Source organism: Neltuma alba, unplaced genomic scaffold (assembly GCF_004799145.2).
Source record: "Neltuma alba isolate B1F8T4 unplaced genomic scaffold, ASM479914v2 tig00010506_pilon, whole genome shotgun sequence".
Lineage (NCBI taxonomy): Eukaryota > Viridiplantae > Streptophyta > Magnoliopsida > Fabales > Fabaceae > Neltuma > Neltuma alba.
The window spans coordinates 1-72,089 of record NW_021635383.1 but is presented as its reverse complement, the minus strand read 5'-3'; the positions used below and the strand labels follow the sequence as shown (position 1 = coordinate 72,089).

Here is a 72,089-nt window from a genome sequence, read left to right as displayed (position 1 = left end):
ATTGATTGATGTTGAATTTTGGGCTTAAATATATGTAGTTGCATATATGCTTATTGTAACTCTCATGATTCTCTCCTATCTTGCATGGTTATGTTTTGATACTGAGTTGATTTTGTGTTACATTGAGCCAATTGCATGATCATTCTAGAATTACACATTAGGGAAGCTTAACAAAGTTTTCATTAATGAGTTATTAATGTAAGCTTTGGACTCAATGAGTTATTGAGGTTGCTATTAAGAAAACCTAATGATTTGTGAAATTCCCAATATTTTAAGTGAACTATGATTGCTATCAAAACCATTTTCAAGAGACTTCCTATCATTCATTTCCATTCCATCATTATTATCTTAAAACACCAAAAATATAGTATCTTAGGTTTGTTTCATTGCATTTAGTTTAGGCTCCATTCATTTAAATCTTCAAAACCCAAAACCCCATTTCATTGCATTGCATGGCATTTAGTCCAGCTTAGGTAATTAATAAAGGCTCCCAAAAGTGAAACGACCCGAGTTTGCACTATACTGCATAGCTTGGATTTATTTTTGATTGAGAACCCCAAAGCGAACGACAATTAAGGCTCTCTTTCAATTACCTTTGGTTTTGTAAGTGTTTTGCTTTTGCTGTTGCCCTGTTTTGCAGTCGATTCTGTAAAGATTTTTAGTCGTGACCAAAACTTTTTTTGTCGTGACAAAGTGCTTTCCATTTTTCTTGGTTTGCTTCGGTGAACAATTTAGTCGTGACTGAATAAACTTCGGCCGCGACGAGAAACCTTTTTGAGCTAAAAATTTGTTTCTGAGTCTTGAATGATACTTACTCCACATTTCATTTGAGTGTATAGACATATCCATTCATCATCCATTCATATCTTATACTCTTACACTCCATTCATTTATCCATTTTAATTGAATTGCTCTGTGTGTAAGGAATTTTTTGCATCTCTTGACTGTGCATGCGAAGGAGGTCTGAACCTTTAGTGCCTTATCAACCGGAGTTAGAGACAGATTTAAGGAGGTTAAGGAGAGAGCGTAGGTTAGCCACTATTAGTTCCCATAATTCTGACCCACCTACTAGTGAAGAGGAGGAAAACCCAGTAGATACACTTGTAGAGATCCCGATCATGGAAGGTGCAGGTGGTACTGGGATGAATCCTAATGATATTAGGCAAAATGAACCAACTGGGGGTAATGGGGTGAATAGTAATGGACATAAGGGAGCCGGTGAGAATATGGGATTCAATGGTACTAATGGGCCTCAAAGAGGGAGAACCATTAAAGACCTTACTTAGTCCGATACTAATTTTGAACCGTTGCCTAGTGCTTTGCCTATTTTTGAAAATGATTTTGAGCTTAAAAGTCAATTAATACACTCACTTCCTAAGTTCAATGGTTTGTCAGGTGAAAATCCATATACCCATTTGAAATTTCTTCATATGCAATGCTTGTCTATGAAGCCGGCTGGAGCAAGAATCAAAGATGTCTTGTGGAAAGTTTTTCACTTATCCCTAGAAGGGAAAGCCAAAAAGTGGTATATGAATTTGCCCTTGTACGTGGACAACCCATATGAATCTTAGACTACACTGAGGAGAGCTTTTCTTGACAAATACTTCCTATCTACTAAGATCTTTGCTGCTAGAAAGGAGATATCATCTGCTAAGTAAGATGAAGGAAAGACTTTCTTCCAATTCTAGAGCCGATTCCATGATATGCTGACTAAGTGCCCGAACCACCAGATTATTGAGGAGCACCTTGTTCAGTATTTCTATAATGGTCTGTAGCCACATGATGTTGAAGTGTTGGATGCTGTAGCTAACGGATCAGTTGAGCTAATGGAGCCACAAGCGGCCTGGGCCTTAATTTGCACTTTTACCTTGAACCACCAACATGTGAGCCCTAGAGATACTCGAGGGTACAAGGGAGACAGAGATCTACTTCTTGTCAAACTAGCCCAAGACATGGCTAAACTGACTTCTATTGTCCAGAATCTGAGGAGCAACCAACCTCACTGAGCCTCTAGCCTTGGTCGCTGGCTTCTTGCAGTATATGTGATTCCCCAATGCATAGAACTGAAGACTATATCGATCCTACTGAAAATTTATCTGCTATATACCAACAACGGCCAAATCAATATCAGAAGCGGGATCTATATTTTAATACTTACAACCCCGGGTGGAAAGATTGCCCTGATTTCAAGTGGGGGGTAACAATCAAGGTTAAGTTAGGAATTTTCAAGGAAATAACTACCAAACTGGTTACTCAAGCAATTATCAAAGACCTAATCCCTCTTCTGCGGTAGTTTCGGTTAATCCCCAATAACAATTAAGTGGTGGAAGCAGTGAATTACAAATTATCTTGAAGGGGATTGAGAACTTGTCTAACCAAATGTCCAAGAGGGATAGCAAGATAACTTCCCTAGATAATAAGATGAGCCAAGTGGAAGGGAAGATAGGGGCTATGGAAAGTCAGTTTGAGAGCAAATTATTCTTATCTTTTTATTACATCATCCAAGGTTTTGTTGCATTTTCTGGCTCTTTTGGCTATAATTGAGCTCATTTTAGATCAAGAGTCCTTGCAGTGAGTTAGTGTCTTTTTGAGGGTAAAATCATCACAATTAGTTATTAATTATATCCAATTAATTTCTAGGATAATTGATGCCTTAAATTGTTGCTTTTTAGTGTAGGACACCTGAGATTGGAGCTAAGGTTGAAGACTCAAGGCACACAAGCAAAGAGGATCCTCTGCCATGGTTCACCGTAGCGAACCCCTCATATTAGCACATTCAGACCTGACCATTTCGGGAAAATTTGACTTGCCCACTTCCATGAACTGACCCAGACACATCATATTCGAGTTAGAAACCCTATTTTCGGTATGAATGAGGTCACACATGAATATTCAGTGATCATCCATGTTTTTCTCTTCATCTTCTCTCATCTCTCCCACCAGAATCCTAATCCCTCACCTTCCACTGTCACCTTCATCCATAGGCAACACTGAGTCAAATTCAATGGAGATGTTTCTGCACACCATGAGTGGCTAGGCTTCCTCTAGCTCTTGAAGATGGATGATTGACATGAGTTCTAAGAGCTTAAAAGGGGAGTTTCAGTTTCATCTTAGTTTTAGCTATGTATTTATGAATTCCTAGGTCTAGGATTTGTAAATTCTTAGTGAAAACTTTGATTGATATGTAATCATTAGTTGATGACTCATATTTACAGTTGGATTGGTTAATGTTGGATTTCATGCTTCAATATATGTAATTACATATATGTAGTCAACAAGTGAGTTAAGAGTGAAACACTTATCTGTAAGATAGATCTCTTTTGATCAATCTTTTGAGTTAATTGTCCATTGTGCTCATTTTCTTAGTATATCCTTGTTTTACTGTTGTCAACTCCTGTGAGAATTTCTTACTAATTTTCTGCTTTCATCTTTAAGCATGGTAGTGCTTCTCTTTGTGCTGGTATCTCTTTGAATTATTTTTGAGCTTTGTCCAGGAGTACAAAGGTCTAAGTGTGGGGGAATTTGATTGAGCTCAAATTATTCTTATCTTTTTATTACATCATTTAAGGTTTTGTTACATTTTCTGGCTCTTTTGGCTATAATTGAGCTCATTTTGGATCAAGAGTCCTTGCAGTGAGTTAGTGTCTTTTTGAGGGTAAAATCGTCATAATTAGTTATTAATTGTATTCAATTAATTTCTAGGACAATTGATGCCTTAAATTGTTGCTTTTTAGTGTAGGACACCTAGGACTAGAGCCAAGGTTGAAGACTCAAGGCACATAAGCAAAGAGGAGCCTCTGCCATGGTTCGCCATGGTGAACCCCTCAAATCAGCACATTCAGACCTGACCATTTCGGGAAAATTTGACTTGCCTACTTCCATGAACTGACCCAGACACGTTATATTTGGGTTAGAAACCCTATTTTTGGTATGAATAAGGTCACACACGGATATTCAGCCACCATCCATTTTTTTCTCTTCATCTTCTCTCATCTCTCCCACCAGAACCTTAATCCCTCACCTTCCACTGTCACCTTCATCCATAGGCAACACTGAGTCAACTTCAATGGAGATGTTTCTGCACACTATGAGTGGGTAGGCTTCCTCCAGCTCTTGAAGATGGATGATTGGCATGAGTTCTAAGAGCTTAAAAGGGGAGTTTCAGTTTCATCTTAGTTTTAGCTATGTATTTATGAATTCCTAGGTCTAGGATTTGTAAATTCTTAGTGAAAGACTTTGATTGATATGTAATTATTAGTTGATGATTCATATTTACAGTTGGATTGGTTAATGTTGGATTTCATGCTTCAATATATGTAGTTACATATATGTTCTTTGTAGCTTTATTGATTCTCTTCATCTTGTATGGTCATTTTTTGATGATGAGTTGATTTTCTGTTGCATTGAACCTTTTGCATTAATCATTCTTAATTACACATTAGGGAAGCTTAACAATGTTTTCATTAATGTGAGCATTGAACTCAATGAGTTATTGAGGTTGTTATCAAGAAAACCTAATGAATTTATAAAACTCCCTCATTCTAAGAGAACTATGATTGCCAAGAATCCATTTTCAAAAGGTTTTATCAATTGATTCAGTACTTGATTTCCATCCATTTCCTCTTAATCTCCCAAAAATCCAAAAATACATTTACATTCTATTGCATTTTATCTTAATTACAAGTGTTAATGAAAACCCCTAACCTTTTCCAGCTCAATTTGCATAACCATGGCATTTAGTTAATCTAGGATCATAATTTCAGCTCCACAAGTGAAACGACCCGAGGTTGTGCCTATAGTACAATCCTTGGATTAATTTTGAAATTGGCCCCAAGGTGTAAGCAAAGACAAGTCTAGGCGATTTTCAAGTGGCGCTATTGCCGGGGAGCCAAGAAATTGGTTCTTTAGGTTAGCTTGTGTCATTGGGTTGTCAATTGAAGTTTTGATCCTTTTAGGTTGCATTCTAGTTAGTTTAGTTGCATATTTTTTCATAGTATTGGTTTTCATCTTGCATAGCATCAAAATTTTTAGAAATACAAACAAATATACTGATTTTCTACACTTTCAGAATTTTCACTTTGCATCGTGGCGTCCTGTACCTTCGTCACGGCAAACTTCCTGAAAAACTAAAGGATTCCTCTCGGGATACCTTCAGCGCGGCACACTCCTGCTTTCACCGCAGCAAACTTCCTGCGCTCAGCTATCTGGTCGCCTCTGTCACCTTTCGTTGCGGCCAACCACTGTTTTCGCCGTGATGAACTATTCTGAAAAGTTTTGAAACTTACACTTTTTGCTTCTTTCTCTGTGTATACATACTCATACTAATCCATACACTTGCATCCATCACAACTCATACTTTTATCTGACTTTGTGTGCTGCAAGTCAATTTTGTTTGCTCTTTTTCTTGTGACTCTTTTCTTGCATGCCACGAAAAGCAAAACTTGTACCCTTTAACCCTGAGATTGAGAGAAGACTTAGAGAGATAAGAAGAGAGAAAAGATTTAAGGGGACAAGTGAGTTAGTGGTTGAACAAGAGAACATTTCTGTGGAATCTAGCCTATCTAGTAGTGAGAGTGAGCCTACTAATCAAGAGATAATGGCTGATTTACCACCTAACCACCCTAATCCTAACCCCAATGCCAACCAAGTGAGGAATGGAGGCAATAGAGGGAATGGAGAATAAGAGAGAGTGGGAGAAAATAATGGGAACCCTAGAAGAAGAACAATTAGGGAAGCAACCATATCTGATGTCAATTTTGACCCATTTACTGCTGCTTGTCCAAATTTTGCAGTTAATTTTGAAATAAAAGGATTATTGATTAACTCCCTTCCCAAATTTCATAGCTTGACAGGAGAAGATCCATATCTTCATTTGCAATCCCTTTCTATGATCTGCCAGAGTATAAAGCCTGTGGGAGCATCGTTAGATCAAGTGCTATGGAAGGTTTTCCATCTATCATTGGAGGGCAAAGCTAAAAAGTGGTATATGAGCCTTCCACGACACGTAGCTGATGCATATCACAGTTGGGGGAACTTAAGGAAAGCGTTCTTGGAGAAATACTTTCCGGCTTCTCGTACTTCATTAATGAGGAAGGAGATCTATTCTGCCAAGCAAGACTATGACGAATCTCTCTATGATTATTGGAATAGATTTCAGGACATGCTTTCAAGATGCCCACATCATCAAATTCCGGATGAACAACTGGTGCAATATTTCTATGATGGGTTGAAGAACCAAGAGAAGGGAATGTTGGATGCTGCATCAGGAGGATCTTTGATAGACTCAACTACTGAGGAGGCTTGGGATTTGATTAAAAAGATGGCCCTGAATCATCAACAATACGATGTGAGAGATACTAGAGGAGTACATGAGTTGGGAGCTGCTTCGGTGCACAATAGGAGAATGGACAATTTAGAATCAAAGATGGATTCGTTGGAAAGCACGATGACCTCTCAATTGTCTGTAATCACTGCAGAATTGAAGAATATGAATGTGCATAGACCAGCACCCCGTATGGATATTACTGCCCCTAGTTGTGAGACTTGTGGCTCGGTTATGCATATTTCTAGCATATGTCCAGGCCGTTATGAGGAGGTATCTGCAGTCTACCAAGGCTGTCCAAATCAAAAGTGGGACCCTCACTACAATACTTATAACGAGGGATGGAAGGCAAACCCTCGATTGGGCTGGAGGAATGATGATAGTAGACCTCCAAACAGATTTCAGAAGAGTGGAGGAGCTGGTCCATCTTCAACCCAGTTCCAAAACCAGTCTCAAGCCCTAACCGTCCCACCCAAGGATGATACCAACCAACTCCTGCACAATATAATGGCCTTAATGAAGGAAGAAAGGGCTGCTAACGCTACTCAGTTCAACTCCTTAGCCTCACTAATTCAACAAGACTCATCCAAGAATGATGCTAGATTTAGTGCTTTGGAAAAGAGGATGGAACAGTGGGAAACTAAGTTTGAGAACATCAACTCCTATGTAACTCAGTTGTCCAACAACATGAGTGAGCAACAAGCAAGGAGCGGTGGCGCTATTCCATCCAACACTGTTATCAATCCTAAGGGCTTGAATGCCATTACTCTTAGGAGTGGGAAGCAAGTAAATTTTAGAGAAGAGGAGGATGAAGTTATAGATGAGGAAATCTTGTGTGATAAGCTGCCACAAGCGTCTTCAAAGATCAAAAATTCTGAAAGCTCCAAGGAGATGAGGCTAAAGCTGAAAGAAGCCCCAAAAGAACATGATGGCAAGGGTAAAGCTGTGGAATCTGAGCCAAGCAATCATGGAGCCTCAAGCAAGGAAGGTAAGGAGGTAAACATCAATGAACTACCTTTTCCTCATGCTTATTTGAAAAATGTTAAAATGGGTAAGGAGAGGCAAGATCATGAGTTGCTTGAGACATTTAGGAAAGTAGAAGTGAATATACCCTTGCTTGACCTGATTAAAAGATTCCTAAGTATGCTAAAGTCTTAAAAGAATTATGTACTCAAAAGAGGAGATTTAAACCTAATGAAAGAGTCCAATTACCCTCTAATGTGTCTGCATTGTTTAAACCCCAAATTCCTGTAAAGTGTCAAGACCCTGGATCTTTCACTATCCCTTGCACTATAGGAAAGGTTACTATAGGGGGCCCCTGTTAGATCTAGGTGCAGCCATTAATGTCATGCCTAAGTCCGTATACACCTCTCTAGGAGTCAAGACTCTTAAGTCTACTACTGTTGTGCTCTAACTAGCTGATAGGACTATTAGGTATCCTGAGGGCATTATTGAAGACATTTTAGTCCAAGTTAAGGGATTGGTGTTTCCTGCTGATTTTTATGTGCTTGACATGTCTTCTGAACTTGTAAATGACACTACACTCATCCTTGGTCGACCTTTCTTAAGGACTGCTAATACCATGATTAACATGAAAGAGGGCACCATAAATATGGAGGTGGGTGATAATAAAGTTTCTTTTAACATGTATGAAGCAATGAAACATCCTTATGAGGACTATTCACTTTTGGGGGTTAACATGATAGACATTGCTGTTGAGGATGCTTGCTCTGAAGTTGAATTGCAAAATGACTCTTTCTATTCTAATCTTTACACTGATGATTCCATTGATGAGAATGAATCCATTTCTTCCTTTTCATCTCTTTATTCTACACCTTCTACTTGTTCATGTAGTGGTGATGTTACATGCCTTGATTGTACTGTGGTTAATTGCATGCTTTCTATCCCACAAACATTTTTTGTTTCCTCCCTTAACTCCAAGTTAGACTGTGATTCCTCTATTGTCAGTGATGATTCCCTTGGGGAAAGGTTTCCTGTTGTTGTTTCAGATATGGGGGAAGATGTCATGGAGAAGAATCCCTCTAAGGCGGTTGCTGTAGATCAACTAGAAGTTGGTTTAATGCTTGGAGAGGAAGTTAACTACAAGGCTGAGGAACTATCATTGGTTGAAGGAAAGGGGAGTAATTTGTTCTCTCTTAAACTTCATAAATTGATTCCTTCTTTTGTGCAACCATTTACACTTGATTTGAAACCCTTACTGTTGGAAATTGTGCCCTAGGGGCCAATCATTGTGTTATGAACATTGTTGATTTATGAATTTCTTAATTATGTTATCATATTATTTGCATGTTTACTGTGATGACTATCCTTGGATAACTCATGATTTTATCCTAAATGTCCCTGGTCAGTCATCTATGTGGGAGCAGAGATGAAATAAGACCAGTATGACTTTAAAGATGTATAGAGATATAAATCAAAGTCATAGGCACATGTAAGAGTACAAGGTGTTGGACCGACCCGCTATGAGAGAGCTGCATGGGTTAAGTCATAAGCTTCTCTCATATACAAACCATATCACTATGCCCTTTGACCTGAGATCATCATGGATTCCTACATGAGAAACGCTCAGCTTTGACCTAGTCAAAAGTCACTTTTGACCTAGTGATCATAAAGACTATGTTCAGGCTTAGTGGTTTTTCATTTGGACGAATGTGAATGGTCAAGATGGAATTTGTCCCTCACATTCGTAGAGAGATATTACTGGGCCCCTCGATGAGTGAGTCAGAGAAATGTATGGCCATACTATAATGGAAAGGTGGTTCCATTTATATACTCAGACTACTTAGGGATCGAGAAAGTAACTGTCAGGAATAGGAGGATGACGTTCTCCATGCCTCATCCATGACCAAAATGTCATGTGATAAAAGGGACGTGATATGGTTGTATGAAAGGTTACATCGTTCATTGATCCTCATATGATATGGGTAGTCGTGATGTCTTGCTAGAGACCGCTTACGACTTGTGAGTCATTATAGTAAATGGCCCACTGCCAACTTCATATGGGCCTACAGGGTCGCACACAAAATAGCCCAACACGAGCCATGATGTCCAGATTCATTGAATCTAAGATATGTCCAAATTCAATGAATAATCTAGGGTGGACGTGTATATATATATAAATTCGCGTATATATATGATATGATATAAGAGATATTTATAAGATTTGATTTATAAGGATATATTAAATCTCTATCACTTTTAAATTTGAAATTTAGATTGATATGATATCTTAGATTTGATTTATTGGGATAAATTAAATCTATATCAGTTCTAGATTGATATGGTATAATATAATATCTCAAATTTGATTTATTAGAATAAATCAAATATAATTCCATCATATCTTTATTTTGAATTAAATGAATAGGTGAATTAAATCTGTGGGACGGATTTAATATAAACCGTATTTATTTAATTGATTTCTTATCAGATTACGCAATATATGATATTGTATTAATTTCAGATTTAATTTAGGATTAATTCTGAAATCCAATATCCTTTATAATACCGATAGCATCCTATATATTTGATATTTAGGAGCTAGGGTTTTAGGTGTGTGAGAGAGCAAAAGGTTTGTAGATAAGAAACGGCCAAAATAGAAACGGTGAGGACGGATTCTCGGAAAAGCCCTAGAAGGACAAGAGGCACTAGCACGTCGTTCGTGATTGGAACACTATTCATGTGGATACCGGTAGAGGAAGCCGATCTAAGTTGTCGACTTCTAACAAACAAAAGGAGAGCATAGGCATCCCGAACATCGGAATCCCCGAGCCACTAACGATTCGAATACCGTAGGTAACACCTCTTACTACTTGACTTAAACACAATCAATAGATCCAGGCAAGGGATTAGAAAATTTTAAAGTTATTTTCCGCTACGTGTCTTTCAATTCCTTACACTTATCACCTACTGATAAACCTTGTCGCTAGGTAATCAAAGTTTTACTAGGGAAAATGCAGCAAGTGAGGCACTACCTAGGTCATTCTTCACAAGGAGCCTTAAGTTGTATTTCAATTCTTAACAATTCACTTTTAATTATCAAATTACCAAGATGAGAGCTTGAGTTTAGAAAAGGAAAATTGGAACAAGAAACAAATCTAATAAAAGGTAAATTGCAAATGAGATTTAGATGAGAGATAGTAGTTCCCCTAGCAATTTATCCAACCTTCCTTGTTCAATCTTATAATTTGGAGTCTCTTAATGTCAATTAAATGGATAGATTCAGCTACTGCTGAAATCTCTCTTAACATAGATCAGAAACAACTATCTTACTAGATTCATTGTTTTGATTCTATGAGAAGGAAAATCAATTGACAAGAACACTTAAGAAGCAAGTTGCAATTCTCTAAGAATGACCACAACTGTGAATCATCAATATATTCAACCAAAATTCAGATTTACAGAACAACAGTCCAAATAAAATGAATTAGATTTACAAATCAACAGAGAATCCTCTATTTAACTGAACTAAAGGACACAACTCACATCTGAATGTTCAATCAGATCTAAATTCCAAGAAACATAAATCTAATCACTCAACCTTCATTCTAATCACAATTGTTCAACTGAAACAAATGACTCTTAGAATAGAAGGTAGAAAATAGATCTGAAATGACTCCCTGTTCAGCTCCATGAACTCAGGTCAGCTTCATTGCTAGAAGAACTTGGAAATTCAGCTACTCATACTCTGGATTAGGGTAGAAACAGCAAGAATTGATGAAAGATCCATAGTTGATCGGTAGAAATTGATGAATTTGGACGAAAATGGAAGGAAGAAGTGAGAGAGGGCGGAGAGAGCAAGAAAATCGCGTCTGGAGGGAGAATGGGTAACTGAAAATCTGATTTTCGGCTAAAGCGCGCGACTCTACTTTTAAATCTGGAAATTTCGGTCATCCGCCGCGGCGCCTCCTTCAATCCGCCGCGGCGCCTGTCCTGTACAGTGTCGTTTTGATTAATGATCCTGAGCTTCATGACAACCTCCGTCCGCCGTGGCGCCTTAGTCCATCCGCCGCGACGCTTTTCACCGAGAGTACCATTGCAAATCTGCCGCGGCGCCTTCCCAAATCAACCGTGGCGCTTCAGACAGAATGGCGAAAATGCTACTGAAACTTCCTGGAATTCATACCAAAGCAGGGATCAAAAGTACACACATATAAAATCATATAAAAACATGTAAAACACTTGCAAAACCTCACAATTCCTCTCACCAACTCTTATGCACAATGGAAGCTAATTATGCCCAAAGTATGCAAATATAGATGGCAAAAGCATGAGTTTAGGGCTAGAAATATATGTAAATAATGAGACTTATCACCTACTTTGAAATATGCTTTCCTTGAGTCTAATGAACAATTACCTGTTATAATTGCTAACTCACTGTCTGAGAGTGAGGAAGAGAGGCTCTTGTCTGTTTTAAGGGAGCATAGAAAGGCAATAGGTTGTGAAACGTCCTACCTTTAACTCCTCAGAGCACGTATTCGTAAGTGTTATGGTTCAAGCAGATCATAACACAAGCCCGCGGATTTAAAAATTTCAACATAATTACTCAGGTTACTATTCACTGTTTAAGTTTTAGATTACGGGTTCAACTTCAAAAATTCATAACTAATTTCATAAAAATCGTATTGGGTGTTCTAAAATTCTACAAAAATATATTTCAATTCTCTTTAAGGAAAAAATATCCAATTAGACTTATCTCTGCCCAATTCGTACAGTTTAATCAATAAATATTACTGTTCATTTCGTAAAATCTGGAACTTCCAGATTCTATGCCTCAACTTGGAAAATTCGTATCTCCTTGTGTACACATCCAATCAAGATGATCTATCTCTCATTTTAAAGCTTGGGACATGTACTATAAGTCTACCAAATCTCGTGACTTAACTCATTCGTTTGATAGGTGAAATGGAGCTAAAACTCGCTGCTTCAGGACCTATGTTTTATCTCTTAGCATCTCTTTACTTAAATTCTTTTTATTTCTTTGGCATACATAACATGGGCTTACTCTTTCCTATTCATACTCATACATTTTCATACATGCCATAAATATTATAATTAAATACACGGCATCATATGCATCCATGCACATAAATTACATTGTAAGAGAATTACACAATGAATAATAATATTATTCATTAACATAAAAAATTCTCCACTTTCTTCTCCTTGCTTCTCATGCCATTATTGCCCATTGATGATTTACCTAAATGGTTGGTTAGGAAGGGGGTGAGATTTAGGAGAATCTCAGTAGCAAACAATACCATATTAATCATGCTAGATGGATGCTAATGCACTACACGTAACTTGTTTATTATCTTGTTAATTAGTGACATATTAGCATGCTCAAAGCTAACTTCTTGATGCATGGCCATGGAGGCATAATCTACTTATCATGAATAGCAATTACAACAGCTAAAACATGTCACAATAACATTCAATAACATGTGCACGGCAACACACAAGCATACAACATCAAGCAATGACAATAGGTAAGTTTACTACCTTGCACCTTAAGCTTTCCTCTTACTTTTCTTTTGACTCCCTTGACTTTCCAACCATGTGGGCATTGGATGAACATCATCAAACATCCTCTTGGATGTTCCAAGGTCCTAAACATAGTTACAATGATCACACAATCTATTAGAACCACTAGATTACATAAAGTTCAAGACTAGCTCTCTTGAACCTTAACCCTTTCTCTTGCTTTTAGGGTTTTCTTTCCAGCTTTTCTAACATAAATCTCATCATTTCTTATCCTTAAGATCCATTTCTTGTCAATTAGGACCACTTTAGATGGCCTTAGATTCAAGAAGATCAAATTTGGAAATTATGCTTCACGGGTACTGTTCATGCAGAAAACCCAGAATTTTTACTCAACTTTGAAAATTCATAATTAATTCTAGAAAAATCCAAATTGAGTGGTTCCAAGTCTCACTGAAATCTCCTTAAGTTACTTTTAGACAAAAAAATTTTAGGAACCAATTCTATGTTGAACAGTACCGGAATTGTATAGAACTCGACACTCTTCCAAAAGTTCAACACTGTTTCCAGATTTCAAACCCTAATTTTGAAAAATTACCATAAATTGTACACATATCCAAATGAAGTTTTCTACCTATAGATTTAAAGCTTACAGAGTGTACTTTAAGCATGCCAAATTTCAGGATCAGATATGCACAGTAACTAATTCGAAATAGGCATAACATCAGATGCTACAACCATCACATACCTTGATCTTGAAGCTTGAACTTAGGTGGACTTTCTCTCACTAGAAGTAGCTCTTTCTCTCTCTAAATGCAAGAGCAGCAGAATTTCCCCTATGGTTCCTTGGTTGGCTGAAATATGAAGGGGAGGAATGCCTATTTATAGCCAAAAATTTGGCTTGAATGGACCAAAATGCCCTTGGTGGCTAATAGAAAGGGTAAGGGCAATTTTGGAACTTCAAGTTGACTTTTACATCATCATTGCATCATCTTCTTGCATCATGCTTACCTCATCCTTCTAGAAGATTCCAAGTGTCACAAGTGTGGTGGAGAAGAAAGGAGATTAGATCCTAGCCGTTGGATCAAACTTGATTCCTCCAAATTTACTTGGCCCACATTTCTCCGGCTTTCTTTATGGCCTTCCGGAGCTCAGAAAATTCTTCTGTCCACTCCATAAATTCCCTTTAATTCTAGAGAATATCTATGAATTTTCTTAGGCCATAACACTTCCTTTAAACCTTGCATAAAAATTCATTTACTAAAATGTCGTTTTATCGGCATAATCGGCTCTTTAATTTATTAAAGCCTCTCCACTGGCCTTTTGGTTGCGGGACTAATTTTATAAATTAGTACAACCTTTCAACCATTTAACCTCATTTTTGTATACATTTTTGAGGTCTCTTGCTATTTTAAATAATTACCTCAAATGATATACTTTTTACCGGCAATAACCTCATAAATTCCATTGAAGCTGCCTCAGGGGTATTTTCATCTTTTCTCTTCACAGAAGAGCCTTAGAATATTATTTCCCATTTTCTCGGATTTTCTTGGAATTCTCTGTATACTCTTCCATTTTTACCCCTGTTGGTCATAACTTTCTGAATTTACGGTGGAGTCCCTGCTTGGACTTAACTTCATACAATCCTCTCTTTGAGGTTTCTAACTTAACCTTTGGCCTATATCTGGCCTCTTTTGTCTCTCTGGGCCTTTAAGACTTTACTAGAGCCTTTTAGCCTTGATTATACTTGAGCCCCTGAAAAATTTTACTTTGCAGTTTAGTCCCTAAAATTGCTTTGACTTCCTTTCTTATCTTTAGGACTTCTGCTCAAAAGGGGTCTGGTAGCCTATCCAATTCAGGCTATTTCTGGTACTTCTAGGCCCAAAAGTTTGGATGTTACAGGTTGGACACTAGAGGATATACTAGGAATTAGTCCTGCTATGTGCACACATAGAATTTTACTGAGTGAGGAATCAAAACCAGTGAGACAGCCCCAAAGACGATTGAACCCTCTCATATTGGATGTAGTTAAGAAAGAAATTACTAAATTGTTGAGTGCTGGGATAATATATCCCATTTCTGATAGTGAATGGGTCAGTCCAGTGCATGTTATGCCAAAGAAGAGTGGGGTAACAGTAGTAAGGAATGATAGGGATAAGTTAATTCCTACAAGGGTTCAAAACTCATGGCGTGTGTGTATAGACTATAGGAGACTTAATGATGCAACACGTAAGGATCACTTTCCTATACCCTTCATTGACCAAATGTTGGAGAAACTAGCTGGTAAATCACAGTACTGCTTTTTAGATGGCTTTTCCGGCTATTTTTAGGTACCCATAGCTCCCGAGGATCAGGACAAAACCACTTTCACATGCCCCTTTGGTACCTTTGCTTATTGAAGGATGCCATTTGGGTTATGTAACGCTCCAGGCACCTTTCAAAGGTGCATGATGGCAATTTTCAGTGACCTTTTAGAGCACAATATGGAGGTTTTCATGGATGATTTTACGGTTTGTAGGGAGAGCTTTGATCAGTGCCTGAATAGCCTAAAGTAGGCTCTAGATAGATGCATAGCCAAAAATCTTGTTTTGAACTTTGAGAAATGTCATTTCATGGTGGGTAGTGGCATAGTGTTAGGTCACCTCATCTCTAGTAAGGGGATTGAGGTTGATAAGGCTAAAATTGAAGTTATCTCATCTTTGCCTTACCCCACTTGTCTTAAAGATTTGAGATCTTTTCTTGGGCATATAGGGTTTTATAGGCGCTTTATTAAAGATTTTAGTAAAGTTGCTTTGCCCCTTTCTACTCTTCTTAAAAAGGATGTTGAATTTAATTTTGATGAAAAATGTAGACATGCCTTTGATACTCTCAAGTCTATGCTTGTTTCACCTCCTATTTTGACTACATCCAGCTGGAATTTACATTTTGAACTCTCATGTGATGCTTCTAATTGTGCAGTGGGTGCTATGCTTGGCCAGAAGGAGGAGAAGCAATCTAGAGTCATAGCTTATGCCTCCAAGACATTCGACCTAGCTCAAGTCAACTATAACACCACTGAGAAAGAAATGTTTGCCATTGTATTTGCTTTAGATAAGTTTAGACAGTATCTAATCAATTTTCGAGTGGTTGTATATATAGATCATGCAGTTGTCCGCTATCTACTTAAAAAGCCACAATCTAAACCAAGATTGATCAGATGGGCTTTACTGCTTCAAGAGTTTGACATTGAGATTAAGGATAGACCAGGGGCAGTGAATCAAGTAGCTGATCACCTGAGTAGGCTACCGAAGGACACAAGCGGAGTAGATTCTTCTGACTTGACTTGTGACTCTTTTACCGATTCAGCTTTATGTTCTGTGGCTATTATAGAGCCTTGGTATGCTAATATTGTCAATTATCTCATGTCTGGACTCACTCCTCCCTTTATGTCTAGATTTTAGGCACAAAAGCTTCGTAGCGAGTCAAAGTATTACATTTGGGATGCCCCTCATCTGTGGAGGATGTGTAGTGACCAAGTGATATGAAAGTGTGTGCCGGAGGAGGATTTTAAACCTATTATTTCAGCTTGCCATTCCATGGTTTGTGGTGGTCATTTTAGTGCAAGGAGGACATCTAGGAAGGTCTTAGATTCTGGATTTTATTGGCCTACCCTCTTTAAAGATTCTTTTACATTTTATAGATCTTGTGACAAGCGTCAGTGATTTGGGGGGCTAGGAAAAAGACATGAGATACCTCAACAGCCCCTTCTGTTTTGGGTGTTGCTCTTGGGATGGTTTGGCCGCGGTGAACTTTTACCTTTGCCACGGTGAAACCTCCTCTTCTCCCTTTGCTTTTTGTCTCGAGAATGGTTCGCCGCGGCGAACCTATTCTTCGCCACGACGAACCCACCGTTTCAGTGCTGGTCAATTTTGTTTTTACCCTATTTTCCTTGTGAAATTCCTTTTTTGCCCCCATTTCTGACTCACCCATTATATTATCTTTAACCCATTTTCGTCTCTTCCCCACTTCTCCTTCAATTTCTTCACCCAGAAATCGTCGCCCCCCACTAAAACCGTCGGTCCCCTTATATTTCTAAAACCGCTCCCCTCTTCACTTTCAAACTTCAGAACTGTCGGCCTTCCCCCTTTTCCATTCCTCTCAGTTGCCCTCTCCCTCTCTCCTCTTCTCCCTTTATCTCTTCCCTCTTCAGTTTTTCCATTCCTTCTCTTCCTTTGTTCTCCAGTCTGCGCTGAAGCCCTCTTCCTCCTTAGTTGTGGTATGGTTTTCTCTCTTCCTTTGTTCTTTCTTTTCTTTTTTTTTTCTGTTTAATTGTTAGTTTGTTTATTTGTTCTGCTATTGTGTTGTTAGGTTGGGTTATTTTGATGTTAGATTGTAGTTACGTAGCTCTTAGGCTATCTAATGATTCATGGTGCATTTTGTGTTTCTTTAATCTCTTTACTTAATTCTAAAAGCTTTTGATAAACTGAAAACCTATGAATCATTACATAGCCATTTGCTACTTTCTAGGTTGTGATTTTAGTTTTTCTGGGGTAGTGCTCGTTGCTATTTGTTTGGCCTTTGTTTAGTGTGTTTTGCTTCTTGTGTTCAAAGTATGCCTTATATTAAGAACCCTGTGCCTGTGTCTGAATCTGACTCGGGGGATGAGTACACTTTTGAGGAGTTATACCGAAAGATTGACCAGAGACCCCTCCTTAAGGAGCGACCTTTCCCATTAGACCCCCCTGATCACCCTTTTGTCCACCAGCTCCGTGCCTCCCAATTGACCGGTTTGGTCCAAGAGCGTTCTATGGGTAATGACACTTTTATTCGCCATTTTTACACCTATACCCGTTTCCATGGTTCCATGGTTGTCGACTTCCGCAATGTCCTTGTTCACCATTCCTTTACCGCTGACAACATCCGTTTCCATTACCGCCTTCCCCCTTGTCGCCATTTGGGTTATTCGGCTTACAGAGACAACTACCCTTTTGATGATGTGGTCCAAACCTTATGTCATGATGGAGCCACTTAGCATCGCCCCCGCACTTCTGAGCAATACCTTAAGCGATCTGAGTTCCAACCTGAGGCTCGCCCTTCGCTGCATTTTGTTTGCAACAACCTAGTACCCACCACCTACCTAGCCAATGTTCCAAAGTGCCAAGCCCTTTACATTTACCTTCTCATGATTGGCCGATCCTTTGATGTAGCCGACACCATTTACTCAGCCCTCCATGATGCCATCAACAGCCCCAAACTCACCAACAGTATCATTTTTCCCCACCTAATCTGACCTTTTTAGAGCTGTTAATGTCCCTGAATACAACAATGACAGCTACTTTGAGCCAGCCCCTTTGTTTTATTATGACCGCCTTAAACAGCCTGTCATTGGACCCCCTCCACCCATCCACCCTGTGTATGATGTTGGCACAGCGTATGCAGCCGGTGCACCAGCTCCTGAAGCTCAAGAAGAACAGCAAGATCCAGAAGCTCATGAACCTGTCACCTTGGACACCTTGGCTGATGATATTGATGAGCTGGCAGACCATGTCCACCAGTTGTGAGTCACCCTCCTCCGCGAGATGAAGAGGCAGAAGGACCGCGATGCTCTGTATGATCGAGACAGACGTTACCGCCGTCGTGTGGATGCTTTGATTGCTGACCGGTTGAACTTCATCCTACCTCTCGAAGAGGAAGACCCTTAGAGCAGAGCTGGGACATCTGGAGCAGGCCCTTCTGGTGTAGGACCATCTGGGTCTGGGGCGGATGATACTGGGACACAGCAGTAACTTTTTGTTTGTGTTTTGTTTTCTTTATTGTTCTTTTTGTTTCTTTTTAGTTGGTGTAGTTGGTTACTTGTTAAACTTTTTGGATGTTACATTGGATGTTGTTTGACTCTTTGGCTACTGATGGCCTTTACATTTTGCTGTTACTCTTACATTGGTCCCAACTTCTATTTTCCTTTTCCTCTTTGTTTTGCATGCAAACTATCACCTTCTCCCTTCTTTTTGTGAATTCGATCTGTTGTGCTTCAATTTCAATTGGACTTCACAACTTCCGGTTCACTTTGTGATTTGTTTGCCTGTAGTGCTTTAAACATTGAGCACAATGTTGTGTTTAAGTGTAGGGGAGGGACCTATTGTGGATTCTAGCAAATAATTGTCATGCATCCATGCATCTATTTGATTTTGAGGTGTTTTTGAACTGATAAATTGGTTGAATTGTGAATATTTTGAACTTAGTTTTCTGAAGAGTTGAAAATTGCACTGAATACTGCTCTTTGTCACCTTTTACCACAATGAAACCCCTCTTGTCAGCGTTAATTTAGCTCTCGGCCACACTTCGCCGCGGCCAACTTATGTTTCGCCGTGGCGAAGCAGGCCCTTTCTCCAAGTTTTGCTCTCTGTGAGCTTTTGCCGCGGCGAACCCAAAATTTTTTTTTTAAAAAAAATAATAAATAGAATAATATTAATAAATAATAAATGCTTTGCAAATTCAGTTGCTCTTCAGAAATTTTTCCTGCTTAGATTCTTTATGCTCCTACATCCCTTTTAAAATTGATAGAAAGTTCAAAGTCTACTTGTGCTTTTAGAAAACTTCCCATGCTTTTAAATGAGGGTTTTACTTGGGCTAGTTATTCTCATGTTTTTGACAGATATTAAATGATGATATGCTTTGAAATTATGACTATGTGGTTTTTAACCCTTGAGATTGATTAATTGAGATTTTAGCCTTATTGGAAGGATGTTTGGGCCTAAAGTTATTAAATTGAGTGAATATGCTTATTTCATATTTCTCTAGAACTTGTTTTAGTTCTTAATCGAAGCTTAGTGAATCAATTTTTGTAAAGATGATAGAGGCATTCATTTTCAAACCCTCACTTCCCAAACACAAACCCAATCATTTTACCATTGTAAACCCCTTTGGACCTTCATCTTGAGTACATGCATGCAATTATTTTGTCATTATTTTATCTTGTAAAAAAACGAGGAGAGCTGCTTAAAAAAAAGGAGAAAAAGAAAAAGAAAAAGAGAAAAAGAAAATAAAAGAATAGATAAAGAAATAAAAATAATAAAAATAAAAATAAGTAGCTTCTCTCCTTATGTTTGTTTAGGATAATTCTGTTTTAATAATTTGTATGCTTGTATTCATTTTTGTTTTCATTCTCATTCCATTCATTTCATTTGGCCTTCATTCAAATTCTAACCCCTAAGAGTCCTCTTGATTTGCAAAGTTTGCTTCTTGTGGTAGAGAGGTAGAATTATTACAAGCCTATAGTAGAAATTGGATTGAGTAGACTTATAGTGAAATAATCCCAAAACAAGTGAGTTAAGAGTGAAACACTTATCTGTAAGATAGATCTCTTTTGATCAATCTTTTGAGTTAATTGTCCATTGTGCTCATTTTCTTAGTATATCCTTGTTTTACTGTTGTCAACTCCTGTGAGAATTTCTTACTAATCTTCTGCTTTCATCTTTAAGCATGGTAGTGCTTCTCTTTGTGCTGGTATCTCTTTGAATTATTTTTGAGCTTTGTCCAGGAGTACAAAGGTCTAAGTGTGGGGGAATTTGATTGAGCTCAAATTATTCTTATCTTTTTATTACATCATCCAAGGTTTTGTTGCATTTTCTGGCTCTTTTGGCTATAATTGAGCTCATTTTAGATCAAGAGTCCTTGCAGTGAGTTAGTGTCTTTTTTAGGGTAAAATCATCATAATTAGTTATTAATTGTATTCAATTAATTTCTAGGACAATTGATACTTTAAATTGTTGCTTTTCAGTGTAGGACACCTAAGACTGGAGCCAAGGTTGAAGACTCAAGGCACACAAGCAAAGAGGAGCCTCTGCCATGGTTCGCCGTGGTGAACCCCTCGTATCAGCACATTCAGACCTGACCATTTCGGGAAAATTTGACTTGCCTACTTCCATGAACTGACCCAGACACATTATATTTGGGTTAGAAACCCTATTTTCGGTATGAATAAGGTCACACACGGATATTCAGCCACCATCCATGTTTTTCTCTTCATCTTCTCTCATCTCTCCCACCAGAACCTTAATCCTCACCTTCCACTGTCACTGATAGACCTTGTCGCTAGGTAATCAAAGTTTTACTAGGGAAAATGCAGCAAGTGAGGCACTACCTAGGTCATTCTTCACAAGGAGCCTTAAGTTGTATTTCAATTCTTAACAATTCACTTTTAATTATCAAATTACCAAGATGAGAGCTTGAGTTCAGAAAAAGAGAAATCAAAACAAGAAACAAATCTAATGAAAGGTAAATTGCAAATGAAGATTCAGATAAGAGATAGTAGTTCCCCTAGCAATTTATCCAACCTTCCTTGTTCAATCTTATAATTTGGAGTCTCTTAATGTCAATTAAATGGATAGATTCAGCTACTGCTCAAATCTCTCTTAACATATATCAGAAACAACTATCTTACTAGATTCATTGTTTTGATTCTATGAGAAGGAAAATCAATTGACAAGAACACTTGAGAAGCAAGTTGCAATTCTCTAAGAATGACCACAACTGTGAATCATCAATGTATTCAACCAAAATTTAGATTTACAGAACAACAGTCCAAGTAAAATGAATTAGATTTACAAATCAACAGAGAATCCTCTATCCAACTGAACTAAAGGACACAACTCACATCTGAATGTTCAATCAGATCTAAATTCCAAGAAACATAAATCTAATCACTCAACCTTCATTCTAATCACAATTGTTCAACTGAAACAAATGACTCTTAGAATAGAAGGTAGAAAATAGATCTAAAATGACTCCCTGTTCAGCTCCATGAACTCAGGTCAGCTTCATTGCTAGAAGAACTTGGAAATTCAGCTACTCATACTCTGGATTAGGGTAGAAACAGCAAGAATTGATGAAAGATCCATAGTTGATCGGTAGAAATTGATGAATTTGGATGAAAATGGAAGGAAGAAGTGAGAGAGGGCGAAGAGAGCAAGAAAATCGCGTCTGGAGGGAGAATGGGCAACTGAATATCTGATCTCCGACTGAAGCGCGCGACTTTGCTTTTAAATCTGGAAATTTCGGTCATCCGTCGTGGTGCCTCCATCAATCCGCTGCGGTGCCTGTCCTGTACGGCGTCGTTTTGATTAATGATCCTGAGCTTCATGAAAACCTCCGTCCGCCGTGGCGCCTTAGACCATCCGCCGTGGCGCTTTTCACCGAGAGTACCATTGCAAATCTGCTGCAGCGCCTTCCCAAATCAGCTGTGGTGCCTCAGACAGAATGGCGAAAATGCTACTGAAACTTCCTGGAATTCATACCAAAGCAGGGATCAAAAGTACACACATATAAAATCATATAAAAACATGTAAAACACTTGCAAAACCTCACAATTCCTCTCACCAACTCTTATGCACAATGGAAGCTAATTATGCCCAAAGTATGCAAATATAGATGGCAAAAGCATGAGTTTAGGGCTAGAAATATATGTAAATAATGAGACTTATCAACTCCCCCACACTTAGCTTTTGCACTCCTGGGCAAATCAAGTCTAAACTTATTGTGAAAGAGAAGGATGAGAGAAAGGAATAAGCAAGCTCAAAAGTTCAGGTTACAACTGCAACCAACAATGATTCTTCAACCAATATCCATCCATGGAACATTCTAATGCAAAGAAATCAAGCAATGATATGTAATTTAATCCAAGTGAATAAGATATAGAAGACCACACAAGGGAATTAGTGTATCACTCAACTCACAAGTATCAAAGGTTCTTTCACTCAATTCACTTATTCAAATGCTCTACTATATGCTTGTAATAGCTCTACCTCTCCACCACTCAAATACATAAGTACTCAAGAATCAAGAGGACTTTTGTGGCTTGTAATGTAAGGGTGAGGAAGAAATGCACAAGAATGCATAAAAGGATAGAGATAATATGTGAATCAATGTGTAGAATTCAATAGCATTAGTAATGTTCAATTTAAGGTTTGATTCTTGATCTTGAATTCTTAAGCAATAAAGGTGCTTTTATTCCCACTTCCTTTTCTTTTCTTGCTTTTTCATTTCTTTTCAACTTTTCTATTCTCTTTCTCTCTTTTTTTTCTTTTACATTCGCATGTTTCTTCTTTTCTTTTTCTTTCTTTTTTTTTTAAAGTTCAAGTATGCATCTCCTCATATCAATCCATCAAAATGCTAGTGAATTCTAAAAGGAATTAATGAAATGAAATATGCATCCTTGTAGGAAAGAGGTTTTATAAATGAGAGTGAAATGAATGGAAAAATTCAGCTAAAAGGCTCAAATGGGTAACAAGGGATAAATCATGTAGGGTTTAGCCATTTGGTCTAAGTAGCTAATTTGAATGAATGCCTCAATCATGTTCAAGAGTACTAATGTTGCATGTGGTCTTGATTAAGAACTAAGACAAGTTCTAGAGAGCATAAGAAATAAGTGAATGCACACATCAGAAATGAATATAAAGGCTCAAAGAATCCTTCCAACTAGGCTTTGTCTTCTATATTCATTCACTTCAGCTAAAGAACGCATCATGCTTAATCTCTATGCATTAGAAAATTTCACTTCAAGATATTAATTTCCAAATCAAATCAGTCACAAATGTAACATTAGAAATCCTGAAGCAAGCTTAAACCTTCAAAAAGTTTTTGAAAACTGAGGTTCTACAAAAGACACAAAACACACAAAAACACAACATTCACTCCCCTACACTTGATCCTTGCATTGCCCTCAATGCAAATTTGAACAAAAGATAGCAAGGAAAATTGGTAAAGGAAGGAATGGAAAGAAACAACAGAACACTTCAAAACAAACTAAAAACAACCTACACTTGCTACTAGTTATGCCCTCCCCCACACTTGTTCAAAATGGAGTTCAAGAATGATAATAATCAAATAAACACAGACTAAAGTGTGTAAGGAAGGGGACAACCTGAAATTATGGTGGATCAAAATTCTCCTTGTAAATTTTGAGCAGGTGACCATTGACCTTGAAAGTCTTACTGCTCTTCTCATCTAGCAGCTCTATCATGCCAAACTTGTGGACTTTAGTGACCAAGTATGGTCCTTCCCATCTAGTGCTCAACTTCCCAGGTTTAAATGTGAATCGTGCTTTGTACAGCAACACTTTATCTCCAACCTTGAAAGTCTTCCTTAGGATTTGCTTGTCATGAATCATCTTTGTCTTCTCCTTATAGAACCTGGAATTTTCATATGCTTTGAGTCTCAACTCTTCAAGTTCCTGTAATTGCAATAATCTTTCCATACCAGCAGAATCAAAATCAAGGTTACATGCTTTTACAGCCCAAAGAGACTTATGTTCAATCTCAACCGGTAGGTGACACATCTTACCATAAACCAATCTATAAGGAGACATGCCTATTGGGGTTTTAAATGCAGTTCTATATGCCCACAAAGCATCATCTAATCTAGCACTCCAATCCTTCCTAGATGGTTTAACTATCGTTCCAACACCTTCTTGATTTCTCTATTTGCATTTTCAGCTTGCCCATTACTTTGGGGATGATAAGGTGTGGATGTCTTATGTGTCACACCATACTTGGTGAATAACCCTTGTAGCAATTTATTACAAAAATGAGTGCCATTATCACTAACTACTGCTCTAGGAATGCCAAATCTAGAAAAGATGTTATTTTTCAGAAATTTTAAAACAGTAGCAGCATCATTCTTTTTGGTTGCTATGGCCTCTACCCATCTTGAAAGATAATCAACTGCAAGAAGAATGTATGTAAAACCCATAGAAGGAAGAAAGGGGCCCATAAAATCAATACCCCATACTTCAAACACCTCACAGAAAAGCATTGGGTGTTGGGGTAATTCATGTTTCTTAGTTAGGCTACCAAATCTTTGACAAATATCACAATTCTTGCAATACTCATAAGAGTCTTTAAAGAGTGATGGCCAATACAAACCAGCTTCCAATATTTTTCTTGCAGTCTTGTTAGCACTAAAATGACCTCCACAAGTTTGAGAGTGGCAAGCATGCAGGATGTCTTGAAATTCTTCATTTGGTACACATCTTCGAATGATTTGGTCGCTGCATACCTTCCAAAGGATTGGAGGATCCCAAATGTAGTGTTTAGACTCACTCTTAATCTTCTGCATCTGAAAATGAGACAATGAAGAAGGAATTAGACCAGCAACTAAAAAGTTGACAATATGACAATACCAAGGTTCCAAGAGAGACGGCAGAAACAGAACAATCCTTAAACTCATCACAAACAGAATCTGAACCGATTACTCCCCTTGTAGTTTCTGGTAAGCGACTTAGATGGTCAGCCACCACATTTTCTGCTCCAGGTTTGTCTTTGATGTCAATGTCAAATTCTTGGATCAACAACATCCACCTTAAGAGCCTCGGTTTGGATTGTGGCTTGCTGAAAAGATACTTGACAGCAGAATGATCAGTGAAAACAGTAACCTTAGAGTTAATTAGGTAAGGCCTAAACTTGTCTAATGCAAAAACAATAGAAAAGAGCTCCTTTTCAGTAGTTGTGTAATTAGTTTGAGCCTTATCTAGAGTCTTTGAAGCATAAGCAATAACCTTGGAAGCCTTACCATCTCTTTGTCCCAAAACTGCACCCACTGCATTGTTAGAGGCATCACAACACAATTCAAATGGTAAATTCCAATTAGGGCAAGTCAAAATAGGTGGAGAAGTCAATCTGGATTTAATCTCATCAAAAGACATCTTACACTCATCAGTGAAATCAAAGGAAGCATCTTTTTGCAGCAATTTAGACATTGGAAAAGTCACTTTACTAAAATCTTTTATGAATCTTCTATAAAATCCAGCATGGCCTAGGAAAGATCTAAGCTCCTTAAGATTTGTTGGATAGGGTAGAGAGGAAATTACTTCAACCTTTGCTTTGTCTACCTCTATTCCCTTTTCAGAAATTAGGTGACCTAGAACTATTCCTTGTTGAACCATAAAGTGACATTTTTCAAAATTCAAGATAAGGTCCTTTTCAACACATTTAGATAGAGCTTTTTCCAAATTCACTAAGCATTCATCAAAATTATTTCCATATATGGTAAAATCATCCATAAACACCTCAATTCCATTCTCTAGCAAATCACTAAAGATGGATAGCATACACCTTTGGAATGTGCCCAGTGCATTGCAAAGTCCAAATGGCATTCTTCTATATGCAAATGTGCCAAAGGGACAAGTAAATGTAGTCTTCTCTTGATCTTGAGGTGCAATGGGAACCTGAAAATAGCCACTGAAACCATCAAGGAAACAATAGTGAGATTTACAAGCTAATCTTTCAAGCATTTGATCTATAAAGGGTAGGGGAAAATGATCTTTTCTTGTAGAATCATTAAGCTTCCTATAATCAATGCAAACACGCCAAGAATTCTGGATTCTAGTGGGGATTAATTCATTTTTTTCATTCCTAACCACAGTGATCCCACTTTTCTTAGGAACAACCTGAACTGGACTTACCCACTCACTATCTGAAATAGGGTATATGATACCAGCACTAAGCAGCTTTGTTACTTCCTTTTTAACAACATCAAGTATGAGTGGGTTAAGTCTTCTTTGAGGTTGCCTTATGGGCTTTGCATTTTCATTTAACAATATTCTATGAGTGCAAATTGAAGTATTAATACCAGGGATATCTGCTAAAGACCACCCAATTGCACTTTTATACCTTTTCAAAACAGTAAGTAACTGAGATTCTTCAATATCAGTTAAAGAGTTAGAGATTATCACCGGGAGTCTTTCATTTTCAGCTAAAAATGCATATTTCAGTGTTGATGGCAAGGGTTTAAGCTCCAATTCAGGAGGTTGAACTACTGAGGGTATCAATTTCTTGAGCTCCAAGGTAGTGCAATTATTTCCAGATTGCTTCAAAGCTTCAATACCAAAAATTTCAGTTGTACATTCATCCTCATGTGAGTAACTCTCCTTAGTTGGTCCCTGCAACAATGCATTTAAAACATTTGTAAATCCATGTGAAAACTCAAAGTTAGATGCAGAATAATCTTGAGGAATTCCAATTTCAGAAGTAAAATTAGATTGCAAAAGTGCACTCCCTATGCTGCATATTTCGGCAAATTTGGTTGGTGTCATGCTTAATCTCCTAGGGTTGGGAGTAGCTGCACTTCGCATGATTTCCAAGAGGTGTTCCAATTCTGCATGGTTAAAGAAATTAAGATCAAGTGACTTGTAAACAGGATTGGAATACAAAATGTGATAAGAATTTAAAGACAAATCCTGTTGTTCAGAAGGTTCAGCTGCATGCTCCTTGAATGGAGGTTCATCCATGAGACTTGGGCTGGCCTTGCAATCATGAGTCTTGTGCCCTTCACCTTCCCCTTCTTGTATAGGAGTTGATTCACTCTCTTGTGCTGTTGAGAAATCTACAAGCAATCTTTTTGCAAGTTGTTCATCACTTGACAGTGTGGAATTAGCATCAATGGAAGACTTAATGGATGAAACTGAAGACAACTCACTCCAAGTGGAAAGCCAGCCATCAATTTTAGAATCAATGCTAGGCACATCATCAAGGTGTGAAGAAAAAGAAGACGAAGGAGAATATATGGAGGAGAAAGAGACGAAAGAATCTTCAGTATCATCATTGCTATCATGCTCAAAAATAGATTCACACTCATTTTCAAGTGACACATCAATCATATTAAGCCCTAACAGAGAATAATCCTCATGTGGATGTTTCATCATCTCATACATATTAAATTGAATTTCTTGACCACCAAATTCCATTTTTATAATTCCATCTTTCATGCAAATCATGGTATTGGCAGTTCTTAGAAATGGTCTACCCAAAATCAATGTGCTTTCACTTATGGCCTCATTAGTCATATCTAACACATAAAAATCAGCAGGAAATACAAGGTCTTTTACTTGAACCAAAATGTCTTCTAAGATTCCCTTGGGATTCCTAATAGACTTATCAGCTAGTTGCACTAAGACACTTGTAGGTTTCATGATTTCAACTCCTAAAGCATAATAAACAGAACTTGGCATCACATTGATAGCAGCACCCAAATCTAGCAAAGCTTTAGAGATATGAAACTTACCAATTTGACAAGGAATGGAGAAAGCTCCTGGATCTTGGCATTTCACAGGTAATTGAGCTTTAAAAAGGGCTGAAACATTAGGGCCAACTTGCACCAATTCATTAGTTTTAAACTTTCTTTTGTTAGTGCAAATGTCTTTTAAGAATTTTGCATATTCAGGCACTTTTTCAACAAATCCAGCAAAGGAATGTTAATTTCTACTTTACTAAAGAAATCTAAAACTTCTTTATTTTGCTTTTCTTTTGCAACCTTTTGCCCAAACATAAAAGCTCTAGGAAAAGGTAGATCTTTCAAGCTTACCTCCTTACCTTGACTTTCCGGTTTGTTGCTCTTGTGAGAATCTTCAACTTTCTCTTGCTCAATCTTTCCATTGTCCTGGTTAGGATCTGAAATTCTTGAAGAAGGTTGCTCCAAATTCTCTCCTAATGGTGCTTCATGAACTCCTTTATCATCCTTAGTTGAAGGGCCGGCTTCAGTTGTGCAACCTTAGTAGTTGCACTTCTACACCCGGTTTCTTTTCTTGCTTGCAGAAGTTGCTTCTCTCTTAAGCTTTCAGATTCCACACTTGGTGGTTTCTTTTTATGAATAGAATTCCCCTTAGTGTAATGATCTTCATCCAAGTCAGATTGTTCATCATTCTTATTGAATGTCACCTTTCTTCCACTTCTCAAACTTATGGCATTCAATAACTTGGGATTAATCACAGTGTTGGAAGGCAGAGCTCCACTTGTTTTTTCTTGAAAACTGCTAAAATTATCTGAAATTTGGGTAACAAAGTTAGCCAAATTTGCAGTCTTAGTCTCCCATTGTTCCACCCTATTCTCTATAGCAGCCATTCTTGCATCAGATGCAGTGGTATGCTTATCAATTCTGTCCATTTGAGATGCCATAGCACTGAGATTAGCATTCATACTGTTCATGCTTTTCAACAAGAGAGACATGTCATCATTCCTTGAATTACCAACTTCTTGAGTAGTTTGGGAAGGAACCATAGCTTGTTCTGAATGTTGACGTTGCTGGAACCTATTCTGCATGAATCTCTCCTTGTTGTTCTCTCCTCCTCCCCATCTAAAATTGGGATGATCCTTCCATCCTTCGTTATAAGTGTTGGAGAAAGGGTTCCTTTATTGATATTGACCGAATCTTTGTTGATACATGGCTGATACTTCTTCAAATTGAGAAGGGCAAGATTCAGTACAATGCATCATGGAACCACAGGAGTCACAAGATGGAGCTACCAAGGCTTGAGATGTCCCCATAGCACCACATTGTTTAGTTGACAAGAGTTGCTCCATCCTAGTCATTCTCTTGTCCATCCTTTCTGATAAGGCAGCAAATTGAGAGTCAAAGTTAGTAGGATTTGACCTTAAAATTTCATTGACAGATTGGTTATCCCTTGTGCTGAATTGCTGATTGTTGTTGGCCATCTTCTCCAATAATTCCCAAGCATTGTGAGGAGTCAAATCAAACAGTGAACCATGGGCTGCAGCATCTATTGTGTTCTTGTGATGAGATAGCAAGCCCTCATAGAAATACTGGACTAAATTAGACTTGCTGATTTGATGATTTGGACATTTAGAAAGCATAGCTAGAAATCTTGTCCAATACTCATACAAGGTCTCTCTACTATCTTGTTGAACTCCATAGATAGCCTTCCTCAATTTAGATGTCCTTAATGCAGGAAAGTACTTCTCTAAAAAGGCCTTCTTAAGTTGTTCCCATGTAAGTGTTGTGAAGTGCTGAGGTAGGCTTTGCAACCATTCTTTGGCATTTCCTTCTAATGTGAAGTGGAAAGCTCTCCTTAGCACATCTTCCAATTGAGCACCATGGGGCTTCATAGAGGAGCAGACCGCATGCATGTTCTGAAGATGTCTATATGGATCATCCCCTGCAAGACCAAGGAATCTTGGTAAGGCATTAATCAATGTACCTTTAAGTTCAAAATCAGCTTCAAAGTTATAAAAACCACATGGATCACAGTTCACACTTGAGTTATTAATTTCTCTAATGCTCCTATTCTCCTCATCTCTATTCAATTGAAGATTAGCATTATGGAGAACATTTTCAGCTTGCCTTTCATTTTGAGGTCTATTTGTAGCATCACCTCTCTCAGTTTGAGCATTGTTATTATTTTGATCCATCACAAAATGATTGTCTATAAACCCTCCTAAAGTAGATTCAGATTCTGAGGAAGAGCAAGTTTCAACTTGAGGAAGAGAGTCACTCACTATAGGTTACTTACTAGACTCAGCTATTTGTTTGGTTTTCTTGATTTGCCTAAGAGTTCTATTGATTTCCCAATCAAAAGGTAAAAGACCCTTATCCTGGGACATGCAACTAAAGAACAAGAGAATAGACTAATAAAACAAATGAGAAAAAAACAATCAGACAAAAGAAAGAAATCAGAGAAAAGACAAAAAATTAAGAGGGAGTCAGGTAAATCCGCCGCGGCCCCTTCACAGATTCGTTGCGGCCTCTATTATAGAGACGGCTGCCAAGCTGAAAATGGACAGGCGCTGCGGCCTCTGGTGCAATCCGCCGTGGCGCTTGTTGCAGAATTGATTCTGTGAAAGGCGCTGCGGCGCCTGATGATATCCGCCGCGGTGCCTGGTACTGATAAACCAGATGGACGAATTCTGTAGCAGCTTCTGACACTGTTCACACCTTCACTCCTGCAAATTGAACCCCTTAACACAATGGTATTAGTTTGTCAACAAGAAAAATATCTCAAAAGCATAAAAACAACCAACCATCATTAGGTTAAATGGAAGAACAATTAAAAGGGAAAAGGTTGCTACAGTAAGGATTCAAACAATTCACAGCCTACCCAATTGTGTTAACTCCTTGACAACCTATGGAATGAATTTGGAACACAGCAATAAGGGAAACTACTCAACAACAAAGCACAAAAGTGAAAATGCAACACAACTCAAAAACACTAAAGCTACTTTTTCTGAAGTTTTGGGTTTTCAAACATAAAAATTTTCTTGGCACACCAGTGAATTGCTCAGAACCTCAACAAGTAAGGCTCCCGGCAGTGGCGCCAATTTGATAAACCTTGTCGCTAGGTAATCAAAGTTTTACTAGGGAAAATGTAGCAAGTGAAGCACTACCTAGGTCATTCTTCACAAGGAGCCTTAAGTTGTATTTCAATTCTTAACAATTCACTTTTAATTATCAAATTACCAAGATGAGAGCTTGAGTTCAGAAAAGAGAAATCAAAACAAGAAACAAATCTAATGAAAGGTAAATTGCAAATGAAGATTCAGATAAGAGATAGTAGTTCCCCTAGCAATTTATCCAACCTTCCTTGTTCAATCTTATAATTTGGAGTCTCTTAATGTCAATTAAATGGATAATTCAGCTACTGCTCAAATCTCTCTTAACATAGATTAGAAACAACTATCTTACTAGATTCATTGTTTTGATTCTATGAGAAGGAAAATCAATTGACAAGAACACTTGAGAAGCAAGTTGCAATTCTCTAAGAATGACCACAACTGTGAATCATCAATGTATTCAACCAAAATTCAGATTTACAGAACAACAGTCCAAGTAAAACGAATTAGATTTACAAATCAACAGAGAATCCTCTATTCAACTGAACTAAAGGACACAACTCACATCTGAATGTTCAATCAGATCTAAATTCCAAGAAACATAAATCTAATCACTCAACCTTCATTCTAATCACAATTGTTCAACTGAAACAAATGACTCTTAGAATAGAAGGTAGAAAATAGATCTGAAATGACTCCCTGTTCAGCTCCATGAACTCAGGTCAGCTTCATTGCTAGAAGAACTTGGAAATTCAGCTACTCATACTCTGGATTAGGGTAGAAACAGCAAGAATTGATGAAAGATCCATAGTTGATCGGTAGAAATTGATGAATTTGGATGAAAATGGAAGGAAGAAGTAAGAGAGGGCGGAGAGAGCAAGAAAATCGCGTCTGGAGGGAGAATGGGCAACTGAATATCTGATCTCCGATTGAAGCGCGTGACTCTGCTTTTAAATCTGGAAATTTCGGTCATCCGCCGCGGCGCCTCCTTCAATCTGCCGCGGCGCCTGTCCTGTACGGCATCATTTTAATTAATGATCCTGAGCTTCATGAAAACCTCCATCCGCCGTGGCGCCTTAGTCCATCCGCCGCGGTGCTTTTCACCGAGAGTACCATTGCAAATCTGCGCGGCGCCTTTCCAAATCAGCCGTGGCGCCTCAGACAGAATGGCGAAAATGCTACTGAAACTTCCTGGAATTCATACCAAAGCAGGGATCAAAAGTACACATATATAAAATCATATAAAAACATGTAAAACACTTGCAAAACCTCACAGTTCCTCTCACCAACTCTTATGCACAATGGAAGCTAATTATGCCCAAAGTATGCAAATATAGATGGCAAAAGCATGAGTTTAGGGCTAGAAATATATGTAAATAATGAGACTTATCAGTCACCTTCATCCATAGGCAACACTGAGTCAACTTCAATGGAGATGTTTCTGCACGCTATGAGTGGGTAGGCTTCCTCCAGCTCTTGAAGATGGATGATTGGCATGAGTTCTAAGAGCTTAAAAGGGGAGTTTCAGTTTCATCTTAGTTTTAGCTATGTATTTATGAATTCCTAGGTCTAGGATTTGTAAATTCTTAGTGAAAGACTTTGATTGATATGTAATCATTAGTTGATGATTCATATTTACAGTTGGATTGGTTAATGTTGGATTTCATGCTTCAATATATGTAGTTACATATATGTTCTTTGTAGCTTTATTGATTCTCTTCATCTTGCATGGTCATGTTTTGGTGATGAGTTGATTTTCTGTTGCATTAAACCTTTTGCATTAATCATTCTTAATTACACATTAGGGAAGCTTAACAATGTTTTCATTAATGAGTTCATTAATGTGAGCATTGGACTCAATGAGTTATTAAGGTTGTGATCAAGAAAACCTAATGAATTTATAAAACTCCCTCATTCTAAGAGAACTATGATTACCAAGAATCCATTTTCAAGAGGTTTTATCAATTGATTCAGTACTTGATTTCCATCTATTTCCTCTTAATCTCCCAAAAATCCAAAAATACATTTACATTCTACTGCATTTTATCTTAATTACAAGTGTCAATGAAAACCCCCAACCTTTTCCAGCTCAATTTACATAACCATGGCATTTAGTTAATCTAGGATCATAATTTCGGCTCCATAAGTGAAACGACCCGAGGTTGTGCCTATAGTACAATCCTTGGATTAATTTTGAAATTGGCCCCAAGGTGTAAGCAAAGACAAGTCAAGGCGATTTTCAAGTGACTATGTTATTTCTTTTTTGTTCATTCCCATTGCATTGATTGTACTTTACTTTAATCCCTTCTCATTGACTTAGATTGCTATGATTGCTTGTTTGAAGAGTTGGGTTAATGGCACTACTGCTTTCTTACTTTTGAATTCATAGGGGATCCCATTTGTATCAATGCTATTCTCTTGCTCTGGTTTTGTATTGCCTTTGTCCAGGAGTACAAAGGTTTAAGTATGGGGGATTTGATTGAATCCAATTATTCTATGTTATTTCATATCATTTTGAGGGCTTTTATCATAGATTTTGGCTCCTTTTATTGATAATTGTGCTTAATTTAGATTTAGAGTCCTTGCTTTGTGTTAGTGTCTTTTTTAGGGTAAAATTGTCATAATTAGTTATTAATTGTATTCAATTGATTTCTAGGACAATTGATGCTTCAAATTGTTGCTTTTCATTGTAGGACACTTGAAAATTAGAGCCAAAATTGAAGACCAAAGCATTACACAACATGAGAGTTTCTAAGAAAATGCTGTGTTGTAGCAAAAAGTATGAAAATATGCATCAGTGGCTATTCTGGACTAGTTCGCCGGGGCAAACTTTTTGGTTCCCCGAGGCAAACTCTCAAAATCTCACAAGAATATCTCTCTGGAATAGTTCGTCGCGGCAAACCTCTTCATATTAGGAACGTTAGATTCGGATCCAGAACGCAAATATGGATCCTCTACTCATATGATCTGACCCAGATTGACCCCTCAAGCCCTTAGAAACCCTATTTTCGACCTATAACTCCATTCCATCATCTCCAACACCTCCATTATCTCATCTTCTTGCCTCTCCACCTCCATCTTCTTCCCCATCCATTTCCTTCATCTTTCCTTCACTCCATCTCATTTCCTTCCACTCCCAGCTACCATGGCCAACGGATTCACTTCAGTTGGAGCTTTTCTTGAAGCTATGGAGGGCTAGGATTTATCAACTCTTGAAGAATGGTGGTGTGGCATGAGTTTCCAAGCTTCAAAGGGGAGTTTCAGTTTCAGTCTTTAGTTTCTAGCTATGTATTTATGATTTCCTAGGTCTTAGATTTGTAAATTCTTAGTTAGACACTTTAGTTGATTCTGTAATCATTGGTTAATGATTTACTTTTGTAGTTTGGATTGGTTAATGTTGAATTCTGTGCTTAAATATATGTGGTCACATATATGCTTCTTTGTAACTCTCTTGATTCTCTCCTATCTTGTATGGTCATGTTTTGATACTGAGTTGATTGTGGGTTACATTGAGCCAGTTGCATGATGATTGAGCTCAAGATATTAGTTTCTTTTCATATCATTATCCATGATTTTGTTATACTTTCTGGTCCTTTTTAATGAAAATTGTGCTTAACTGAGATTTATGGTTCTTACTTTAAGTTGGTGTCATTTTGATGATTAAATTGTCATAATTGGTTGTTAATTGGATTCAATTGACTTCTAGGACAATTGGTACTTCAATTTGTTACTTTTTTTATTGTAGGACACTAAAGATTTGGGCCAGAATTGAAGAACTCAAGGCAAAAGAAGCAGGAAAGGACCCTCTGCCTAAGTTCGCCGCGGCACACATCTCACTTCGCCGCGGCGAAAACCCATCCGTGAAGAAAGGTCTCTCTGCCATGTTTCGCCGCGGCGAACCTCTCGAAGCAGCAAATCTCAAACCCGACCATTTCGGGAAATTTTGACCTACCCATGCCCAGAAACCAACCCATGCACGTAAGTTTCGGGTTAGAAACCCTATTTTGGGTATGAGGAGAGGAGATGACCATTATTCAGCCACCACCTATGTATCTTTCATCCTCTTCTCTCATTTCACCTGAGAAACCCTAATCCCATTTCCATTTCTTCCATCTGCTGCTACCATGGCTGAAGAACAATACCTAGTTGGAGTTGGTTCAAGAGTTATGACTAGCTAAGCTTCTCAACTCTTGAATATGGTGGAAGGAGCATGAGTTCCAAGAGCTTCAAAGGGGAGTTAGCTTCATCTATGAGTTCTAGTTCTTTATTTATGAATTTCTAGGTCTAGGATTTGTAAATTTGAGCTGAACTATTTTGATTATGGTTGTAATCAATTCTGGATGATCATTTTGTGTATTAGATTAGTTAATGTTGAATTTGAGCTTCAATATATGTGGTTACATATATGTTTCTATGCAACTCTTTTGATACTCTCTGTCTTGCATGGTAATGTGTGATTGTTGAGTTGATCTGGGCTTGCATTTAACCAAGTGCATTAATTAATCTTAATACACACGCCAAGTGAGCTTAATAGGATCTTATGAAATGGGTGACATTGATTAAGATCCTAGACTTAAAGAGTTCTTTAAGGTTTTCATTTAGAAAACTTGGTGATTTCCACTCCCAAAATTATTTTGAACTATGATTGCTTCAAAACTGTATTCAAGAGATTACATATCATTAACTTCACTTCATTACTTCTATCTTAGAAAAATCCAAAAACATAGTAACTTAGATTTGAATTAATTGCATTTAGTTTTGGTATTTCATTAATGGCTAAAAACACCAAAAACCCCCTTTTTCATTACTTTGCATAGCATTAATCTAACTTAGACATCTAATTTAGGCTCCCAAAAGAGAACGACCCGAGTTTGCACTACTGCATAGCTTGGATAAATTTTTGAGCGAGAACCTCTAAGCAAACGACAATTTAGGCTCTCTTTCAAGTGGCGCCGTTGCCGGGGAGCCAAGAAATTGGTTCTCTAGGTTAGCTTGTGCTATTTGATTGACTTTTGAGGTTTTTGATCTTTATGGGTAGCATTTAGGGTAGTTTAGTTGCATATTTGTTCATAGTATAGGTTTTCATCTTGCATAGCATCAAAATTTTTGGAAATACAAACAAATATACTGATTTTCTTGATTTTCAGTATCTCTCACGTTGCATCAGTGAAATCCAGTGTCTGATAAGCATTCTGCCAAATTTCGCTGCGGCCAACATTATCTTTTGCTGCGGCCAACTTTTCGAATTACTGAGGAAATCCTCTCGGGAAACTTTCGCCGCGGCCAACTCTTTGAAAAACCGAAGGATTTCTCTCGGGATACTTTCGCCGCGGCCAACCCCTGTTTTTGCCGCGGCCAACTCCCTGCAATCAGACATCTGGTCTTCTCTGCCAACTTTCACCGCGGCCAACCCCTGTTTTCGCCGCAGCCAACATTTCTGGAAATTTTAAAACTTACACTTTGCTTCTTTATCTGTGCATACTTACTCATACCCCACCCATACATACTCATACTCATCCATACACTTGCATACTTGACCATACACTTGCATTCATCACATTGCATACTTTTATTTGACTTTGTGTGCTGCAAGTCAATTTTGTTACTTTTTCTCTTGTGATACTTATTTTGCATGCCACGAAAAACCAAGCTTGTGCCCTATAACCCGGAGATTGAGAGAAGACTTACAGAGATAAGAAGAGAGAAAAGAGTCAGAGGGACAAGTGAGTTGGTGATTGAGTAAGAGAATATTTTAGTGGAATCTAGCCTATCCAGTAGTGAGAGTGAACCTACTGACCAAGAGATAATGGCTGATTTACCACAAAACCAACCTCATCATAACCCCAATGCCAACCAAGTAAGGAATAGAGGCAATGGAGGAAATGGTGAACAAGAGAGAGTGGGAGAAAATAATGGGAACCCTAGAAGAAGAACAATTAGGGAAGCCACCACATCTGATGTTAACTTTGACCCATTTACTGCTGCATGTCCAAACTTTGAAGTTAACTTTGAGATTAAAGGTTTATTGATTAACTCTCTTCCTAAATTTCATGGCTTGACAGGAGAAGACCCATACCTCCATCTGCAATCTCTCTCCATGATTTGTCAGAGTGTGAAGCCTGTGGGAGCATCGTTGGACCAAGTGCTATGGAAGGTTTTTCATCTATCATTAGAAGGCAAGGCTAGGGAATGGTACATGAGCCTTCCAAGACATGTAGTTGATGCATACCATAGCTGGGGGAACTTAAGGAAGGCATTTTTGGAGAAATACTTTCCGGCTTCTCGTACTTCATCAATGAGGAAGGAGATTTATTCTGCCAAGCAAGACTATGATGAATCCCTTTATGATTACTGGAATAGATTTCAGGACCTACTTTCAAGATGCCCGCATCATCAAATTCCGGATGAACAACTGGTGCAGTACTTCTATGATGGGTTGAAGAACCAAGAGAAGGGTATGTTGGATGCTGCATTGGGAGGATCTTTGATAGACTCTACTGCTGCGGAGGCTTGGGATTTGATAAAGAAGATGGCCCGGAATCATCAACAACATGGGGTGAGAGATACTAAAGGAGTACATGAGATGGGAGCTGCTTCGGTGCACAGCAGAAGAATGGACGCTTTGGAATCAAAAGTAGATTCTTTGGGAAGCCAGGTGACATCTCAATTGTCTTTGATCACTGCTGAATTGAAGAATATGAGTGTGCATCGCCCATCCGCTCCTATGGACATTACAGCGCCTAGTTGTGAAACATGTGGATCAGTCATGCATATTTCTAGCGTTTGTCCAGGCCGATATGAGGAAGTGTCTGCAGTCTTCCAAGGCCGCCCAAATCAAAAATGGGACCCCTACTCCAACACTTACAATGAGGGATGGAAATCAAACCCTCGATTGGGCTGGAGGAATGATGATAGTAGACCTCCAAATAGATTTCAGAAGAGTGGAGGAGCTGGTCCATCTTCAAACCAGTTCCAAAACCAGTCTCAAGCCCTTGCGGTCCCACCCAAGGATGAAACAAATCAACTCCTACAAAATATGATGGCTTTAATGAAGGAAGAAAGGGCTGCCAACGCTACTCAGTTCAACTCCTTAGCTTCACTAATTCAACAAGATTCATCCAAGAATGATGCTAGATTTAGTGCTTTGGAAAAGAGAATGGAGCAATGGGAGACTAAATCTGAGAACATAAACTCCTATGTAACTCAGTTATCCAACAACATGAGTGAGCAACAAGCTAGAAGCAGTGGCACCATTCCTTCAAATATTGTCATAAACCCAAAGGGTTTGAATGCAATCACGCTGCGAAGTGGGAGGCAAGTAAGATTAAGTGAAGAGGATGAGGAATCAGTTGATGAGGAGATTGAGTGTGATAATCCTCTTCTTACACATTCAAGAGTTAAGAATTCTGAGAGTGCAAAAGAGAGAGAATTGCTAGATGAAAAGAAGTCAACTCTTCTAAGTGGCAAAGGAGCAAGATTTGAGAGCAATAATGAGAAAGCAGCATCAAAGGAGCAAGATGGATCATCTAAGCATGGAGCCGGTAAGCTGAATGATAAAGAGGTAAATCTCAAAGACCTTCCTTTTCCTAATTCATACTTGATTAGCAAAAGAAAGACTGAAACTAAGTATGAAAAAGATATTATTGATGTGTTTAGTAGAGTGGAAGTTAATATTCCTTTGCTTGATCTTGTTAAGAGAGTTCCTGCTTATGCTAAATACCTTAAAGACCTGTGTACCCATAAGAGAAAGTTTAGACCAAATGAAAGAGTCCAAGTGAGCTCCAATGTGTCTGCCCTGTTTAAACCTCAAATCCCTGTGAAATGCCAAGACCCCGGATCCTTCACCATCCCGTGCACAATAGGAAAAGTTTCTATAAGGGGAGCCTTACTAGATCTAGGAGCGGCTATTAATGTGATGCCTAAGTCTGTATACACTTCACTAGGAGTCAAGACGCTTAAGTCTACCACTGTAGTACTCCAGTTGGCTGATAGGACTATTAGGTATCCGGAAGGCATCATAGAGGATATTTTGGTTCAGGTTAAGGATTTGGTCTTTCCTGCTTATTTTTATGTACTTGACATGTCCTCTGAGCTTGTCCATGACACCACACTGATTCTTGGTAGACCCTTCTTGAGGACTGCTAACACTATGATTAGCATGAAAGAAGGTACCATCACTATGGAAGTAGGAGATCATAAGGTTTGTTTTAACATGTATGAAACAATGAAGCATCCTTATGAAGACTATTCTCTTTTGGGTGTAAATATGATTGATGTTGCTGTTGATGATGTCTGTTCTGAGTTTGAATTGCAAGATGATTCCTCTAGTTCTGAACTTTATTCAGTTGATTCTGCTGATGAGGATGACACTATTTCTTCTTTTTCATCCCTTTACTCTACACCTTCTTCTTGCTCATGTGGTGGTGAAGTTACATGCCTTGATTGCACTGTGTTTAATTGTATGCTTTCCCTCCCACATGCATTTTCTGTTTCCTCCCTTGACTCCAAATTAGACTTTGATCCCTCTATTGTCAGCGATAATTCCCTTGGGGAAAGGTTTTCTGTTGCTATTTCAGATATGGAGGAAGAAGTCATGGAGGAGATTCCCTCTAAGGCAGTTGCTGTAGATCAACTAGAAGTTGGTTCAACGCTTGGAGAGGAAGCTATCTGCAAGGTTGAGGAACTCTCACTGATTGAAGGAAAGGGGATTAATCTTTTCTCTCTTGAACTTCATAATTTGATTCCATCTATTGTGCAACCACCTACTCTTGAGTTGAAACCCCTGCCCCCTGTAACACCTTATGTTTATACCAATTAACTTTCCTTGCGGAAGCATTTGGAATCACTTTTGAAGGCTACAATTGATGAAAAATCAAGTTTGAAAATTTTCATTTACGGGTTACTATTCATTGTCACCTTAAAATGTGACAAACTTCGAAAATTCATAACTAATTGTAGAAAAATTGAAATTGAGTGATTCCAAGTTCTACAGAAAGCTCTTTGGATAAAATTTTGAGGAAAAATAGTTTCTGAACTGATTGCCTTGAAATTTGAGCTCAATTTCCTTTGAAAAAGTTACTGTTCATTTGGTCATTTTCGGATTTTACTGTATTTTTGCCTAACTTTGGAAAGGCATAACTTTCTGCTCGGTTATCGGAATCGGGCAAACTACCCCTCATTTTAAATAGAAACATCAGATCTCTTTGCTTGCCAAATCTTATGACCTAACTCACTCGTTTGATAGGTCAAACTGAGCTACAAATTCACTGCTCCAAGACTTACGTTTTATCCCTTAACATCTCTTTAATTCTTTTTATTTCTTTGGCATACATAACATGGCCTTACTCTTTCCCGTTCATGCTCATACACTTTCATTTATGCCATAAATATTATAATTAAATACATGGTATCATTGGCATCCATAACATAGTTCACAAAATAGTAGAATTATACATATATCAACAGTCTCATCCATTAACAAGAATAATTCTCCGCTTACTTCTCCTTGCTTCTCATGCCATTATTGCCCATCATTGACTGACCTAATTGGTTGGTTAGGGAGGGGTGAGATTCGGGAGAATCTCAGTAGCAAACACTACCCATAAGCATGCAAGACATAATGCACATGCATGACATGTTATAACATTAACACATGAATGCCATGGAAAGTAAGCTAAAGCATTTCATGCTTCCATAACATATTGCCAAGGCAAAACATAACATAAACTTGCAAACATAACTTTGCAAACATTTCATCATAGCTTAGTCACATCATGGCAACACAATCACATCATGCAAGCATACATATCAAGCACACAGTATAGGTAAGTTCACTACCTTGTAACATGGCTTTCCCCTTGCTTTTCCTTTGGTTTCCTTGTCTTTCCAACCATGTGGACATTCCGTCAACATCACCAAACATCCTCTTGGATGTTCCAAAGGTCCTAAACATAGTCACATTGATCATACAAACCATTAGGACCACTAGATTACATAAAGTTCAAGACTAGCTTTCTTGAACCTCAACCCTTTCTCTTAGTCTTAGGGTTTTCTTTCCAACTTTTCTAACATAAATCTTATCATTTCCCATCCTTAAGATCCATTTCTTGTCAATTAGGACCACTTTAGATGGCCTTAGATTCAAGAATACCAAATCTGGAAATTTTGCTTCGCGGGTACTGTTCACGCAGAATTTCCAGAATTTTTGCTCAATTTTGAAAATTCATAATTAATTCTAGAAAAATCCAAATTGAGTGGTTCCAAGTCTCACTGAAAGCTCCTTAAGTTAAATTTAATGAAAATTAGTTTCAGGAACCAATTCTACGCCAAACAGCACCGGAATTGTACGGAACTCGAAACTCTTCCAAAAGTTCAACACTGTTTCCAGATTTCAAACCCTAACTTTGAAAAATCACCATAAATCGTACACATATCCAAATGAAGTGTTCTACCTATGGATTTAAAGCTCACAGAGTGTACTTTAAGCATGCAAAATTTCAGAATCAGATACGCACAGTAACTAATCCGAAATAGGCATAAAATCAGGTGCTATAACCATCACATACCTTGTTTTAGAGTTTGATCTGGCTTGGAACCACTTGGCCTTTCTTTCTCCCTCTTCTTTCTCTCTCTAGAAACCATTTTTCAAGAGCTTCCCCATGGATTCCTTATGCTTGGACGAAATGGTAGGGAGGGGAGGGGGTATTTATAGAAAAACAGACCGAATCTGGACCGTTGATCTTAAAAATACGTGGCTCGATCTGGACCGTCCATTTTCTCTTTTGATCTTACGGTGACAAGTGTCCTATGACATCATGCTTACCTCATCATGATGACATCATGCTTACATCATCAAGCCACATGTCTTTAATCCGACCGCACACGTGCCTTGCATCCGACCGTACACGTGTCTTCCATCTAGCCGTACACGTAATATTTTCTTTTTCTCATCTAACCGTACACTTGTCACTTTTATGTCCTTTCATCATTTATGGCATTAAAATAGGGAGAAAATAAATGGAAATTCGTGCAAAAATATCTCCTTAATTATTTCTCCACCTATCAAGCCAATCTTGCACCATATCAGATACTTTTCGGGTCCTGACTTACCCTGTACCACCAGGACATGTTCTGACACTATTTTCTCATCTTAATTAAGTACATATATGGTGCCACCTTAGAGGAGCATAGATGAAAATAATTAGCTCTACTACTGACAGGCTACTTAACCTTACTGAGTCATGCAGTAGAGATTTCGCTATAATGGGTAGACAAAAGACTGTCTAAAATATTCCCATACTGCGTTCTGATTTTTATGCTGTCCATAAATATCTTCTGGTGACTCAGCATGATGACTCGTAGGTGTCATGATTACGCTTGATGACTCAGCATGATGACTCGTCGGTGTCATGATTACGCTTGATGACTCAGCATGCTGACTCAGCATCGTCATGATGGCTTTTAGATATTTTCTTTGGTTTTGTCTCCTATTTAGGGGACAAAATTATTTAATATTTGACTGGAGCATTTTATTCAGTCCAGAGCTCCAAAAATTCATCCAAAAATATCATAAAATTCCTCATATTCTAGAGAAAATCTGTGAATTTTCTCAGGTCATAACTCAACCTATAGCCCCACTTAAAAATCATTCTTTAAAATGCCTTTTTTGGGCACAACTGGCTTTTAAGTATTCTTAAAGCCATTTTGCTTGTCTTCTAGGGATGAGACTAATTTTATAATTTTCTACAGTCTCTTAGATCATACATCCCCATTTTACCATAATTTTCTGAGGTTTCCTTATGACTCAAACAATTAAATCTACCTCTACATCTTAAATTGAGCCATAAACTTGTAAATTCCTTTTAAGTTACCTCAGGGGTATTTTCATCATCTCTCTTCACAAAAGAGTCTTAGAATATTATTTCCCATTTTCTGGGATTTTCTTAGAATTTTCTAAGTACTTTCCATTTTTACCCCTGATGGCCGTAACTTTCTGAATTTACGGTTTTACCCCTGCTTAGGCTCAACCTCATAAAACAATCTCTTTGAGGCTTCTAACTTAACCTTTGGTCTGTATCTAGCCTCTTTTCTCTTTCTGGGCCTTTGAGACTTTACTGGAGCCTCTAACTTTGATTACCCTTTAGCCCCTTAAAACATTCACTTTGCAGTTTAGTCCCTAAAACTGCTTTAACTTTCTTTCTCATCTTTAAGACCTCTACTAAAAAGGGGTCTGGTAGCCTATCTCATTTAGGCTATTTCTGATACTTCTAGGCCTAAAAATCAGGATGTTACAATTTCTCCCCCTCTCAAAAGAATTTCGTCCTCGAAATTCCGAGTCAAACCTCTATTCTTACCCTTAATGAGAGGTTAACTAAGGAGAATATCCCCACTTATACTAAATTTTGACCTCTTCAACTTTTCATTATACTCATTTCCAGGTTTCAACCATGGTTCCATACTTACATAACTTGTCGTTCTATACTTTTCTGTCATTTCATGAGCATGGCCTTTGCTTTTAAGCATTTTGTCACCACTGCTCACCTTCTTCCTCTCCTTTAGGCTCATTCTTTCATAATAATACCATGACAGTGTGCCTATCTTCATGGTATTTTACTACACCATGGCATTTTGGGTTCTCTTAATACAACCTTTATCTATTCTTTGCTGTATACCTTGCCATTCCTCTTTACTTTAAGGGCATATCTCCTTTCTTTCATTCATTGACTAGAACAGAATTGAGCTCAGTCTAATCAACAATAAAGGTGTCTGGAACAAGTCAAGGGTACTCTCTCTATATTAGTCCACCGCTGAAGGAGATTTCACTATCTTAAACTCATCTCTGGTCATCGTCTTCCCAAAGAGGTACTGTACTCTTACCCTTATGGCTCAGACACTTTCTCTTAGGCTTGGTCTTTCACGACCTTGGGAGCTACTGCGCTCTACCATAAGCCTTTTCAGGATCCATCATGACCCTAGAATACTATCATCAATCTGAACCATCTTAGGATCTCTAGGAGACTCTAGACCATAGAGTTGAGTAATAAAATAAGTCACCTCCACTCAGCTAGTAACTTGACTGATTATTCCCCAAGACTGATCACAGATATCAGTATTGTCTTCTTAGGCCTTACTCAATCCTTTCTGTCAACTCTTGGAATTCTTAGCCTTTCCATATTTCTTTAGCCCTTAGTTTTAGCTTCCTTAGGTCACTTTCCTTTCTTTGTGCCTTTCGAATTCCTAGGCACTGGCTCATCTCTAGGGCTTATTAACTTGCCATTGTATCAATGCCAGCCTGTCTTGTCTTAGGACTCTACAGTCCTTGCTGTCTCTTAATAATTTGGACAGCTTCGGGAGAGGACTTATATCATCACATTCTCATTATCCTTCAGTATCTTGTAGTACCCTGTTAAGCTCAAAGAGCATCTGTTTGCATATCACGCTTCTATTGTCTTAACCAGTTTCACTCTCTCTCTCTGGGGTAAGGTTCGTCCTGTGCCTTGCCTCGGCTGCTTCTACTTTTCTTGTGGGAGGACAAATTGCTTTAATTGAAGCATCATCAACTCAACCACTTGCTTTCTGTTTCATTCCTTCAGAGGATAGCTTACTCTTACTAGAGCAGCGTCACTCTGATCTGGAGAACCACTTCCCAATCTTAGAGAGGTACTTCATGGTCAAGACTTCGCTTATATACAATCTCTTCTAGGGTACACTCCTTGAATACCATATCCCCATTAAAGGGAGCCTCTCCACTAGATTATTCAATCATGTAGGCAATGGCATCTATCTATAGGAATCTCATCTCTTAGATTCCTTAATGGCCTATGTACCATGGTTGCACGCTCTCAGATGACTTAGGGACATAAAAGAATATTGTTTAGTCCCTAACATTATCATGTATCTAAGCATCATCGAGCTCTAGGTATTACTAGGAACTTGCTTATCTCTCTCTGTTCATTAGTTCCCAATGCAACCATCCACTATCATGTTTTTATTCATTTCCTTTCATCTCTATCCTCAAGAGGGATCTTGCCTCACTTTACTCTTTCTAACTTTCTTTACCTCTTGACCAATTATTCTTATGGTCAGGTATTGATCACCATATTCTCATCACATTACACAGTGAATATTTAATCACTTTGCTGTGTGGTATCTAGGTCTGGCACCTAGGTCATCATTGACCCTTCATTCATTATCATCTAATCTCTGTCCCTCTTGGTTCACTATCCCTTAGGGATTTCTACCTCTATTCAGGGATTTGAACAAACCTCAAACATCTCATCCTGTTACCTTGCCTCTATCGAGGTCACATCGATTACTTAAGGTACAGGTTGACATTCAGTTCCCTTACTAGGGCATTGACTTATACCTTTGACTGGCTTACTGTACCCTTAACCATTCATTTCTATGGTCATATGCTAATCATAAACTGACCATATTACACAACAGGCATTGACCATTAAAACACCTCCGTTGTGTGACATTCCAGTCAGGCACCTTTAACCAATCACCCGAGGCTAGGTTGTCACCCTGCTTCCTTATTTGGGTCTAGACTCCTATTCTTTACTGGCTTACCATAATCTTAGCCATTACCCTCTGGAGACGTCTTTCAACTTTAACTCATTCCTTGGTCAAGCTCTTTCAGCTCAACCATTCCTCTCCTGAGGGGGAGTCTCTTAGCAACGACTACCTATTTCTCAGGTTACTCTCTATCATTCCTTACTTCTCTTCTATGTCTATTTCTTTCGGAGAAAACACCTAAGCTTTCTGTAATCCAAATGACCAAATAAATTTATTAATGAACAGTGTAAATTATTTTCCTCAAAATTCAGAGCATAAAAATTTTAAATTTAAAATTTGTTCTTGGTTGCCAGAACCATTTGCTCTGATACCAAAAATGTAACACCTTATGTTTAACCAATTAACTTTCCTTGCGGAAGCATTTGGAATCACTTTTGAAGGCTACAATTGATGAAAAATCAAGTTTGAAAATTTTCATTTACGGGTTACTATTCATTGTCACCTTAAAATGTGACAAACTTCGAAAATTCATAACTAATGTAGAAAAATTGAAATTGAGTGATTCCAGTTCTACAGAAAGCTCTTTGGATAAAATTTTGAGGAAAAATAGTTTCTGAACTGATTGCCTGAAATTCGAGCTCAATTTCCTTTGGAAAAAGTTACTGTTCATTTGGTCATTTCGGATTTTACTGTATTTTTGCCTAAACTTTGGAAAGGCATAAACTTTCTGCTCGGTTATCGGAATCGGGCAAAACTACCCCTCATTTTTAAATAGAAACATCAGATCTCTTTGCTTGCCAAATCTTATGACCTAACTCACTCGTTTGATAGGTCAAACTGAGCTACAAATTCACTGCTCCAGGACTTACGTTTTATCCCTTAACATCTCTTTAATTCTTTTATTTTCTTTGGCATACATAACATGGCCTTACTCTTTCCCGTTCATGCTCATACACTTTCATTTATGCCATAAATATTATATTAAATACATGGCATCATTGGCATCCATATAAATAGTTCACAAAAAATAGTAGAATTATACATATCAACAGTCTCATCCATTAACAAGAATAATTCTCCGCTTACTTCTCCTTGCTTCTCATGCCATTATTGCCCATCATGACTGACCTAAATGGGTTGGTTAGGGAGAGGGGTGAGATTCGGGAGAATCTCAGTAGCAAACACTACCCATAAGCATGCAAGACATAATGCACATGCATGACATGTTATAACATTAACACATGAATGCCATGGAAGTAAGCTAAAGCATTTCATGCTTCCATAACATATTGCCAAGGCAAAAACAAACATAAACTTGCAAACATAACTTTGCAAACATTTCATCATAGCTTAGTCACATCATGGCAACACAATCACATCATGCAAGCATACATATCAAGCACACAGTATAGGTAAGTTCACTACTTGTAACATGGCTTTCCCCTTGCTTTTCCTTTTGCTTTCCTTGTCTTTCCAACCATGTGGACATTCCCTCAACATCACCAAACATCCTCTTGGATGTTCCAAAGGTCCTAAACATAGTCAATGATCATACAAACCATTAGGACCACTAGATTACATAAAGTTCAAGACTAGCTTTCTTGAACCTCAACCTTTTTCTCTTAGTCTTAGGGTTTTCTTTCCAACTTTTCTAACATAAATTTATCATTTCCCATCCTTAAGATCCATTTCTTTGTCAATTAGGACCACTTTAGATGGCCTTAGATTCAAGAATACCAAATCTGGAAATTTTGCTTCGCGGGGTTACTGTTCACGCAGAATTTCCAGAATTTTTGCTCTTTTTTGTCAATTGAAAAATTCATAATTAATTCTAGAAAACTCCAAATTGAGTGCTTCCAAGTCTCACTGAAAGATCCTTAAGTTAACTTTAAAAATGAAAAATAGTTTCAGGAACCAGTTCTACGCCGAACAGTCCGGAACTGTACGGAACTCGAAACTCTTCCAAAAGTTCAAACACTGTTTCCAGATTTCAAAACCTAACTTTGAAAAATCACCATAAATCGTACACATATCCAAATGAAGTATTCTACCTATGGATTTAAAGCTCACAGAGTGTACTTTAAGCATGCAAAATTTCAGAATCAGATACGCACAGTAACTAATCCGAAATAGGCATAAAATCAGGTGCTATAAACCACCACATACCTGTGTTTTAGAGTTTGATCTGGCTTGGAACCACTTGGCCTTTCTTTCTCCCTCTCTTTTCTCTCTCTAAGAAACCATTTTGCAAGAGCTTCCCCATGGATTCCTTATGCTTGGACGAAATGGTAGGGAGGGGAGGGGGTAGATTTATAGAAAAACAGACCGAATCTGGACCGTTGATCTTAAAAAATACGTGGCTCGATCTGGACCGTCCATTTTCTCTTTTGATCTTACGGTGACAAGTGTCCTATGACATCATGCTTACCTCATCATGATGACATCATGCTTACATCATCAAGCCACATGTCTTTAATCCGACCGCACACGTGCCTTGCATCCGACCGTACACGTGTCTTCCATCTAGCCGTACACGTAAATTTTTCTTTTTCTCATCTAACCGTACACTTGTCACTTTTATGTCCTTTCATCATTTTATGGCATTAAAATAGGGAGAAAATAAATGGAAATTCGTGCAAAAATATCTCCTAATTATTTCTCCACCTATCAAGCCAATCTTGCACCATATCAGATACTTTTCGGGTCCTGACTTACCCTGTATCACCAGGACATGTTCTGACACTATTTCTCATCTTAATTAAGTACATATATGGTGCCACCTTAGAGGAGCATAGATGAAAATAATTAGCTCTACTGACAGGCTACTTAAACCTTAGAGTCATGCAGTAGAGATTTCGCTATAATGGTAGACAAAAAGACTGTCTAAAATATTCCCATACTGCGTTTGATTTTTATGCTGTCCATAAAATCTTCTGGTGACTCAACATGATGACTCGTAGGTGTCATGATTACGCTTGATGACTCAGTATGATGACTCGTCGGTGTCATGATTACGCTTGCTGACTCAGCATCGTTATGATGGGCTTTTAGATATTTTCTTTGGTTTGTCTCCTATTTAGGAGACAAAAATATTTAATATTTGACTGGAGCATTTTATTCAGTCAAAGCTCCAAAAAATTCATCCAAAAATATCATAAAATTCCTCCTATCTAGAGAAAATCTATGAATTTTCTCAGGTCATAACTCAACCTATAAGCCCCACAAAAATCATTCTTTAAAATGCCTTTTTTGGGCACAACTGGCTTTAAGTATTCTTAAAGCCATTTTTGCTTGTCTTCTAGGGATGAGACTAATTTATAATTTCTACAGTCTCTTAGATCAAATTCCCCCATTTTACCATAATTTTCTGAGGTTTCCTTATGACTCAAACAATTAAATCTACCTCTACATCTTAAATTGAGCCATAAAACTTGTAAATTTCCTTTTAAGTTACCTAAGGGGTATTTTTCATCTCTCTTCACAAAAGAGTCTTAGAATATTACTCCCATTTTCTGGGATTTTCTTAGAATTTTCTAGTACTTACTCCATCCCATTTTAACCCCTGATGGCCGTAAACTTTCTGAATTTACGGTTTTACCCTGCTTAGGCTCAACCTCATAAACAATCTCTTTGAGGCTTCTAACTTAACCTTTGGTCTGTATCTAGCCTCTTTTCTCTTTCTGGGCTTTGAGACTTTACTGGAGCCTCTAACTTTGATTACCCTTTAGCCCCTTAAAACATTCACTTTGCAGTTTAGTCCCTAAAACTGCTTTAACTTTCTTTCTCATCTTTAAGACCTCTACTAAAAAGGGGTCTGGTAGCCTATCTCATTTAGGCTATTTCTGATACTTCTAGGCCTAAAAATCAGGATGTTACACCTTGCACGAAATTCCCATCTGATTTAGGGGAGAGATGAGCTCATTAATGTGTACAAAATATCCCACCAACCATCATTAATGTTATGCCAAGTGTCATTAGCCTACTTAATCTTAATCCTCTCTCTTAATTAACTTAAATCATAATGTAATTAAATTTCAAAGTCAAGATCCTCTCCATTGGTAGCTTGACACTTGGAAAGCTTTAATTAACATCCATTAAAGGCTTGACAAGTGGCGACTTGTGGCCCAAGTAAAGTGCAAGACTCTGATTAATACTTTATCGGTGCACTTTTACTCCGGGTTTAACTTCTTTTCTCTAATTACAGTGCTCTGGCCTCTGTAATTATTTTCTGTCAGATCCATAAATTCTCTTTAATTTTAGAGAGTATCTCTGAATTTTCTTAGCCCATAACACTTCCTTTAAGCCTTGCATAAAATTCATTTACTAAAATACCCTTTTATCGGTAAAACCGGCTCTTTAATTTCTTAAAGCCACTCTACTGGCCTTTTGGTTGCGGGACCAATTTTATAAATTAGTACAACCTTTCAACCCTTTAACCTCATTTTTGTATACACTTTTGAGGTCTCTTGCTATTTCAAATAATTACCTCACATGGTATACTTTTTACCGGTAATAACCTCATAAATTCCATTGAAGCTGCCTCAGGGGCATTTTCATCTTTTTCTTCATAGAAGAGCCTTAGAATATTATTTCCCATTTTCTAGGATTTTCTTGGAATTCTCTGCGTACTCTTCCATTTTTACCCTCGCTGGTCATAACTTTTTGGATTTACGGTTTTACCCCTGCTTAAGCCTAACCTCATAGAACCATCTCTTTGAGGTTTCTAACTTACCCATTGGCCTGTATCTAGCCTCTTTTCTCTTTTTGGGCCTTCGAGACTTTACTGGAGCCTCTAACCTTAATTATATTCGAGCCCCTGAAAACTTTTACTTTGCAGTTTAGTCCCTGAAACTGCTTTAACTTCCTTTCTCGTCTTTGGGACTTCTGCTCACAGGGGTCTGATAGCCTATCTAATTCAGGCTATTTGGAACTTCTAGGCCTAAAAGTTGGATGTTACAATTCTCCCCCTCTCAAAAAAATTTCGTCCTCGAAATTTCGGGTCAAACCTCTTTTCTTACCCTTAATGAGAGGTTACCTGAGGAGAGTATCCTTACTTATACTTAACTCTGACCTTTTCAACTTTTCATTATACCTCATTTCCGAGTTTCCACCTTGGGCTTCATACTTACATAACTCGTCGTTCTAAACTTTTCTGTCATTCAGATGAGCATGGTCTTTGCTTTTAAGTATTTTGTCACCACTGCTCGTATTCTTCCTATACTTTAGGCTCATTCTTTCATTATAATACCATGATAGTATGCCTGTCTTCATGGTATTTTACAATACCATGGCATTTCGGGTTCTCTTAATACAGCCTTTATCCATTCTTTGCTGTATACCCTGCTATTCCTCTTTACTTTAAGGGCATATCTCCTTTCTTTCCTTCATTGACTAGAACAGAATTGAGCCTAGTCTAATCGACAATAGACATGTCTGGAACAAGTCAAGGGTACTCTCTCTATATTAGTCCACCGCTGAAGGAGATTTCAGTATCTTAAACTCATCTCTAGTCATCGTCTTCCCAAAGAGGTACTGTACTCTTACCCTTATGGCTCAGCTACTTTCTCTTAGGCTTGGTCTACTATGACCTCGAGAGCTACTGCGCTCTACCGTAAGCCTCTTTAGGATCCACTATGACCCTGGAATACTATCATCAATCTGAGCCATCTTAGGATCTCTAGGAGACTCTAGACCATAGAGTTGAGTAATAAAATAAGTCACCTCCACTCAGCTAGTAACTTGACTGATTATTCCCCAAGACTAATCACAGATATCAGTATTGTCTTCTTAGGCCTTACTCAATTCTTTCTGTCAACTCCTGAAATTCTTAGCCTTTCTATTTCTTTAGCCCTTAGTTTTAGCTTCCTTAAGTCACTTTCTTTCTTTGTGCCTTTCGAATCCCTAGGCACTGGCTCATCTCTAGAGCCCATTAACTTGCTATTATATCAATGCCAGCCTGCCTTGTCTTAGGACTCTATAGTCCTTGTTGCCTCTTAACAATTTGGACAATCATCATGATAGGATTTATATCATCATATTCTCATTATCCTTCAGTATTCCGTAGTACCCTACTAAGCTCGAGGAGCATCTGTTTGCATATCACACTTCTGTTGTCTTAACTAGTTTCACTCTCTCTCTCTGGGGTAAGGTCCTCCTGTGCCTTATCTCGGCTACTTCTGCTTTTCCTGTGGGAGGACAGATTGCTTTAACTGGAGCATCGTCAACTCAACCACTTGCTTTCTGTTTCATTCCTTCAGAGGATAGCTTACTCTTACTAGAGCAGCGTCACTCTGATCCAGAGAACCACTTCCCAATCTTAGAGAGGTACTTCATGGTCAAGACTTTCCTCATATGCAATCTCGGCCAAGGTACATTCCTCGAATACCATATCTCTATCAAAGAGAGCCTCTCCACTGGATTACTCAATCTTATAAGTAGTGGCATCTATCTATAGGAATCTCATTTCTTAGATTCCTTAATGGCCTAATTGCCATGGTTGCACGCTCTTGGATACCTTAAGGACATAAAAGAATATTGTTTTAGTCCCTGACATTATCATATATCTAAGCATCATCGAGCTCTAGGTATCACAAGGAACTTACTTATCTCTCTTTGTTATCAGTTCCCAACGCAACCATCCACTATCATGTTCTTATTCATTTCCTTTCATCTCTATCCTCAAGAGGGATCTTGCCTCACTTTACTCTTTCTGACTTTCTTTACCTCTTGACCAATTATTCTTCTAGTCAGGTATTGATCACTATATTCTCATCACATCACATCAAATAGTAAATGTTTAATCATCTTGCTGTGCGGTATCTAGGTCTGGCACCAATGTCATCATTGACCTTTTATTCGTTGTCATATAATCTCTGTCCCTCTTGGTTCACTATCCCTTAGGAATTTGCACCTCTATTCAGGGATTTGAACAAGCTTTAACATCTCATTCTGTTACCATGCCTCTATCAAGGTCATATCGATTACTTAAGGTACAGGTTGATATTCAGTTCCCTTACTAGGGCATTGACTTATACCTCTGACTGGCTTATTGTATCCTTAACCATTTGTTTCTATGGTCAAATGCTAATCATAAAGTGACCATACTACACAGCAGGCATTAATCATTAAAACATCTCTACTGTGTGACCTTCCAATCAGGCACCTTTAACTAATTACCCGAGGCTTAGGTTGTCACCCTGCTTCCCTATTAGGGTCTAGACTCCTATTCTTTATTGGCTTACCATACTCTTAGCCATTACCCTCAGGAGGCGTCTTACAACTTTGACTCATCCCTGGTCAAGCTCTCTTAGCCCAACCATTCCTGTCCTGAGGGGGAGTCTCATAGCAGTGACTACCTGTCTCTCAGGTTACTCTTTGTCATTCCTTACTTCTCTTCTATATCTATTTCCCTTAAAGAAAAACCTCAATATCTTAATCTCAATTGGACCAATCCTAGTCACCAGTTACTTTTCTAATTAGGTTTTCTCTCACACCAAGCGTTACTTGAACCAATACTCTGCTTATACCTTAGTCAGGACTTCTACCTGAACTTCCCAACGGTTACCTATCATTAGGTTACTTTTGCCTAAGCACACTAACTAAATAGTGTTGATAGGCTCAAACCCTAGTACCCTGCTATCTTAGGCCTTTCTTATTCTACCTTTAGTCAGGTCTGTTCAGCTTATATTCTTATCTCTCTCCTTATCTTAAGGATTTACCTGTCAATACTCAGTCTGTCTCTGGGTCACATGGGTTCTTCCTGTATTTAGAGCTAGCCTGAGTGTCTCTTTTTCAGGTCTTATGGCTCTAACTCCTCTAACTTTGGCTTTCCTCTATTAATCGGAAGGAAATTGAATCCAGCTTAATTAATGATAAGGTTATCTGGAAGGAAATCATGGGTACTCTCTTAGTATTGGTTTACAACTGAAGGAGGTTTCCACATCCTCAACTTGTCCCTGGTCTTCATCTTCCCAAATAGGTACCAATCTCTAGGAGACTTAGACCATAGGACTAAGTGAAGTCATCTCCACTCAATTGGTCACCATACTAATAATTCTCCAAAACTGTTCCAAGAACCAATACCATTTTCTTAAGCCTCTTGTCAATTCCCTAGGCTACCTATTCGTCTCTTTAGGTACCTAAGCCAATTTGTCTTAGGAGTTCTCTTACTCCTCCAGCTGCTCTTACCGTCTCTTACTACTTTAGAACGGTACAGAGAGAGGACTTATGCAACTTCTCTTTCCTTTGCTTTATCTTTCAGTATGAGCATACTCTAACATGCATTTCTGACATTTTAATGCAAGGAGTGCAAGCTCTTACTGATTGCTATGTCCATAGCATGCCGACTCGACATCTTATCCCTACAAGAGGGTGCCTCTTTCTCTGTTCACAGCTGCTTTTGGAAGTTATAGGGAGAGGACGTTTGAGGTTCTTTTTCTTTCTGCTTACTCTAGTACTCTGCTAAGCTCAGGTACATCTAAGCCTAGCTTTATTCTTGGCTAGTCGTGCTTCCATTAGGTAAGGTCAACTCCACTTGCCTTACCTCGACTGCTTCCCTTTCCCTGATCGGATAGGGCATTTTGCTCCATCTAGAGCAGTGTCAATTCTGACTTGGAGGACCAATTCCTATTTTCTCTAGGAAGATTCCTGGCCAAGAACTTATCCCTTGGAAAGGGTGCCTCTCAACCTAACCCCACGTGACTGAGTATCTCTTAACATCATCGGGAACATGCCAATCTCATAATGCTAGTTCCCCGCATGGCTATCTGTCTCATTTCATCTCTTTCTCTTCTTTTTAATCCCTAAGAATTCCACTAGGATTATCTACCTTGACTTTACTATCTCCATGTTCCTATTTATCTATTCAGGAACTTGAGATAGCTACTCTATCATAGTGCCCCATCTCTAACGAGGCTTTAAGAGCTTGCTCAGCTTAAGTGGACACTACACCCTCTTAGCGGTGTACAGACTCAACCCCTAACTATCTTGTTCAACTCATCATTACTCTTCCTCTTGAGGGGGAATCTGATAGCTTTTAAATAGTGGCTACAACTCTCTCTTTGATCTCTATCAGTCTTACTCTCAGGGACCTCATAGTCCATCAAGTCGTGCCAAGATACCACCTCAGCGTCTGAGAGTCACTATCTCTATTCGTCATGACCAGAATTCTTATTCGCCACCATTTTCTTTGGTTCATCATGACAAAACATACCTTCTCTTACTTCTGCTAGTTTTACTTAGCTTTGTTTATCGTAACCTTAACTGCTGCCTGAAGGACTTCCATGTCCTAGCCTCACTGTAATCCCCAACTAAGTCAACTACTTCCTTTCAAGCAATAAAGGAAGGGTCTGGCTCACAACTCTAGGCCATTAGCACTTTTGCTTTCCCTTATCCTCAGGGATTACTAGTGGCAGAAATTAATCTTTAGCTCTTCTGACCTTTTTATATCTATTTAGGAATCAAAGATAACTACTTTGATCGTGCTGCCTTAACCTTGTATCAAGGCTACAGTAATTGTATCTAACTTAGGTTGCCACTTAACCCTTTTCTTCTAGGGTTTAGACTCATACCTCTATTTGACTTATAAGCCATTATCCCCTTTTCTTTAGAGGGAAGTCTCTTTATCTTTACACAGTGGCTACCTTCCTCTGCGTATAACTCCTTATCATTATTTTATCTGTACCTTTCTAACAGAGGACCCCAACTTCATTTAAAGATCCTTATTACTTATTTTCCCTAGAGCATTCAACTCCAATCCATAACCTTAGTTGGACCTTAGCTAGTATTCTACTACTAGCTCTAACCTGAACTGGGCTTTTCTAAATTCTTGCAGATAGTTCTCTTCTTCCTATGCCAGAACCTCTGCTCTGATACCCAAAAAAATGTCACACCTTACTTATATAATACCTTAGCATTCATTTAGAACCATTCCAGACCACTTTGGATGGTCTTAAGCTTAAAAATTTCAATTTGGACGTTAATTTTCGGAAAATTACTGTTCACTGTCCAGTTTTCAGATTACAGGTCCAACTTTGAAAAATCATAACTAATTCTAGAAATATCGTATGGAGGTGTTCCAAATTCTACGGAAAGCTCTTTCAATGCTCTTTAAGGGAAAAATATTCAACTGAACTCATCCTCACTGAAAACGTACAGTTTATTGGATTAAAATTACTATTCATTTGGTAAAATCTGGACTTTCCAGATTCTGCGCCTTAACTTCGAAAATTCATATCTCATTGTATACACATCCAAATGATGTGATTTACCACTCATTTTAAAGCTTGGGATATGCATTATAAGTGTACCAAATTCCGTAGCTTAACTCATTCATATGATAGGTCAAACTGAAGCTTGAAATTAACTGCTTCAGGACCTACGTTTTATCCTTTAATATCTCCTTACTTTAATCTTTTTATTTCTTTGGACATACCTAACATGGGCTTACTTTTTCCCATTCATGCTCATATACTTTCATTCATGCCATAAACATCCTAAGCATATACATGAATTGATGGCATTCATAACATAACTTACAATATAGGAGAATTATACATTGAATAATAACATCAATCATTAGCATTAATAATTCTCCACTTCTTCTCCTTGCTTCTCATGCCCTTAGTGCCCATCATTGATTTGACCTAAATGGTTGGTTAGGGAGGGGGTGAGATTCGGGGGAATCTCAGTAGCAAACACTACCACATACATGCACAAGATGGATGCTAGTGTATGGTATGTAGTTTTTCATAAATTTAAGTTAACTAGTGACATGCCATCATGCTTTATGCTTGGTATAAAAATGCATGGCCATGGGAACATATTAAAAACAGCATTTCCAGCAACAATATCATGTCACAACATCATTCAAACAACAAATACAAACCAACACATAAGCATACCATATCAAGCACATAAAGGGTAAGTTCACTACCTTGCACCTCAAGCTTTCCTCTTACTTTTCCTTTGACTCCCTTGACTTTCCAACCATGTGGGCATTCGGTCAACATCACTAAACATCCTCTTGGATGTTTCAAAGGTCCTAAACATAACCATAATGATGACACAATCCATTAGGACCATTAGATTACATACAGTTCAAGACTATCTTTCTTGAACCTCAACCCCTTTCTCTTAGTCTTAGGGTTTTCTTTCTAAATTTTCTAATATAAATCTTATCATTTTACATCCTTATGATCTATTTCCTATCAATTAGGACCACTTTAGATGGCTTTAGATTCAAGAATATCAAATCTGGAAATTTTGGTTCGCGGGTACTGTTCACGCAGAATCTTCAGAATTTTTGCTCAACTTTGAAAATTCATAATTAAATCTAGAAAACTCCAAATTGAGTGCTTCCAAGTCTCACTGAAAGATAATTAAGTTAAATTTAAAATAAAAATAGTTTCAGGAACCAATTCTACTCATAACATACCATAATTGTACGGAAATTGACAATCTCCCAAAAGTTCAACACTGTTTCCAGATTTCAAACCTTAATTTTGAAAAATCACCATAAATCGTACACAGATCCAAATAAAGTGTTCTACCCATGTATTTAAAGCTCATAGAGTGTACTTTAATCATACAAAATTTCAGAACCAGATATGAACAGTAACTAATTCGAAAAAGCCATCAAATCAGCACGTAATTCTTCCAATGTTCACATAGATCCCCTTGGATCTACCATACTTTGAGGTGTTCTAGCAAGATCTAACAACCAAACTCCCTTCCCCACTCATCAACCATTTTGACCAGCCATCAAAAGGGAGAGAAGACATATTTTCAACCATAAAAGAGAAAGAAACCAAGGCAAGAACACATCTAGAGCCAAGAACTCACCTTGAACCTTGATTGTATGACCAAAGTTGATGCCTTTCTCTTGGTTTTCCCTCAAAACTCTCTCTTTTTCCCTCTCTTCATGCCTTGCACGAAATTCCCATCTGATTTATGGGAGAGATGAGCTCATTAATGTGTACAAAATATCCCACCAACCATCATTAATGTTATGCCAAGTGTCATTAGCCTACTTAATCTTAATCCTCTCTCTTAATTAACTTAAATCATAATGTAATTAAATTCCAAAGTCAAGATCCTCTCCATTGGTAGCTTGACACTTGGAAAGCTTTAATTAACATCCATTAAAGGCTTGACAAGTGGCGACTTGTGGCCCAAGTAAAGTGCAAGACTCTGATTAATACTTTATCGGTGCACTTTTACTCCGGGTTTAACTTCTTTTCTCTAATTACAGTGCTCTGGCCTCTGTAATTATTTTCTGTCAGATCCATAAATTCTCTTTAATTTTAGAGAGTATCTCTGAATTTTCTTAGCCCATAACACTTCCTTTAAGCCTTGCATAAAATTCATTTACTAAAATACCCTTTTATCGGCAAAACCGGCTCTTTAATTTCTTAAAGCCACTCTACTGGCCTTTTGGTTGCGGGACCAATTTTATAAATTAGTACAACCTTTCAACCCTTTAACCTCATTTTTGTATACACTTTTGAGGTCTCTTGCTATTTCAAATAATTACCTCACATGGTATACTTTTTACCGGTAATAACCTCATAAATTCCATTGAAGCTGCCTCAGGGGCATTTTCATCTTTTTTCTTCATAGAAGAGCCTTAGAATATTATTTCCCATTTTCTAGGATTTTCTTGGAATTCTCTGCGTACTCTTCCATTTTTACCCTCGCTGGTCATAACTTTTTGAATTTACGGTTTTACCCCTGCTTAAGCCTAACCTCATAGAACCATCTCTTTGAGGTTTCTAACTTACCCATTGGCCTGTATCTAGCCTCTTTTCTCTTTTTGGGCCTTCGAGACTTTACTGGAGCCTCTAACCTTAATTATATTCGAGCCCCTGAAAACTTTTACGTTGCAGTTTAGTCCCTGAAACTGCTTTAACTTCCTTTCTCGTCTTTGGGACTTCTGCTCACAGGGGTCTGATAGCCTATCTAATTCAGGCTATTACTGGTACTTCTAGGCCTAAAACTTTGGATGTTACAACTAAGATCTTTAACTCAAACATATATATTTTTTCTTTGCAGCAAACGTATGACATCCCTTGTACTGAGCAAATGAAAAAGCATGTGTTGCAGCAAGTTCGTCGGTGCTGGAAAGATTTTAAGCACACACTCACGAGCCAGTATGTGCGAGGGCCTAAGAAAGATGATGATCCGTGCGAAAAATACCCCTTCCTTGATCCAAATGATTGGAGGATGTTTGTGGCATCAGGCATGATCCTAAATTTCAGGTACATTGCCTTATAAAACATTTAATTTTGATTTAATTTACTTCACTTACTCAATTTACTTTGTTTTCTTTTCCATAGGAATTAAGTGCGATGAATAAAGAAAGGCAAGCTAAAAATTTATATCTGCACTATTTATCCCGTGGAGGTTACAAGATGCTTGAGGAGAGGATCATGCAGGATGACTTTAAGGCGATGCAGGAAGCTGCAAAATCTGATCCTAGTAGCGTTGTTCAGACCCCACCTCCTCCTCCACGTCATAGAAAATGGAAGGAAGCAAGGATGAAGAAGGGTCAATATATTAATCCAGCAGTTGCTGAGATTGCTAAAAAAATTGTAAGTTGTATACATCAAATAACTTTAACTTATGGTAATATTCCTTATATTTTATCATTAATTTTCTATTATACTGTCATTAATTTTTTATCATACTTAAAATGTTATAGGAGGTACTTGAAGAGCAAAGCAGTGAAGGTTCATTTAGTCCGAGTGGAAGGATGGACATTTTAGCGACAGCGATTGGGAAGCCTGATCACCCAAGACGCGTTAGAGGAGAAGGGAGGACAGTTGGTCTTACCCAATATTTTGGACAAACTTCACGAGCTTCTCTACGAAGTCAACCCACTGATGAGATGATAGCTAAACTTCGAGACCAAGTTCGTGATGAGCTCCAATCTGAGCTAGAGGTCAAGATTGAGGCCCAGTTACGCCAGTCACTTCGAAAAGAGCTTATGGCTGAGCTTCGTGATGAGATGAAATCTATAGTCTCTAGCATGCAAATTGGGACAGTTCAACAACAATGCACACCCCAGGTCTGTAATCAATTTCACTTAAATTAATGTTGAGTTTTACCAACATTTTTTTAATTTAATTTAATACTTGCATTTCTCTCATTTAGGATTCCCCCGTCTTTCCTAGCACTAAAAACAGTTGTAATCCACCGGGGGCATTAGGAGAGCATGATCCTAGTAGTCCCACGCTGGACTTTGGACAACCTTGTTGTCTTCGTTTAGAGGTCCCAAGGATGCGTGTTGTTGCTGACGCTCTCCTCTACAATCAAGGGAGCACTATCCATCACCAACATATTCAAGAGGACCAAGTGAGGGTTACAGTTACGACTGTTCGAGAGGGAGAGACAGGTGCGGATGTGCCATTCCCGACTGCTGAAGTTGTGAAGTTAGGTCAGGCAATTGGAACTTTCATTCTTTGGCCTAGACACCTTGTTGATGAGGAGATAATACCTGTGATGGTAAGAAAATGTTATTCTATACTGTGTGCATTTTTTTAACATGATACTTACAATACTTATTATGTTTATTTGATGTTTCATTAGGACCAGAAAGATGTTAATAGATATCCCTGCTTGGCACAATTATATGAGGAATATAAAACAATTAATATGGTCGACATAAAGATGCCTTTAGGGATTGTGGGTGAAGAAAAATCATATTTCTTTGGACTTGACAACAAAGACATCAGGGATTTGTTATCCTTGAAGGAGTTGGACATAGCATGGGTTCAATTAGCAATCATGTAAGTTTACTTTTTCATTTCTAACTTAAATTTCTAATTTCTTACTTTCACATACTAATAATTATCTTATTTCAATTCAATGATAGCTTCTTCCATAACAAATGCATGTCATCAATGGAGAAGAGAAATTTGTATGGATATTTATGCCCTGCAAGTGTCCAGAAGAAGTACAACCCACTAGATAGGAGAATCAGATATGTGGGCAATACGATTGGAGACACTAAATTACCTTGTTATTTAGCACCAATTATTGAAGGGCAAGTAGCTTAATTATATTTATTTATACATACTTAAATTGTTAAGAATTATTGTGATATCCAGTAATGTATAAGTCTTACTTTATGATGCAGTTGTCATTGGAGTTTGTGTGTTTCTTGACCCATTGACAATGTCATCTACTGGTTTGATCCCTTGGGTCGTCGTCCAAGTAGTGAGATGAGGGGCGTTTTCAACACGTAAGTACCTTAATGTAGATCAATAATTTTGTTTTCAATATAAATTGTTTAACTTGTGCTTTCATTTGCTTATAGGGCTTTAAAGACTTATTATATAACCGGTGGGAAGCGTTCCGGGAAAAATGGCTCAACAACTTGGATATATCCTAGTGTGAGTACTTTAAATTGAAGTTCTTTCATTGATGGCAGTTATTTTATATATGAATTTGGATCATCATTTCCTTGTGATTTGTAGTGTGCTAAGCAACAAGGGCCAACAGAGTGCGGATATTACATTATCCGTTATATGTTTGAGATTATTGAGAGTGGATGTATTACAAAATTTGATGAGGTAAGTAAATATAATTTTAGTTTTGTAATAGTTGAATTTTTAAATTGAATTGTTACTTATTTTATTTTCTTCCTATGTTTAAATTTGTTTATTTGTCAATTTACAGATTTTTGATAATGATTGTTCATATACTATTGATGACATTAACTTCATCCGAGACCTTTTGGCACAGCAACTGCTTCAAGAATAGGATCAATATTGACTTTTGTAATTTGTTCTTCTTTTTTGACTAGTTAGTTAATTAATGTGTCTATATAGTGAAGTTATGATGTTGATATGTCTTGGCTGAAAATATTGACTGGTTCATACTATTTCAACTTGCTGGAAAGTGGCTATTATGGCTATTGTGGCTGTAGGAGAAGCAGTATATACGAACTGAATCTTTTTTTAAAAAAAACAGCGCACATTCACGTCTGTTTAGAGAAAAACAGATGTGAATTCACGTCTGTGTCCCAAAAACAGACGTAAATTCACGTCTGTTTTAAAATTAACAGACGTGAATTCTCGTCCGTTCCAAACAGAAGTCAAAAGGGGGTACTTTTTATGTCCCTTCTTTTCATGTCCCCTACAGAACAGACGTAAAAAGTCATCCAAAACAGAAGTAAAAAGCCTTCATTGTAGTAGTGACTTTGCCAAGGACCCCTGTTTGGCAGGATCAAATCTAGTTGGTTAGTGACCGTTCCAAGCAAGGCACCTATGAAAGCTTTGATCAGATCCTGGACAAACTCGAGCTTTTTGTTACTTCTTATTTTCCTTTCTCTCCCATGTCTTGAGTGGATGACTGTATATGTGACTTGGATGATCTATGTTTTGAATGCTTATACCTGAAACCTATCTATGTATAAATATGAAGCATAGCTTAGTATAAAATATTTTGATGACTAAGTAATAATCTTATTCCTCTATTCCTCTTGTAGTAAAAGGTTAAGTAAAATGGGGAGAACCTAAAGAGAATCACAACCAAGGGAGGCAGCAAGAGAACCTCTCATTGACCTGATTCAATTGGTTATGGACTGACTAGAGGAACAGCAAAAGGTAATGCAAGAAATTCAGGCTGCCCAAGCCTGCCAAAATCAGGAACGTGATGCTGCCATAACAGCCGCAGTTGTCATACCTTACTATCAGATCCACTTAGGATTTAATTAAGCCATTTTAGACCATATTGGATGGTCTTGGGCTCAAAAATTCATGAAAAACATTGATTTTCGGATTTTTACTGTTCATCAGGCAAAAATCCAATTTTCTGGCCCAACTTTAAAAATTCATAACTTAATCTAGAAAAATCAAAATGGAGTGGTTCAAAATTTTATAAAAAGCTCTTTGAATTATTTTTCAAGGAAAAATAATCTTATGAACCAATTCCATTTGAAAAAGTATCAGGTTTTTGTGAAATTCACCTCTGTCCATTTGGCAAAAATCCTTTTTCCAGATTCTGAACCTTAATTTTGAAAAATCATTATAAATCATGTAGTTGGCCCTTTTTAATGTGCTGCCTATCAATTTGAAGCTTAGGACGTCAAATTTAAGCATACTAAATTTTGTGCAGAAATTCATTCGGTAACTTAATGAAATGTGGCTCTAAATTGACATCCTGCTTAGGGATTACAGCACCAATCATAGATACTTACACATAACCAAATATAAATATTTCCTCATGGCTCATCACCATATTAATACTTCAATTTGCAGCCTCACTTTTGATGATTCAGTCCCTAAAATATTAGGTTACATATGGAGGATGAGATTTCAATGAAATTCCAATAGCAAGATCAATCAACCAAAACATTAATATGCATTAATTACAAGCATTCCAACCTTTTGCTATTAATAGGGAACTACTTTACCTTATACATGTAGCATTCTAACATGCAATAGCCAAGGCACGTAAAGCAAGGAGTATAGCTACACAATTATCATCATCATCATCATCATCTAGTTCAACCACATAATAGCACATGAAATTGCATAGCAATCAATACAACACTCAACATTAAGGTCAATTAAATCTTACTACCTTAATCCAATGCTCTTTGATTTTCTTGTTCTTCTTTCTTGTTTCCCACAAATGCTAAACCCTAACATGGAAATCCATAAAAAAGGCAGCAAGAATCATCAACCATTCCTTATAAAAATCAACAACATAAATCAGGGACATCTTTTGTCCCTTAAGCATCCACCTTTGTTCTTTAATTTTAGAGTTTGTTTCCTTAAACCCTAAATATTCCCTCTTGACTCATTCCTACATGATTTTTCATGTAGATTACAAATATATACTTAGATTTAACAAAATAAAATCCCTTCTTTCAGTTTCAGCTTGGCCGAACCATTAGGGTTCAAAATCTAAAAATTGCAACTTTGATTCTATGGCTTCCAACGCTTGTTCTTTAGGTTTACCCTACACCATTTTTCATTTTGAACACAATAGAAGCCTCAAAACTTTGAAAAAAACATCCTAGGGCCTAGATCATGCTTTGGGCAATGCAACATAACAAAGAAAATACTTCAAAATCAACCTACAAACTCTTGTAACCACTAGGATCTAACATGCTTTGAAGTGTTCTAGCAAGATTAAACCATAAAACTTCCTCCCTTACTTATTATACATTTCAGCCAGCACTAGAAGGAAGAAAGCCAGAAATTTCAACCATATAACTTAAGCCACAAGGCAAAGAACAACTTAGAACCAAAAACTAACCTTAGATCTTGGTTGCATGATCAAAGTTGGTGCCTTTTCTCTTGATTTCTCCTTGAACTCTCTCTCTTCCCTCTTGGTTTGCTCTTGGACAAAACTAGCATCTGATTTAGGGGGAGGATTACTCATTTAATGTGCACAAAATATCTCACCTACTAGCATTAATGAGAAGTCAAGTGTCAAAAGCCTACTCTTTCTTGAAATTTCCCTCTTAATCACTTAATTCCAATTGTAATTAATTTCCAAAAGTCAAACTCTTTTCCACTTAAGGCTTGACACTTGGAAAGCTTTAAATCCTTTTCATTAGGGGCTTGACAGGGGACATTGAATGTCCAAGTGGCCGAGGATTGGATTATTTGGCTAGAGAAGATCTTTAATGTTCTTGAATGTTCCTCTGAGAGAAAAGCTCAGATAGCTATCTATAAACTAGAGGGCGAAGTTGATCACTGGTGGAAGAACACTGAGATGATCCTCCAGGAGAATACAACTCCTATTACCTGGGAAGTGTTCAAGGAACACTTTAATTTGAAATACTTCCCACTGTCAGTAAGAGATGAAAAAGGAGGTGGAATTTCTGATGATTCAACAAGGTCCTCGACAGTCCTTCGATGAGTGCCTAGACAGGTACATGAGGCTCTCTCGTTACTCTAACTACTTCCAACTCCGCAATGATGAGCGGTGGAAAACAGAGAAAATGGTAAGGGGACTAAGGCAGGAGCTAAGGGAGAAGGTAGCCCCATGACAACTTGAAAAGTTCAATTCGGCAGTGGAAGCCTGCTAGATTACTGAAAGTAGCCTGAACCAGCAGGCGCTAGTCAAGACTTCTCCTAGACCAAAAGGACCAGCAACAAGGGGTGGACCAGAGGGGACTTCTTCTGAAGGAAATAGGAAGAGGCAAAACCTATGTTTTCCAAGAAGTCTAAGCAAGGTTGAGGAGTAAGGTAAGGAGGAAGCACACTATACGCCAGACTAAGGAATGCAGTACCTGTGGTAAAAACCACAGAGATCGACCATGTTTGATGGGTCAAAATGTGTGCTTCTGATGCAGCAAGCTAGGACACTATACAAGGGATTGCCCTCTTAATGTGGACGGCTCGAGGCCCCAGGCTCAAAGGAGGGATTTTGCCCTCACAAAGGAAGAGGCTGATAAGTCACCTGAGATGATACAAGGTACGATTCAAGTTAACAATTACCTTGTGCATGCTATGTTTGACTCGGGTACTAGCCACTCCTTTATTGCATGGGAATACGCAAAGCGTATAGGTCTCGCTGTTAACACATTATTATATGATCTATGTGTGGCTACTCCTATAGGCACTAAAGTTTATACATCTGATGTTTGCCTGAATTGTATTGTCTAGTATGTCCACTATTGCACTACACTTGACCTGATATGTATGGCTTTTCATAAGATTGATGTGATACTTGGTCTGAATTGGCTGTCTACCCATAGTATACTCCTTGACTGTAAAAATAGAACTTTGATCTTTCCTCCCTATGAGCTAACCTCCTCATACCGAGATAAAACTGAACTTGATCACGGGAGCCCAAGCCGGGGATTGCCTAAGATGTGGTTGTCAGGGGTACGTGGTATTCTTCTCTATACATGCGGAAGTAGAAGAAGAAGGCATAGCAGAGATACTCGTGGCATGCAATTTTCCAGAAGTCTTTTTAACAGAAATTAGCAGGTTGCCTCTGGAGCGAGAGGTAGAGTAGAGTTGCAGTTGACCTGATACCTGGAGCAGGGTCAATTTCCAAAGCCCCTTATCTTATGACTCCAAATGAAATGGCAGAATTAAAGAAGCAGTTAGAGGAGCTATTAGAAAAGAATTTTTATCTGGCCCAATGTTCACCATGGGGAGCACCCCTCTTGTTCATCCATAAGAAGGACAGTAGCCTAAGGTTATGCATTGATTACGGGAGCTCAACAAAAAAATGATGATTAAAAACAAGCACCCACCTAAAATAGACAATTGCTAGACCAACTAGCTGGTGCCATAGTGTTCTCCAAGATTGACTTGAGATCAGGTTACCATCAACTGAGGATTAAAACAGAGGATATTCCAAAAGACCGCCTTTAGAACATGGTATGGGTACTACGAATTCTTGGTAATGCCCTTTGGATTAACGAATGCCCTGCGATTTTCATGGATTAGATAAACAGGATCTTTGGCCACATCTAGATCAATTTGTAGTGATTTTCATTGATGATATCTTAGTATATTCCAAGTCACCAGCAGAACACGAACAGCATTTACGGATCGTTCTAAGTATTGAAGAGAGAAACGGCTATATGCCAAACTCAGCAAGTATGCATTTTGGCTAAATGAAGTAAAGTTCTTGGGTCACGTGATTACCCAAGATGAAGTAGCAGTGGATCCCAGTAAGGTGGAAGCAGCTCTAAACTGGGAGCAACCAAAACAGTAATAGAAATACGAAGTTTTCTAGGATTGGTAAGTTACTATAGAAGATTTATTAAAGATTTTTCAAGAATTGCACAGCCCCTAACTAAACTTACACGTAAGAACCAGCAATCGTGTGTGGGATGATAAATGTGAGGCTAGCTGCTAAGAGCTGAAAGGAAGGCTGACCTCGACCTTGTACTGATAATTCCGATCGATCTAACCCTACCGTATGTTGTATATATTGTGCTAGCAAGCAAGGATTGGGGTGTGTATTAATGTAGCAAGGACAAGTAGTCGCCTACGCCCTCACGACAGTTAAAGTCTCATGAGAGAAGAGAATTATCCCACTCATGACTTAGAATTAGCGCAATAGTTTATGCCTTAAAAATCTGGAGGCATTATCTATATGGGGCAACCCTTGAACTATATTGTGACTATAAAAGTCTCAAGTACTGCAAGATCAAAAAGAACTAAACATGAGACAATAGCGATGGATGGAGTTACTCAAGGATTATGATTACAAGATAAAATACCATCCGGGCAAGGCTAACGTGGTAGCTGACGCCTTAAGCCGAAAGGTAGTACAAGTAGCATTCCTAATGATTCAAGAAGAATGAAAAACTCATCAAAGATAAGAGCAGAAGCCCAGCAGATAGAACAAATCAGAGAGGCCTAGAAGAGCGATCCAATAGCTGATACACTTCGGATTAATCTAGTGAAGGCTAGAGATGACGCGATAAAGGCGTCATCAGATGGAATGTTAAGATATAAGGAATGGTTATATGTTCCAAAATCTGTCAGACAACAAGTGCTAGAGAAGGCACATAAAAGCAAATATACGATACATCCGGGAATGACAAAGATGTACCAGGACCTCCGACGTATGTTCTGGTGGCCTAGCATGAAAAAGGACATAACATAGTATATATCTAAATGCCTCACTTGCCAGAAGGTCAAAGCAGAGCATCAGAGACCATCAGGGCTTCTACATCCTTTAAATATTCTGGAATGGAAATGGATAGTATCTCCATGGATTTTATCATGGGGTTACCCCATACCTCATCTAGATATGATGCGAAATGGGTGATTATTGACCGATTAACAAAGTCTGCCCATTTTATGGCAATGAAGAAAGATTACCAACCAGAAAAACTTGCCAAGTTATATATCAAAGAAATTGTGAGATTACATGTAGTGCTAGAGTCGATTGTATCTGATTGAGATCCTCGGTTTCTATCCCGATTCTCGAAGGCACAGTAGCAAGTAATGGGCACCAAGCTGAGCTTCAGTACAACGTATCACCCACAGACTGAAATGTCCAACCTTTAACCCCTCAGAGTACACATTCATAAGTGTTATGGTTCAAGCAGATCACGACACAAGCCCGTGGATTTAAAATTTCAACATAAGTACTCAAGTTACTATTCACTATTTAATTTCCAAATTATAGGCCTAAATTCAAAAATTTATAACTAATTCCATAAAAATTCTATTAAGGTGTTCTAAAATTATACGAAAAGCTATTACAATGCTCTTTAAGGAAAAAAATCCAATTAGACTTATCATTGCCCAATTCATACAGTTTAATCAATAAATATTACTGTTCATTTCATAAAATCTGGAACTTCCAGATTCTGTGGCTCAACTTTGAAAATTTGTATCTCCTTGTGTACACATTCAATTGAAGTGATCTACCTCTCATTTTAAAGCTTGGGATATGTACTATGAGTCTGCCAAATTTTGTGACTTAACTCATTCGTTTAATAGGTCAAAATGGAGCTACAAACTCACTGCTCCAGGACCTACGTTTTATCCTTTAACATATATTTACTTTAATTCTTTTTATTTCTTTGGCACACATACCATGGGCTTACTCTTTCCCATTCATGCTCATACACTTTCATTCATGCCATAACTATTATAATTAATTACATGGCATCATTGGCATCCACAACATAAATTACATAATAGGAGAATTACACATTGAATAATAATATCATTCATTAACATGAACAATTCCCCACTTTCTTCTCTTTGCTTCTCATGCCATTATTGCCTATCATTGATTCACCTAAATGGTTAGTTAGGGAGGGGTGAGATTTGGGAGAATCTCAGTAGCAAACTATACCATATTAGTCATATTAGATGGATGCTAATGCACTATACGCAACTTGTTTATTGTCTTGTTAATTAGTGACATATTAGCATGCTCAAAGCTAACTTCTTGATGCATGGCCATGGAGACATAATCTACTCATCATGAATAGAAATTATAGTAAAATTAACCAACTATATCATCAACAAACATCATTATTATGCATAACCACATTAGCTACTATTGGTGAACTAGCATGCTCATAACTTGGCAATCTCAATTATGCAAAGGCCAAAGCAATAAAGTGCAAAGAGTAGCCACATCACAATTAGCAAAGCTCATCCACATAATAGCAATTAATCATGCAATAATTAACAATATAAAGTTCATGTTAATAGTTAGGTTAAACTTTGCTACCTTGCTCCAAAGACTTTAGCTTTCTTTGTTTTTCTTCCTTCCCTTCACAAATGTCAAACCCTAACATGATAAACCACAAAAGGGGCAGCAAGATCATCAATCATTCCATACAAAAATCAACAACATAACTCAAGAAATTCTTAAACCCTTTTAAATCTTCCTTCTTTGTTGTTGAATTCCTAGAGTTTGTGCTTTTAACACTAAAAATTCCCTCTTGACTTATTCCTACATGGTTTTTCATGTAGATTCTAAATATCTTCTTGGATTTAAGGGGGAAAAAAACTCCTTCTTCCAGTTTTGAACTGACCGAACCAATAGGGCTTATTATCCAAAAATTACAACTTTGATTCTAATGCTTCCAATACTTGTTCTTTAGGTTCATCCTAAACTATTTTCCATTTTGAACGTAATGGAACATCAAAACAAAGAAAAACACATCCTATGGTCCAGTTCTTACCATGGTCGAAAGGTCCCTCTTGAAAAATAACAAGGAAATCACTTCAAAAACAACCTACAATCACTTGAAACCACTTGAAAAAACTATGCTTTGAAGTGTTCCACCAAGTTTTAACAACCAAACTCCCTTCCTTATATAATAATCAATTCGACCAACACAAGAAAAGGGGAAGAACCAGAAATTTTAACTATACAACTCAAGCAAAAAAGGTAAGGAACGACTAATTAAGAACCAAAAACTAACCTTGAATCTTACTTATATGATCAAAGTTGGCACCTTTTCCCTTGATTCCACTTGAAACTCTCTCTTTTCCCTCTTGTTCTGACTTTCGCCAAAATATTGGTCTGAAAAATGGGAGAGAAGAGCTTTCTTGATGAGCAAAATATCCCAACTACCATCATTAATGAAAATCCAAGTCCCATTACCCCTTTTACTCTTACTTTCTCTTTCTTAATTAACTAAATCCAAACTAATTAACTACCAAGAGTCAAAATCCTCTCCATTTGAGGTATGATACTTGGAAAATTCAAATCCTCTCCATTAGGCTTGAGACATGGTAAAATGTTAGCCATTTGAAGTGCAAGCTTTAGTCTTCACTTTATCAGTGCACTTTGACTCCGGATTTAATTTCTCTTCTATAATTATAGTACTCCGACCTCTATAATTATCTTTTGTCCGATTCATAATTTATTCTCCTCATTTTTATCTTACCAAAATGCCCTCTTTGTCTCAAAATTAAATTCTCAATAATTAAATAAAAACGAAAACTGATTTCCTTCCTATTTAGTGATTTTTTCACTTTTTAAAGGAATTAGGAATAATCTTAGATATTTTAGGGTCTTCTTTTAATTACATAATCTCTTATAATTCCTCGAGGTATCATAGAAATTTTCTCAAAATTTTATTCTTCTTAGAAATATTTATTTGGAATTTTCTAAATAAAATCCCTTAAATTAGCCTAAATTACCCTTAAATTCCTTTGTAATTTTTATGAGGGTAATTTAGTCATAAAACCAATTATATAATCTCATATAATTCTCAAAGAATATTATGCTTAGTTTTCTTAATTTTCTGAAGCTTGGAAATATTTTCCCATAATTATTTTTAACCAATTTTCCTTAATTAGTCAATTTTCATAATTGACTTGGAAAATTATAATAATTATTTTCTACCAAAATTTTTTATTTCTCCTCGTCATTTTTGGTCCTTAATTATTTAGGAATATTTCTTATTCCTAATTACCCTATTACTGGATGTGATGTCACACCTTCATTTTAAACCCTATTATACGTCATGTGGAACCATTTGGAATTATTACACGATGCTAAAAGTAGGTAAAAACCAAGATTTAAAATTTTGATTTTGGTTACTATTCATGTAACCCCTAAAAATCGGGTCAACTTTGAAAAATCATAACTAATGTAAAAAAATTGAAACGGAGTGGTTCCAAGACTCACACAAAGCTTATGAAAAGTTCTACATAGGAAAAATATTCATAGGTATCAATTTCTCACAGATCAATACCAGTTTCCACGCAATTATGCATTGTTCATTTGGTAAATTCTGGAATTTCTAGTATTTTTGCCCAACTTTGGAAGGACATAACTCTTTCCACAAAATTTCAAATTTAATGATCTATCACTTGATTTAAAGCTAAAAATATGACCTATAAGTCTGCCAAATTTCAAATCCAGATTCGAACACTTACTATTTATTTCATATGTACCAAGTTTGATCATTTCTAGGGAAAGTTCATCCCCTAACTATATTTGTTTTGGTTCTTTCTTAACCTTTTACCCATCCTTAATCATTTGGGACTTAACACATGCTTAAACATACATTCTACTATACTTTCACATGTTTAAACATAGGCATACATGCTTGGCTCCCATTAGGAGCTATTATCCAACAAACATTTTCAAAGTCATAATATTACATAACAAGTTCCAAAATTTACATTAGGGTACATTAATTGTTCATTACGCCTCGGGGACAATTTCTTTGCCTTTACCCTTGCTTGAACTCCCTCCTAGGCAGTGTTAAACATAAGAGTGAGATTTCAAAGAAATCCCAGTAGTACAAAATCATAGTTATCATGCATTCATGCAAATACTACATGCAATGCTTTTGTTCATTTCTCTTGCTTATGTGTTCATGCTTTTATGCCATGGAAAGTAAGCTATCATACACATATTCAGTGGACATAATGCCAAGGCAACATAATGCAAACATCCCAATCAACATTTGCAATAAAGCTTAGTCACATCATGGCACACATTGCACACATACGCATTAACACATCAATGTAGGCATGAAAGCAATCAAAATGTAATTCAATGCTGCCTTTTGGTACATGGTCCTTGATTTCCTTTAAGTTCAAGATGTTTTCTTGAGGATTTGGCAAGGTACCTATCAAACCACACCAATGCCAATCATTCAACAATTATTCAAACACATTCCACTTACTTAAACATTAAACCCTTTTTCTTGGATTTTTGGCCTAATTGTTTTTCCTCTGGTTCAAGAAACCTCCTTAGCCATTCCTACATGATTTTTCATGTAGAATTCAAATATCAAATCAAATTTTACAAAATCTAATCCCTTCCTAATGTTCTGGTCAAAACAGAAACGAATTATACAGGAGAAGATGTAAAACGTCCTGCCTTTAACCCCTCAGAGCACTCATTCGTAAGTGTTATGGTTCAAGCAGATCACAACACAAGCTCGTGGATTTAAAATTTCAACATAATTACTCGGGTTACTATTTACTACTTTAAGTTCCAGATTACAGGTCTAACTTCAAAAACTCATAACTAATTCCATAAAAATCGTATTGAGGTGTTCTAAAATTCTACAGAAAGCTATTTCAATGCTCTTTAAGGGAAAAATCCAATTGGAATATTATCTTGACCAATTCATACAGTTTAATCAATAAATATTACTGTTCATTTCATAAAATCTGGAACTTCTAGATTTTGTGGCTCAACTTTGGAAATTCGTATCTCCTTGTATACACATC

General features: G+C 37.7%; 1 protein-coding gene and 1 long non-coding RNA gene across 2 annotated transcripts; both read left to right on the top strand.

The window, feature by feature from the left end:
* The first annotated feature begins 58,990 nt into the window (after positions 1 to 58,990).
* LOC114756805 (uncharacterized) lies at positions 58,991 to 59,923 on the top strand. The gene is made up of 4 exons (XM_028945746.1): positions 58,991 to 59,021; positions 59,132 to 59,497; positions 59,584 to 59,824; positions 59,901 to 59,923. Exons 2-4 carry the CDS (start codon positions 59,183 to 59,185, stop codon positions 59,921 to 59,923), a joined length of 579 nt encoding a protein of 192 aa, XP_028801579.1. The 5' UTR covers positions 58,991 to 59,021; positions 59,132 to 59,182.
* Positions 59,924 to 60,651: 728 nt separating this feature from the next.
* Positions 60,652 to 60,979, top strand: LOC114756803 (uncharacterized). The gene is made up of 3 exons (XR_003741506.1): positions 60,652 to 60,673; positions 60,749 to 60,824; positions 60,909 to 60,979. It is a non-coding gene; the product is annotated as an uncharacterized LOC114756803 (long non-coding RNA).
* Positions 60,980 to 72,089: the final 11,110 nt, after the last annotated feature.

Coding starts and splice junctions, on each gene's coding strand:
- LOC114756805 (XM_028945746.1), top strand. CDS start 59,183: ATGGACATTTTAGCGACAGCGATTGGGAAGCCTGATCACCCAAGACGC. Junction 59,498..59,583: donor AACAACAATGCACACCCCAG/GTCTGTAATCAA, acceptor TCTCTCATTTAG/GATTCCCCCGTCTTTCCTAG. Junction 59,825..59,900: donor TGTTCGAGAGGGAGAGACAG/GTGCGGATGTGC, acceptor TCTTTGGCCTAG/ACACCTTGTTGATGAGGAGA.